The following is a 72,089-nucleotide window of genomic DNA, read 5'->3' as shown; positions in this document are numbered from 1 at the left end:
AAGAAACCCTCCTTAAATGTAAAATCATATATACTAAAAGTAAAGGAATAGATATATACATACATACATATATATATATAAAACACACTATGACAACATTAACCAAAGCAAGCAGGAATAGCTATATTCATCTTGAGACAGAATAGATTTTGGAGCAAGGAAAACTATCAGGGGTAAAGAAGGACAACATATAATGAAAAGGAGTCAAATTTCCAAAACAACATAACAATATTTTTTTATTTTTTAAAAATTATTTTTTATTGAAGGATAATTGCTTTACAGAATTTTGCTGTTTTCTGTCAAACCTCAACATGAATCAGTCATAGGTATACATACATCCCCTCCCTTTTGATCCTCCCTCAAATCTCCCTCCCCATTCCACCCCTCTAGGTTGATACAGAGCCCCTGTATGAGTTTCTTGAGCCATACAGCAAATTCCCATTGGCTATCTATTTTACATAAGGTAATGTAAGTTTCCATGTTACTCTTTCTATACATCTCACCCTCTCTTCTCCTCTCCTCATGTCCATAAGCTTATTCTCTATGTCTGTTTCTCCATTGCTATCCTGTAAATAAATTATTCAGTACTGTTTTTCTAGATTCCATATATATGTGTTAGAATACTGTATCTACTGTATCTTTCTCTTTCTGACTCACTTCACTCTGTATAATAGGTTCTAGGTTCATACACCTCATTGGAACTGACTCAAATGTGTTCCTTTTTATGGCTAATATTCCATTGTGTATATATACCACAACTTCTTTATCCATTCATTTTTCGATGGACATCTAGGTTGGTTCCATGTTCTAGTTATTGTAAACAGTGCTGCAATGAACAATGGGATACATGTGTCTCTTTCAATTTTGGTTTCTTCAGGGTATATGCCTAGTTATGGGATTGCTGGGTCCTATGGCATCACTGACTCGATGGACGTGAGTCTGAGTGAACTCCAGGAGCTGGTGATGGACAGGGAGGCCTGGCGTGCTGCGATTCATGGGGTTGAAAAGAGTCGGATACGACTGAGCGACTGAACAGAACTGAACTGAATGGTGGTCTTACAGAGAAGGCAATGGCAGCCCACTCCAGTACTCTTGCCTGGCAAATCCCATGGATGGAGGAGCCTGGTAGGCTGCAGTCCATGGGGTCCCTAGGAGTCGGACACGACTGAGCGACTTCACTTTTACTTTTCACTTTCATGCATTGGAGAAGGAAATGGCAACCCACTCCAGTGTTCTTGCCTTGAGAATCCCAGGGACAGGGGAGCCTGGTGGGCTGCCATCTCTGGGGTTGCACAGAGTCGGACATGACTGAAGCGACTTAGCATCATTATCAGCAGCATAGTGGTTTTATTCCTTGTTTTTTTTTTTTTTTAAAGGAATCACCATACCATCTTCCATAGTGGCTGTATCAATTTACATTCCCACCAATAGTGCAAGAGTGTTCCCTTCCCTCCACACCCTTTCCAGCAGTTATTGTTTGTAGACTTTTCAATGAGGGCCATTCTGACCGGTGTGAGGTGATATCTCATTGTAGTTTTGATTTGCCTTTCTCTAATAATGAGCAACGTTGAGCATCTTTTCATGTGTTTGTTAGCCACCTGTGTCTCTTCTTTGGAGAAATGTCTGTTTAGGTCTTTTTCCCACTTTTTGATTGAGTTGTTTGTTTTTCTGGTATTGAGTTGTATGAGCTGCTTGTATATTTTGGAAATTAATCCTTTGTAAGTTGTTTCATTTAGTATTATTGTCTCCCATTCTGACGGCTGTTTTTTCAACTTGCTTACAGTTTCCTTTGCCGTTCAAAAGCTTTTAAGTTGAATCAGGTCCAACTTGTTTACTATTGTTTTTGTTTCCATTATTCTAGGAGGTGGGTCATAGAGAATCTTGCTTTGATTTATAAAACAGCATAATTCTTAATGTACATTTGCCTAACAACAGATCATAAAAATATGAAAGAAGGAACTAATAGAACTGCAAGGAGAAATTCATATGAATTCCCCTGTTATATGACTTGACTGCCTTTTATCATAAATGGACAAAACAGGCAGGAGGAAATTCAGTAAGACATAGTTGAACTCAATAGCACCATTAAACAACTATATGTTATTGACAGCTATAGATTACTTCATCCAACAACAGCAAATTATATGTTATTTCAAGCTCACATGAACCATTCATCAAGATAGAAAACATCCTGGGTTATAAAACATACCATAAGAAATTTAAAAGAACAGAGCATATATAATGTCTGCTCTCATACCATAGAGGGATTGAACTAGAAATCAATAACAGAAAGATAATTAGAATACCACAATAAAAATTTCAAGGGAAATTTTAAAAAATATTTGGAACTAGATGAAAGTGAAAACAACTTACAAAAATTTGTAGAATGCAGCAGAAGAAATGCTTAGAAGGAATCTTATAGTATTGAATGAATGAATTCAGTTCAGTTCAGTTCACTCAGTCGTGCCCAACTCTTTGTGACCCATGGACGGCAGCACCCCAAGAATCCCTGTCCATCACCAACTCACAGAGTTTACCCAAACTCATGTCCATTGAGTCAGTGATGCCATCCAACCATCTCATTTTCTATCGTTCCCTTCTCCTCTCACCTTCAATCATTCCCACCATCAGGGTCTTATCAAATGAGTCAGCTCTTCACATCAGGTGGCCAAAGAACTGGAGTTTCAGCTTCAATATCAGTCCTTAAATGAACACTCAGGATTGATCTCCTTTAGGATGGACTGGTTGGATCTCTTTGCACTCCAGGGGACTCATAAGAGTCTTCTCTATCACCACATTTCAAAAGCATCAAGTCTTTGGTGCTCAGCTTTCTTTATAGTACAAATCTCACATCAATACATGACTACTAGAAAAAACATAGCCTTGACTAGACAGACCTTTATTGGCAAAGTAATGTCTCTGCTTTTGAATATGCTATCTAGGTTGGTCATAAATTTCCTTCCAAGGAGTAAGCGTCTTTTAATTGCATGGCGGCAGTCACCATCTGGAGTGATTTTGGAGCCCAAGAAAATAAAGTCTGCCACTGTTTCCCCATCTATTAGCCATGAAGTGATGGGACCAGATGCCATGATCTTAGTTTTCTGAATATTGAGTTTTTAAGCCAACTTTTTCACTCTCCTCTTTCACTTTCATCAAGTTCTTCACTTTCTGCCATAAGGGTGGTATCGTCTGCATATCTGAGGTTATTGATATTTCTCCAAGCAATCTTGATGCCAGCCTGTGCTTCATCAAGCCCAGCGTTTCTCCTGATGTACTCTGCATATAAGTCAAATAAGTAGGGTGACAATATACAGCCTTGACACACTCTTTTTTCCTATTTGGAACCAGTCTATTGTTTCATGTCCAGTTCTAACTATTGATTCCTGACCTGCATACAGTTTTCTCAAGAATCGGGTCAGGTCGTCTGGCATTCCCTTCTCTTTCAGAATTTTCCACAGTTTATTGTGATCCACACATGACCCATGCATGTATTAGAAGTGAATCTTAAAACAGTAATCTAAGCTTCAACCTTAGTAAAATAGGAAAATAAGAGCAACTTAAATCCAAAGTAAGCAGAAGAAAACAACTATTCATGATTAGAATAGAAATAAATGAAATTAAAAGCAGTGAATCAATAGAGAACATCATCAAACTCAAAGCTCGTTCTTTGAAATATCAATAAAGTTAATACACCTCTATTCCAGCTAACTATACCAATATTTGTGGTTGTGCATGTCCCTTTTAGAAAATGTTGTAGCATTTGCATATAACCTATGGACATCCTCCTGTGTACTTCAAATCATCTCTAGATTATTTATAATACCTAATACAACGTTAATGCTATGTTAGTAATGCTGGTGCGTGACAAATTCAAATTTTCTTTATGGAACTTCTAGAATTAAAAAATATATATTTTCAAGCCATGGTTGACTGAATCTGAAGATGTGGAATCCACTAATATGGAGGGCCAACTGTTTACCAAGGTAGAAGTTTAGAACATTTATATATAAAAGTCAATCACTTTCCTACATACCAGCAATTAACAAGTAGAGTTTGAAATTAAAAACATTCATTTACATTAGAACATCAAAGATGAAAACTCTAGCAAAATATGTACAGCAGCTATATAAGGAAATCTATAAAACTGATGAAAGAAATTAAAGAACCAAGTAAATGGTGAGATATTCCATGTTCATGAATAGGAAAACTCAATATTTTCAAGATGTCACTTCTTCCCAATTTGATTTATAGATTAAGAACAATTCCAACCAAAACCCTAGTAAGTTATTTTGTGGATATTGACAAACCAATCTAACATATATAAGGAGAAGTGAAGGACCCAGAATAACCAGTTAATTATTAAAAGATAAGAACAAATTACAGCACTGACACTGCCCAACTTCAAGACTTACTATAAAGCTATAGTTATTAAGACAGTGGAATATCTGTGAAATAATAAATAAATAGATCACTGAAACAGAACAGAGAGCCCAGAAATAAAGCCACATAAATACAGTCAACTGAACTTTGACAAAGGAGTAAAGTCAATATAATGAAGAAAAGATTTTTTTTTTCAACAAATGGTGCTGGAACAACTAGACAATAAAATATATTAAAAAAATTAATCTAGACACAGACTTTACTCTCTTCACAGAAATTAGCTCAAAGTAAATCATAGGCCTAAATGTAAAATATGTAACTATAAAACCCCAAGAAAATATAGAAAAAATATCTAGATGACCCTGGGTATGGTGATGACTTTTTAGATACAAAACCAGAAGCCCATCTATGAAAGAAAAAAGTTGATAAACTGGACTTCTTTAAAACTAAAACTTCTGCCTTATAAAAAACAATGTTAAGAGAATGAGAAGAAGAGTCACAGACTGAGAGAAAATACTTGCATAGGGTATGTCTGATAAATGACTCATCTCAAACATACAAAAACATTTTTTTTTTTAACTCAATAATAAGAAAACAGAAATGCTTAAAAATTTGGCCAAAGACCCGAATGGTCATTTCACTAAAAATGATACATGGATGACAAATAAGCATATAAAAACATGTTCAAGATTGTATATCAATAGGGAATTGAAAATTAAAATAACAATGGCTCAATGGGTAAAGAATCTGCCTGCAATGCAGGAGACACAGGAGACTTCGGTTCAGTTCCAAGATCGGAAAATCCAGTATCTTTGCCTGGAAAATCCCATGGACAGAGAAGCCTGGTAGGCTACAGTCCATAGGGTCGCAAAGAGTCGGACATGACTGAGCAATTAACTATTTCACTTTTCACTCAGTAGGTGAGTGCATGCTCAGTTGCTCAGTTGTGTTTGACTCTTTAAGGCCCCATGGACTATAGTCTGCCAGGTTCCTCTGTCCATGGGATTTTTTCAGGCAAAAATACTGGAATGGGTTGTCATATCCTCCTCCAGGGGATCTTCCTGACCCAGGGATCTAACCCATGTCTCCTGCATTGACAGGCAGATTCTTTATCACTGAGACACTTGAGAAACACTTTTAGTGAGTAGACAAATAAATGTGGTACATCCAGATCATGGAATATTATTCCATGCTAAAAAGAAATCAGCTATCAAACCATGAAAACACATGGAGGAACCTTAAATTCATATAGTAAATGAAAGAAGACAATGAAATTGTCACATACTGTATGATATTCTGGAAAAGTCAAAAGTATGGAAACAGTAAAAATATCTGTGATTGCTTAGGTATAGAGAAGATGGAGGAATGAACAGGCAAATCACTGAGGAATTTTAAGGGCAGTAAAATTATACTGTATAGTACTCTCATAGTGGATACATATGATTATATTTTTGTCAAAATCCATAGACTGTCAACACCAATAAATTGTATATCTTGGCTGCTGATGTGTCAGTGTAGTTTCACCAGTTTTAACAACTGTATCACTTGTGTGGGAGGTTGTCTATGGGTAAATGGAAACTTTTTTTCCTGTATACTCACTTTTCCTATGAATCTAGACCTACTCTAAAAAGTAAAGGTTACTAATTAAATTTTTTGTGGTTTAGTTGCTAAGTCATATCTGACTCTTTCGTGAATTAAAAAATACATATTTTTAAAAAAGTATTTATACCAAATCTTTGCTATACAGAAAGAATTTGATGTAGCTATAAGAAATGGTTTAGTTATTATGGGAGATGGGTAAATAAAGGAGTTAAGAGCACAGATTCTGGAGCCAGACTCCCTGGCATAAATCCCAGTTCTATTACTTACAAGCTACATAACTTTTGGCAAATTATTTATCCCTTTGATAACATCATTTTTTTAATATATAAAATGGGGATAATGAAAGTATCTTACCTCATAGATCCATTGGGAGCATTAAATGAGTTAATATATGTAAAGTTCTTAGAATAGAACCTGGCACAGAATGTAAGCATTCAAATACATATTGTTATTATTTTATATACATATTCAAACACTGTATTGATTTGCCTAAAATGTTAACAAAATTATAAAATTCTCACCAAAATTATTGAAAATCTTTCTTTTTCTAAAAAGCATGTTTGTTTGTATAACAATCTTTCTGAACTTGTTATAAACTCACAATATATCTCTTATCTCACCTTTTACCACATCATTTGTTTTACTGATTCCCTACATGTCACACTCAGCTTTATCAAAATTCTTTGTCTATAAGAGATCTAAATTTTATTTTGTTAGTTAGATGTGATATGAATTAACAACTATTTTGTTTTTCTATTATGGATTATAAATCTATTTTTCATTAGTAGAATTCTATAAAGGAAAAGAAAATTAATCTATTAAATATGATTGAGGAATTTGAAGAAGATGATATACTTGCAAAGTCACATAAAATGTTTGAGATTTTTAAGGTCAGGGCTTGGGAATTGCTGTTAACTTTTTTAAAATGGCGTTTTGTGCATGTGGGTATGTGTGAGAGAAAATAGAAGAGGAGAAAAATGATGAGATCTAGAGGAAATAGCTAGTATAGAATTAACGTAAAACAATTCAGCCATTCAACACATAATTGGAGTGTACTTTATGCAAAATTTCTATTAAATAAAGTATAAATACATGAATGAGTGAATAAATGATTGAAACTGTTTATCTACCAGCTGTTTTGGAAAAGGAATAAAATATACAAGGCAAACTGAAAAATTCTGGTCAATAAATCAGGTAATAGTTGCTCATGACCATGTGCACATATGTGTGTGTGTTAATTGTTTGGGTTTCCAAGGTGGCCCAGTGGTAAAAAATCAGCCTGCCAATGCAAGAGATGTGGGTTTGATCCTGGGTTGGGAAGATCACCTGGAGTAGGAAATGGCAACCAACTCCAGTATTCTTGCTTGCGAAATTCCATAGACAAAGGAGTGTGCAGCCCACGGGGTCGCAAAGAGTCAGAAATGACTGAGAACGCATGCTGTATTAATTGTTTCTATCCAAGGACATTCACCTGCAACACGAACAAAACATGTTTATCTTAACAAAAGGAAGAAAAAAGATTTACCTTTGATGAGTTAATTGAATAATGAGCTCACAAGTATGACAATTTTGCTTCATATGAGGAACAACAAAAAAAAATTGTAACAGGGGTCACTATTTAATTTTGACTCTGGTACCTTATTTAAAAAATAGAACAAAACAACAACAAAAATTTTCAAGTACTCACAGGAAACTAAAGGGGAATTTCAAAAAGGACTCAAATGTTACTTATTCAACAACATTGACAACAAACGATGCTCCTTAAAAGTTTCAACAATTTATTATCCAACCAATTGAAACTTTAGTATAAACATTACACAGAGTTTTTCAATATTTCTGAGGTTTGTTTTTTCATTAAGCAAATCAAAACCTCGTAAATATATGTCTTATCTATTATTTCTAAGTTTTTAATGTTAAAGTTTCTAACAGACCAATTGCTACAGTGAATGATTTAGAGAGAAATCTGGAATGTAACAAATAGTGCTAGCTTTCTCAGAACAATATGTAATACCTTACTCTTTGGTTACCATATAAATTAATTGTTTAAAGATCCAAGTTCCTGAAGATCTTAATGGACGTAACAAACTTTCTTACTTAACATACTTCAATTACACATAAAGTATAGAAAGTAATTTAAAAAAACTTACCCACTATCCAGGTTTATCAAATATTAATATTTTGCTACATTTTCTTCACAAGTATTTTTAGTGAATATATATTACAAATATACTGAAGCAAGCTGTGCAATCTTCACTGGTCTGTTTCATCTCTCCCTCACCAATGGAAACAACTAAACTTTATTTAATGTTTATCATTCTCAGACATGATAGTTCTTATACTATTAATACTTGTGTAACAGTTAAAATATGTAATCTGTTTCCTTGTTTTAAATTTTTGTAGGAATGACATCAGCTAAATGGTAGTATAGAAATTTCTAGCTCCCATCTTCTCCTGCTGCTGCTGCTGCTGCCCATCCTCTCCTAGAAACATCTCCTAGAAAAATCTCATGGCCTTAGATGATTTCAGCAGGTTCACACCCAGGCTTCTGCAGGGTCCTGTGACCCAGGCCCCATGCTCACCCAGGTGCTTGGCTCCAAGGAAACTTCTGTGGCATCAGGCCCCTTGCATACTTCTATGAACCCAGGCTCTCAGTTTACCCCAGCACTTGCTGACACTCATGACACAGGCAGCTTTCATGGCACCAAGCTCCCAATAGGCTTACAAGAACCCAGGCCCTCTGTCTACCCCAACACTGGCTTCTTCCCATGGTCTCAGGTGGCTCCAGCAAACACAGCCTCCTAGCTCACTCTAGTGTTGTCTGGCTTTCATGACCCTAGTGACTCCTATGATTCCAGGCTCCCAGAAGGCTCCTGAAAACTTAATCCCCCAGCCCATACAGGTGCCTGCTGGCTCTATCAGCCATAGCAACTTTTGCAGCCCTAAAAGGCTCTTGCAAATTCAAGCAACTTCCAAGGCATGAGGCTTCTGGGGTCTTCCTATGAACTCAGACTCTCAGTCTACTTCAGCACCAGCTGGTTCCAATGGCCACAAGTGGCATTAGCTTCAGGTAGGCTCCAACAAACCCAGGCTCCAAGCCAACCAAGAGTTGGCTGGTTCCCATGATCCAAGTAGTTCCTGGGTACTCAGGCTCCTGGTAGGATCCTGAAAGTTCAGACATCAATATCACACTGGTACAGAATGCCTCCCCGACACAACATGCCCCGTGAGCCCCTATGAACCCAGAATTTCCACACATTCCAGTGTTTACTGGCTCCCATGAACTAAGAATCCACTGTGGCCTCTGGTTCCAGATTAGTAGGTCATAGAAGAGATCAAAAATGAAGTTAAAAATAATTTGAAACAAATGAAAATGAAAATACAATATGCCAAAGTTTATGGATGTGGAAAAGCAAGTTAAATTGGGGCATTTTATTGATAAATGTCTACATTACAAAAAAGAAAAGATATCAGAATAAGAAATTTAAGTTTTAACCTCAAGGAACTAAGGGAAAAGCTAAAAGGCAGAAGTTAGTAGAGGAAGGAAATAACAAAGATCAGAGAAGAAATAAATGAAATAAAGAATACAAAAAATACGTAGAGATGTCTATGAAACCATGAGTTGGCTTTCTTAAAATAAAATGACACACTTTTAGCTAGTCTAAGTGTAAAAGACAAGACTTGAATAAATAAAATATAGCAAAAATCATATAACAAAACTGAGGCTAAGCGTATCACTCATAGTCTTCCCAGGCAGCTCAGTGGTAAAGAACCTGCCAATACAGGAGATACAGGAGATGTGGGTTCAATCCCTGGGTAGGGAAGATACCCTGGAGGAGGAATTGGCAACCAACTCCAGTATTCTTGCCAAGGAAATGTCAAGGACACAGGAGCCTGGTGCACTACAGTCCCTGGGATTGCAAAGAGTCAGACACAACTGAGTGACTAAGCAATAACAACAGCAGTGCACGCACACACACACACACACACACCACTCACATCAATACATGTGAATGTCAGAATGGGAGAAAATAATTGCAAACAAAACAACTGACAAAAGATTAATCTCCAGAACATATATAAGCAACACATACATCTCAATGTTAGGAAAACAAATAGCCCTATCAAAAATAGGCAGAAGACATAAATAGACATTTATTCACAAAAGACATACAGATGGCCAATAAACACATGAAAAGATGCTCAACTTTGCTGATTATTAGAGAAATGAAAATCAAAACAATGAGGTATTACTTCACACCAACCAGAATGGTCATCATCAAAAAATCTACAAATAATAAATGCTAGAGAGGATGTGGCAAAAAGGGAACCCTCTTATATTGTTGGGGGGAATATAAACTGACACAGACATTATGGAAAACAGTATGGAGATTCCTTAAAAAATTAGGAATAAATATTTCATATGACCCAGCAACCCCACTACTGGGCATACACCCTAAGGAAATCACAGTTCTAAAACACACATGTACCCCAATGTTCAAAGCAGGACTATTTACAATAGCCAGGACATGGAATCAACCTATATGTCCATTAACAGATGAATGGATAAAGAAGATGTGGTACATATATACAATGTAATATTACTCAGCCATTTAAAAGAATGAATTTGAGTCAGTTCTAGTGAGGTGGATGAACCTAGAGCCTGTTATACAGAAGAAAATAAGTCAAAAAGAGAGAAACAAATACAGTATATTAACACTCATATATAGAATCTAGAAAAATGGTCTTGATGAACCTATTTGCAGGAAAAATATGGAGACACAAATGTAAAGAATGAACTTGTAGACAGTGGGGGAGGAAAAGAGTGGGACAAAATGAGAATTCGCATCAACATAGATGTAAAACATCTTCTTGAAAAGCTAAAGTTCTGACTTTTTGTTCAGTTTATCATCTTACATGACTTCCTAATTTAAAAGCTGTTCTATTAGACAGCTCATCTACCCATTGTCAGCCTTTACTTATACAGTAGTCAGCCAAAAACATTTTATGGTGAGCATTTGCATGCAAATTGTAAATGTGCATAACCTAGACATATAAGATCTAAACATTCCATCAAATTTTCCTAATCTGCTTTTCCCATGGATTTTATTTATAAAAGCAGCTATCATTACATAAAATCCTGTCTTCTAGACTGTTACTGAGAAGGGGTTAGATCTCTATTTTTAATCCTTGAATTCTTTATAATTTCTACCTTACTCTTTTTTTTCCTTATAAGTGCAAAGCAGAATGCTCTTTTAAAAGATGAACTTACTGCCCTGATATTGTATCAGAACCACATTGCAAAATACCTTGAAGAACCAAAAACATGTAGCTGGCCTTGGACTCAACTCCAGTTTAAACAAAATGGTTTCTAAAAAAAACAAAAAACAAAAACAGAAACCCAGTCATGGAAATTCATCTTTAATGTTCCTCAAAGATTCAAGAGATTCCTTAGGAGCACAAGCAAATTATGCAGATTAGGAAGAAAGAGATCAGGATGGTTTGTACAAGTTCAAGGAATGGATGGAGAGACAGACAACCACAAATACAAGAGAGAAGAACAAACCTGTAGGAGAGTCTGATAAAATTAAAAGCTCCACATGGCTGAAGATTTTTTTTTAAATGTGAAAAAAAAAAATTAAAACAGTTTTATTTTTGCAACGAAAAAAATTAAAGATATAGATGCTGATTGAGGTGGATGGTTTAATATGAATAAAATCTCACACTAAGCAGGAAAGCTTATTTTCTTCACTGAAGTATCTTAAGCATTTAAAAAAATGTTTAGTACACAGTATGTGTTCAATAAATATATATTGGATGAATGGGTGTCTCACATAGAGCCAAACATCTTGGAATGTGAAGTCAAGTGGGCCTTTGGAAGCATCACTACAAACAAAGCTAGTGGAGGTGATGGAATTCCAGTTGAGCTATTTCAAATCCTAAAAGATGATGCTGTGAAAGTGCTGCACTTAATATGCAAGCGAATTTGGAAAACTCAGCAATGGCCACAGGACTAGAAAAGGTCAGTTTTCATTCCAATCCCAAAGAAGGGCAATGCCGAAGAATGCTCAAACTACCACACAACTGCACTCATCTGACATGATAGCAAAGTAATGCTCAAAATTCTCCAAAATAGTCTTCAACAATACATGGATCATGAATTTCCATATGTTCAAGCTAGATTTAGAAAAGACAGAGGAAACAGAGATTAAATTGCCAACATCTGTTGGATCATAGAAAAAGCAAGAGAATTCCAGAAAGACATCTACTTCTGCTTTATTGACTATGCCAAAGCCTTTGACTGTGTGGATCACAACAAACTTGAAAATTCTTAAAGAGATGGGAATACCACAGCAGACAGCTTTACCTTCCTCTTGAGAAATCTGTGTGCATGACAAGAAGCAACAATTAGAACCAGACATGGAACAACAGGCTGGTTCCAAATTGGGAAAAGATTACACAAAGGTTGTATATTGTCACCCTGCTTATTTAACTTATATGCAGTTACATCATGAGAAATGCTGGGCTGGATGAAGCACACACTGGAACCAAGATTGCCAGGAGAAATATCAATAATCTCAGATATGCAGATGACACCACCCTTGTGGCAGAAAGCAAAGAGGAAATAAAGAGCCTCTTAATGAAAATGAAAGAGGAGAATGAGAAAAGTGGCTTAAAACTCAATGGGAATTCTAAAAACTATGATCATGGCATCCCATCTCATCACTTCATGGCAAATAGATGGAGAAACAATGAAATACTTTATTTTGAGGGGCTCCAAAATGACTGCAGATGGTGACTCCAGCCATGAAATTAAAAGATGCTTGCTCCTTGGAAGAAAAGCTATGACCAACTTAGACTGCATATTAAAAAGCAGAAACATTACTTTGCTGACAAAAGTCTACCTAGTCAAAGCTATGGTTTTACCAGTAGTCATGTATGGATGTAAGAGTTGGACTGTGAAGAAAGCTGAGCACTGAAGAATTGGTGCTTTTGAACTGTGGTATTGGAGAAGACTCTTGAGAGTCCCTTGGACAGCAATGAAATCCAACTTGTCCATCCTAAATGAAATCGGTCCTGAATATTCATAGGAAGGGCTGATGTTGAAGCTGAAATTCCAATACTTTGACCACCTGATGGGAAGAACTGACTCATTTGAAAAGGCTCTGATGCTAAGAAAAATTGAAGGCAGGAGGAGAAGTAGACAACGCAGGATGAGATGGTTGGATGTCATCACCGTCTCAACTGACATGAGTCTGAGTAAACTCCAGAAGTTGGTAATGGACAGGGAGGCCTGGTGTGCTGCAGTCTATGGGGTCACAAAGAGTCAGACATGACTGAGTGACTGAACTGAACTTAAAGAAAAGGGACAGAGAAAGCTTCTGACATAGACATCAGAAGGGGGACAGAGAATGCCCCCCTCACTAGTCTACGTAAGGGAGTTATATACTTTTTAAATTAGTTATTACAATACATCAAAAGAATGACTCAAAGTTGTAAACTTTACCAGACCAGCTCCTACAATTTACATTTTAAGGTAACAGGATTAAAATTTAGCAATAGAAAGATCTTACCAGACCCACTCCCATAATATACAGTTTAAGATAGCAGGATTAGTAAGAAGGTTTTCAAGAAGGAGAAGTTGTCCTTAAGCAGGATACATTGCTGTTATATCATCCTTAGTACAAAGTTTAAACTGAGCTGTTTGTTTGGTAATCATCAGTTCTGGGCTTAAAGAAAAAAAAAGTTTTATGTGACTAAGACTAAGGAATGTAGAGGAAAACAAGACTTTTGTCCTTTTTTATCTCCTTGAGAATTCCAGATCTCTATCTCCTCCTTGGGGACCCATGACTTCTTATCAACCTGCCTAGGAACTGACTCTTAAAACCAGATACAAATTTGGAGCAACCAAAGAAATGCCTAACTGAAAAGAAAATCTATATGGAAGACATAGGAAATATCATAATGTTTTATCCACCCTTCCCACTGCCTCTGGTGCAGCACCATGCTTTCAGGAGAAAGCTGTATAATTCCCAGTTCCTCTTTTGAGATGGAAAGAAAAGAGTGAAAGGTACTTACAGTGTTCTGGTTTGTCTGGAGACATTTCAAGGAATTGGTTTCTGTCTCCTGTGAATCTCAGGAGACAGAATAGCATGTTGACATAGTTTTGATATTAGGTTGGAGGCTGCTGAAAGAAGTGTCAGGAACCACAACAAAAAAGCATTTCAAGAGGAATGCATACTTGTAAGCACCTAAAGACAGGAGATTACAGGCAGAGGAATACAACAGATAACTACACTGAGAAGATACAGGAGTGAGAGTCTTAGGGAAATAAAGATATATAAAAGCAGCTATATAGAAAAAAAAAAAAAAAAAAAAAACAATTGGAGTCAAAATCAAATGCATGGCCCCAGGGAAGATACACTCTCAGGAAAACGGCTGAGATGACCTTGAAAATTCACACTGAACTGACTAGTGAAGGTCTAGTCTTCATTGAAGGTGGCACAGTGGTAAAGAATCTGCCTACCAATGCTGGAGATACAAGAGAACTGGGTTTGATCGCTGGGTCAGGAAGATCCCCTGGAGTAGGAAATGGCAATCCACTCCAGTATTCTTGCCTGGAAAATCCAATTGACAGAGGAACCTGGTGGGCTAAAGCCCATGAGGTAGCAAAGAGTCAGACACAACTGAGCACACTAGCACACAAACAGTCCCCTGAATGGAGTAAGTTTGCAAAGACTAGGAGAGGTCATTGTTTTTTCAAATGCTAACTGTCAACAAAGTATAAGACATACAAAGAAACAGGGAAACACGCCACATTTGAAGGAGAAATAAATCTTCAGAAAATGACCCTAAAAAAAATAAGCCCTAGATTTATTTGACAAAAACTTCAAAATAGCAACATTAAATGTGTCCAATGAGGGGGAACATGGACAGAAAATTAAATGAAGTCAAGAAATGGATATATGAACAAAATGTGAATATCAATAGAGAAGTAGAAATTACAAAAAAGAACTAAACAAAAAATTCTATAACTGAAGGACATAATGACTGAGTTGAAAAACTCACTGGAGGTGTTCAACACTACATTCAAACACACAGAGGAAAGAATTAGTTAATATGAAGACAGATCATTTGAAACTATCCCATCTGAAGAAACAAAAGAAAAAATAATGAAAAGAGCAAACAGAGTGTAAAGAACTTATGAGACAGCATCAAGAAGATTAAAATACCCATTATGAGAGTCCCAGATGGAAAAGAGAGAAATGGGCAAAGGTCTCACTTAAGTAATAGTTGAGAATTTTCCAAATATTCAAAAACACGACTATTCAAATACAAGAAGCTCAATGACACATAAGCAGAAGAATTTAAAGACAAACCCAGAGACACATTAAAATCAAAGTGTTGAAAATCAAAGACAAATATTAATTAGCTGCTAAGTCGCTTCAGTCATGTCTGACTCTGTGCGACCCCATAGACAGCAGCCCACCAGGCTCCCCCATCCCTGAGATTCTCCAGGCAAGAACACTGGAGTGGGTTGCCATTTCCTTCTCCAATGCATGAAAGTGAAAAGTGAAAGTGAAGTTGCTCAGTCATATGGGGTAATTGAATACCTTGAGTGTTATCATTGGTAATGTAGAAGTTATAGTCACTATTGAATACAGTATGGTGGTTCCTCAAAAAATATTAAAAATAGAACTACTTCACGATCCAGCAATTATACTTTTGGATATATATTGCAAATAATTGAAAGCAAGGCCATGACAAGGTATATGTAGATCTCTTTATAATAGCATTATTCACAAGAGTCGACAAGTGTACACTGATGGATAACACGTAAACTGTGATATATATGCACAACAGAGTATTATTTAGCCTTGAAAAAGAAGGAAATTTTGACACATGCTACAGCATGGATGTACACTAGGACAGTATGGTAAGTGAAATAAAACAGGTCACAGAAAGACAGATACTCTCTGATATCACTACATAGAATAGTCAAATTCACAAATGGTAGTTTTCAGGGCCTGACAGTAAGGGGAAGTGGGTGGTTGTTATTTATTGTAAATGGAGTTTTAGTTTTGCAAGATGAAAAGAAGTCTGGAGATTAATGTATAACAATGTCAATTTTATTGAAATTACTCAATTGTACACTTAAGAATTGTTATAATGGTAAATTTTATGTAATATATTTTGTTCCAATTAAAATTCAATGGAATATGAAAAAAGGAAGGACTAAATAAAGAATAATATAACTGCAAAAGTCTGAGAGAGAAAACTGGTTGAGCAAAACCTAGACAAGTAGAAAGAAATTGGACAAATGAAATGGTCCATGTGATGAGAATATTAGATAATTAAGTGGAAAATAGAGAACTTAACAAACTATGAAATTAATATGTACAAATGAAGAGAGGCAGTTACCTTCAGAGAATATTCAATGCAGTTAGAGTCATGTGGTGTGGCTGGGAATATAAGTAATATAGTAGGAAAAGAGTATAGAAAGTATTCTTTGGGCAGAATCCAGACATTTTAACCTACTAGGTTGAGGAATTCAGTAATGCATCAGTAAGAAACACCTGGGATGTGAGGGAAATTCAAGAGGGAGAGGACATATGTAGACTTATGGCTGATTCACATTGTTGTATGGCAAAAACCAACACAATATTGTAAAGAAATTATCCTCCAAATAAAAATATATTTAAAAAATAAGAAATACCTTGATTTTTTAAAATGAATATCGCATTATCAGAGCTGCTTTCTAAAAATATAACAGTGGATAATGTGGGGTTGGTTTGGTACATAGAGTGATCGGAGGGTTATAATAGCACAATCGTGTGAATGTATGGCAAAAACCATCATAATATTGTAATTAGCCTCTAATTAAAATAAATAAATAAAGAGAAAGATAATAGAGAACGTTAGAAGTATTTTTTTCAGTTAAAAGTGAGTATTTTGTTATAAAACTATGCATTTTTATTATAGAAAACATAAGAAATAAGTATTATCAAAAAGAAAATCTGAAAGATGCACAATCCCATTATTCTCACACAATGAACAAATTTCTATCAACTGATAATCCTACCGTAAGCACATGTTTGATTTCTTTGATTAGCATTTTCATTTTTGAAAGTATTTGCCAATTTTACAACTTGATGAAAGTGAAAGAGGAGAGTTAAAAAGTTGGTTTAAAGCTCAACATTCAGAAAACTAAGATCATGGCAAACGGTCCCATCACTTCATGGCAAATACATGGGGAAACAGTGTACACAGTGGCTGACTTTATTTTTCTGGGCTCCAAAATCACTGCAGATGGTGACTGCAGCCATGAAATTAAAAGACACTTGCTCCTTGGAAGGAAAGTTATGACCAACCTTGACAGCATATTAAAAAGCAGAGATATCACTTTGCCAACAAAGTTCCATCTAGTCAAGGATATGGTTTTTCCAGTGGTGATGTATGAATGTGAGAGTTGAACTATAAAGGAAGCTGAGCATCGAAGAATTGATGCTTTTGAACTGTGGTGTTGGAGAAGACTCTTGAGAGTCCCTTGGACTGCAAGGAGATCCAACTAGTCCACCCTAAAGGAGATCAGTCCTGGGTGTTCATTGGAGGAACTGATGTTGAAGCTGAAACTCCAATACTTTGGCCACCTGTTGGGAAGAGCTGACTCATTTGAAAAGACCCTGATGCTGGGAAGGATTGAAAGATTGAGGGCAGAAGGAGAAGGGGATGACAGTTTAGATGGCATCACTGACTCGATGGACATGTGTTTGGGTGGACTCCGGAAGTTGGTGATGGACAGGGAGGCCTGGCATCCTGCGGTTCATGGGGTTGCAAAGAGTTGGACTCGACTGAGTGACTGAACTGAACTGAACTGAACATCTGAAATGACATCTCATTGCCGTTTTAGTTTAAATTATGTCTTTGAATAATATATTACTTCTTTCCTCACCTTGTTTAAAAAAAAATGCACATTTAGTTGGTCTTTGTAATGGTATATATGATGGCCATTTATTTAAAAATTCAGAAAATTCAAGTATGTGTGAGAATGCTGTAAGCAAGGTAGTGAGATAAGAATCCTCAGAGCTGTTTTCTTCCCACAGACACAATGATTCAACTACCATACAGGGATAATTTCCTCCGGAGGAATCTAGATATCACCCTTGAGCATGCAACCAGCTGCATTGAAGCCAGTAGGAAAATTTGTGGCACCCTCTTACCATAGTCCCTCTACCTGGCACAGTATCTCATGATTAGAAAGAAATACTCAAGTTCTCAGCTTGTCCCCAAGGAAGGAAGGAGAGAACAGGAGCATATGTCCCTGTGTCAATGTTTGGAATTTTAAGGAGGCTTCCCAAAAGACTAGTTTCTGACTTGCCTCAGTCTGAACACAGACAGGAAAAGCCTCCAGTTTGGGAGTTTCTGAGAACAAAGGCAAAGGTATGGACAAGTAAGCACTTACTCGCCATAGCCCTTCCCTCTATCTGGCACAGAACACAGTAGTGAAAACCCTCAAATCCTTCTCCCTAGGGAGAGAAAGCGTTGAAGCATCTGTACAAAGTTCTGGATTTTTAGAGGTCTGCCCATGGGACTAGCTTATTTACCACCAAGTTATGAGCACTGAAGAGATATAGTATACTCTAGATGTCTGCAGACTGCTGAGATTAAAGAGGAATGTTAGTACTCTTACCCATTCACTACCAGACTCCCTTCCCCTGGCTCAGCACAATCTGGTTGGGAAAAATTACATCCATGACTTATCTTGTGGGAGGGAAGGACTGAAACTCATGTACAACATTCACTTTTAAGTGGGCCATGTGAGGGACTGCTGCTAAGTCACTTCAGTCGTGTCTGACTCTGTGTTACCCCATAGATGGCAGGCCACCAGGCTCCCCCATCCCTGGGATTCTCCAAGCAAGAATACTGGAGTGGGTTGCCATTCCCTTCTCCAATGTGAGGGACTAGTCTCGGTCTAACATATGTCACAGTGGTGATAAAATCCAATATATTCCAGATGCCAGAGGGACAATGGAAAAAAAAAAGGGGGGGTGGTATATTGCTGCTGCTCCAGGGGACATGCAGTATTACAGATAAACACCAGAGGGAACAAGATATTATAAATGCTTGGGCGGGGGGTGGGGTGGGGGGCAGCAGTTCCTTCTAATTAGGAATTTACATGCACAAGTCCAAAGAAGACACATCCACAGAAAAGATTTGAGATGCCTCCCAGAATCTTTAAAGTTGATTTAGGATGTTCTTCCCATCTATAAAGACAATTCATAAAGAATGAGGGAGGTAGTTGTTTTCCAAATACACTGATATCAACATAAAGTTACAAGGCACACAAAGAAACAAGTAAAAATGGCCCAAGCAAAGTAACAAAATAAGCCTCAAAAAAAGACAGGTAATTACATAAACTAACAAAAAATTTAAAATAAACACTGTAAAGATATTCTATGAGCTTAGAAAAATGATACTACATGAACAAACTGAGAATTTCAACAAGAAAAAAGTGTTTTTTAACAACAGAAATTTTGGAGCTGAAAAATGCAGTAACAAAACCAAATGATTTGTAAGAAAGGCTCAGCATCAAATTGATCAAACAGAAGAAAGAGTCAGCAATAACAAAGATAAGTCATTTGAAATTATCCATTCAGAAGACAAAAAGAAAATAAAAGAATGAGAAAAGGAAGAAAAAAATCTTAAGGATTTACCAATAACTAGCAAAGAAACAAATATGTGTATTGTGGGAATCCTGGAAGGTAGAGAGAGAAAGGGGCAGAAACTTCCGAGAAATAATTGCCTAACACTTCCTAAATCTAGAGAGGGAAATAAACATTCAGATTCAAGAAACCCAAAATTCTCTAAATATGATCCAAAGAAATCCATGCTGCCATGCTTTATAATCAAATTGTCAAAAGGAAGGATTTTGAAAAAGCAAGAGAAAATCAAAGAGCTTTTTATGTATAAGAGAGCACCCATAAAACCATCAGCAGACTTCTCCATAGATATCTTGCAAACCAGAAGGGAGTTAGTTGATAGATTCAGAGAATTAAAAAAACAAAAACAAAAAAACTGCCAAAAAAGAAGTGCAATCAAAATTATCCTTCAAAAATGAAGGTAATATAGACTTTGCCAGATAAACAAAAGCTGAGAGAGTTCATTACCACTAGACTTGCCTTGCAAGAAATGCCAAAGGAAGTCTTTTAAGTTGAAGTGAAGGGATTATAAACAGGAACACAAAAGCATATAAAAGTATAACGCTCACTGGTAAGGGTAAATATATAGACAAATACAGACTACCATACAAATGCAACAGTAGCATGTAAATCAATGTTAATTCTGATAAAGAAACTAAAATATAAATATAATATCTATGACTATTAAAATGTCACAGAAACACAATATAAAAGATGTAATTTGTGACATTACTACCACAAAATCTGTATCTGTTGAGAAGTAAAAGTGTATAGTTTGAAGTTATCAATTTAAATTTTTTTAACTATTAGATATTTTTTAAGCACTATGGTAACTACAAAGAAAAATACATAAAGACAACACACAAAAGAAAAGAATCAAAATATGTAACTGTAAGAAAGCACAAAGGAATAGATCTAGAGAAAAAAAAGAGAAAAAAAGATATATGACAAATGGAAAATAATCAATAAAATGACAACAGCAAGTCCTTCCCTATCAATAATGTCTTTCATTGTAAATTGATTAAAATTCCAAATCAGTAGAGTTACTGAGTGGACAAAAATAACAAGAAACAAATATATGCTGATTCTGATACTCACTTTATTTTTTTTATCTTTCTATTTTTTTTAAATTATGAAAATATGATAACACATTTACAGGAGACTTGGAAAATACTGAACAAAGTTACATATAGTTCCACTATATATTACAATTGTTTATTTTAAATAGATAAATTAAGATTTTTAGTTGGAGTTTCCATATCAATCTCTCAAAAATTTATAGAATGAATGTACAGAGAAATAGAGTATAGTAGACCTGAAAAGCATTATGAACCAATTTGACATAATTAAGATTTATACAATTTTCACACAACTGTAGGATACAAATTCTATTCAAGTACCCATAGACTATAAACTAAGAGATACTGGAACATATCCAGAGACATAAGACCACGTACACAAATTTCATGGTCTAAAGATGCTGAAATCAAAGAGTCTGTTCTCTTATTACTGGGAAATAATGATAGATATCAATAACAAAATATATTTGAAAATAATCCACATATTATCAAGTTCAGTGTGACATTTACCAAGAGAGATCTTTGACTTGGCCACTGAAAGCCTCAATAGAGTTAGAAGACTGAAAAAATACGGAGGGTGATTGCAGAAAAGAAAGCATTTAAATGAGAAATTAATATCAAAGATACATTAAAAATCCCATGTATTTGGAAATAAAATGTCCGCTTTAAGTGAGGGATTTATCTAGAAGCCATAACAAAGAAAATTAGAAAATGTTTATAATAGAATAAAACTGAAAAGAGAATTTACCATAATTTTTTGCATGTAGCTAAAGCTGATCAATGCAATTAGATATAATGTGGAGTCTTGAATAAGGTATGAAAACAAATAATGGACATTAGTATAAAATTTTATAAGATTAAAACAAAATCTGTAGTTAAGAAATGATACTGTATCACATGGTAATTTCCTGTTTTTTTGCAAAAGAATATTTCTTTATATTCTCAGAAATGGATTAGAAGGTTCAAGCCTCATTCAAAAAATTTTAATCACTAAGACAATGAAAACACAACAACCCAAAACCTGTGGGACACTGTAAAAGCAGTGCTGAGGGGAAAGTTCATAGCAATAAAGGCATACCTCAAATAACAAGAAAAAAGTCAAATAAATAACCTAACTCTACACCTAAAGCAACTAGAAAAGGAAGAAATGAAGAACCCCAGGGCTAGTAGAAGGAAAGAAATCTTAAAAATTAGGGCAGAAATAAATGCAAAAGAAACAAAAGAGACCATAGCAAAAATCAACAAAGCCAAAAGCTGGTTCTTTGAAAGGATAAATAAAATTAACAAACCATTAGCCAGACTCATCAAGAAACAAAGGGAGAAAAATCAAATCAATAAAATTAGAAATGAAAATGGAGAGATAACAACAGACAACACAGAAATACAAAGGATCATAAGAGACAACTATCAACAATTATATGCCAATAAAATGGACAACATGGAAGAAATGGACAAATTCTTAGAAAATTAAAACTTTCCAAAAGCAAACCAGGAAGAAATAGAAATTCTTAACAGACCCATCACAAGCACAGAAACTGAAACTGTAATCAGAAATCTTCCAGCAAACAAAAGCCCAGGTCCAGACGGCTTGACAGCTGAATTCTACCAAAAATTTAGAGAAGAGCTAACACCTATTCTACTCAAACTCTTGCACAAAATTGCAGAGGAAGGTAAACTTCCAAACTCATTCTATGAGGCCACCATCACCCTAATACCAAAACTTGACAAAGATGCCACAAAAAAGAAAACTACAGGCCAATATCACTGATGAACATAGATGCAAAAATCCTTAACAAAATTCTAGCAAACAGAATCCAACAACACATTAAAAAGATCATACACCATGACCAAGTGGAATTTATCCCAGGGATGCAACGATTCTTCAATATCTGCAAAGCAGTCAATGTAATACACCACATAAATAAATTGAAAAATAAAAGGGATATGATTATCTCAATAGATGCAGAGAAAGCCTTTGACAAAATTCAACATCCATTTATGATAAAAACTCTCCAGAAATCAGGAATAGAAGGAACATACCTCAACATAATAAAAGCTATATAGGACAAAACCACAGCAAACATTATCCTCAATGGTGAAAAATTGAAAGCGTTTCCCCTAAAGTCAGGAACAAGACAAGGGTGCCCACTCTCACCACTACTATTCAACATAGTTTTGGAAGTTTTGGCCACAGCAATCGGAGCAGAAAAAGAAATAAAAGGAATCCAAATTGGAAAAGAAGAAGTAAAACTCTGTTTGCAGATGACATGATCCTCTACATAAAGAACCCTAAAGACTCCACCAGAAAATTACTAGAGCTAATCAATGAATATAGTAAAGTTGCAGGATATAAAGTCAATACACAGAAATCCCTTGCATTCCTATACACTAATAATCAGAGAATAGAAATAGAAATTAAGGAAACAATTCCATTCACCATTGCAACGAAAAGAATAAAATACTTAGGAATATATCTACCTAAAGAAACTAAAGACATATATATGCTGCTGCTGCTAAGTCATTTTAGTCGTGTCGGACTCTGTGCGACCCCATAGATGGCAGCCCACCAGGCTCCCCCATCCCTGGGATTCTCCAGGCAAGAGTACTGGAATGGGTTTCGATTTCCTTCTCTAATGCATCAGAGTGAAAAGTGAAATTGAAGTTGCTCAGCCGTGTCCGACTCTTAGCGACCACATGGACTGCAGCCTAGCAGGCTCCTCCGTACATGGGATTTTCCAGGCTAGAGTACTGGAGTAGGGTGCCATTGCCTTCTCCGAAATACCTATATATATAGAAAACTATAAAACACTGGTGAAAGAGATCAAAGAGGACACTAATAGATGGAGAAATATACCATGTTCATGGATCGGAAGAATCAATATAGTGAAAATGAGTATACTACCCAAAGCAATTTATAGATTCAATGCAATCCCTATCAAGCTACCAATGGTATTTTTCACAGAGCTAGAACAAATAATTTCACAATTTGTATGGGAACACAAAAAACCTTGAATAGCCAAAGCAATCTTCAGAAAGAAGAATGGAACTGGAGGAATCAACCTCCCTGACTTCAGGCTCTACTACAAAGCCACAGTCATCAAGATAGCATGGTACTGGCACAAAGACAGAAATATAGATCAATGGAATAAAATAGAAAGCCCAGAGATAAATCCACACACCTATGGACACCTTAACTTTGACAAAGGAGGCAAGAATATACAATGGATTAAAAACAATCTCTTTAACAAGTGGTGCTGGGAAAACTGGTCAACCATTTGTAAAAGAATGAAACTAGAATCCTTTCTTACACCATACACAAAAATAACTCAAAATGGATTAAATATCTGAACATAAGACCAGAAACTATAAAACTCCTAGAGGAGAACATAGGCAAAACACTCTCCGACATACATCACAGCAGGATCCTCTATGATCCACCTCCCAGAATATTGGAAATAAAAGCAAAAATAAACAAATGGGACCTAGTTAAATTAAAAAGCTTCTGCACAACAAAGGAAACTATTAGCAAGGTGAAAAGACAGCCTTCAGAATGGGAGAAAATAATAACAAATGAAGCAACTATCAAAGAATTAATCTCAAAAATATACAAGCAACTCCTGCAGCTCAATTCCAGAAAAATAAATGACACAATCAAAAAAACTAAATAGACATTTCTCCAAAGGAGACATACAGATGGCTAACAAACACATGAAAAGATGCTCAACATCACTCATTATCAGAGAAATGCAAATCAAAACTACAATGAGGTACCATTTCACACCAGTCAGAATGGCTGGGATACAAAAGTATATAAGCAATAAATGCTGGAGAGGGTGTGGAAAAAAGGGAACCCTCTTACACTGTTGGTGGGAATGAAGACTAGTACAGCCACTATGGAGAACAGTGTGGAGATTCCTTAAAAAACTGGAAATAGAACTGCCATACGACCCAGCAATCCCACTGCAAGGCATACACACTGAGGAAACAAGAATTGAAAGAGACACATGTACCCCAGTGTTCATCCCAGCACTGTTTATAATAGCCAGGACATGGAAGCAACCTAGATGTCCATCAGCAGATGAATGGATAAGAAAGCTGTGGTACATTCAAACAATGCAGTATTACTCAGCCATTAAAAAGAATACATTTGAATCAATTCTAATGAGGTGGATGAAACTGGAGCCTATTACACAGAGTGAAGTATGCCAGAAAGAAGAACACCAAAACAGTATACTAACACATATATATGGAATTTAGAAAGATGGTAATGATAACCCTGTATGTGAGACAGCAAAAGAGTCACAGATGTATAGAACAGTCTTTAGGACTCTGTGGGAGAGGGAGAGGGTGGGATGATTTAGTAGAATGGCATTGAAACATGTATAATATCATATAAGAAACAAATCACCAGTCCAGGTTCGATGCATGATATTGGATGCTTGGGGCTGGTGCATTGAGATGACCCAGAGGGATGGTACGGAAAGGGAGGAGGGGGTGTTCAGGATGGGGAACACGTGTATACCTGTTGTGGATTCATGTTGATATATGGCAAAACCAATACAATATTGTAAAGTAATTAACCTCCAATTAAATAAATTTATATTAAAATAAATTAATTAATTTTAAAAAGACAATAAACTTCCTAGATTTCAGCAGTAATACTAGATGCCAAAATACATGGGACTCTATAAAAATTGTGAGTTAATATAGATTAGAAATTAGCATTACATACATATTAAGTCAAACAAGTAGAATCAAAATGTCATGACATTTTTATGTAGGCAAAAATTCTTATTTTCATATATATGTGTGTGTGTGTGTGTGTGTGTGTGTGTATTATCAGTTCAGTCACTCAGTCGTCTAAGACTCTTTGTGACCCCATGGACTCCAGCATACCAGGCTGCCCTGTACATCACCAACTCCCGGAGTTTGCTCAAGCTCATGTCCATCGAGTCGGTGATGCCATTCAACCATCACATCCTCTGTCGTCCCGTTCTCCTTATGCTTTCAATCTTTCCCAGCATCAGGTTCTTTTCAAATGAGTCAGTTCTTCACATCAGGTGGCCAAAGTATTGGAGTTTCAGCTTCAGCATCAGTCCTTCCAATGAATAGAGGACTGATTTCATTTAGGTTTGACTGGTCTGATCTTCTTGCAGTCCCATGGACTATCAAGAGTCTTCTCCAACACCACAGTTTAAAAGCATCAATTCTTCGGTGCTCAGCTTTCTTTATACTCCAACTCTCACACCCATAAATGACTACTGGAAAAACCATAGCTTTGACTAGACAGACATTTTTTGGCAAAGTAATATCTCTGCTTTTTTTTTTTCTTTTTAATTTATTTTTTTATTGAAGGATAATTGCTTTACAGAATTTTGTTCTTTTCTGTCAAACCTCAATGTGAATCAGCCATAGGTATACATAAACACCATCCCTTTTGAACCTCCTTCCTGTGTCTCTGCTTTTTAATATCCTGTCTAGGTTGGTCATAGCTTTTCCTTTTAACCTGGCTTTTTCACTCTCCTCTTTCACTTTCATCAAGAGGCTTTTTAGTTCCTCTTCACTTTCTGCCATAAGGGTGGTGTCATCTGCATATATGAGATTATTGATATTTCTCCTGGCAATCTTGATTCCAGCTTGTGTTTCTTCCAGTCCAGTGTTTCTCATGATGTACTCTGCATATAAGTTAAATAAGCAGGGTGACAATATACAGCCAAGTGCTACAGAAACTGAAAAATTAGTGTAAAGTTTCAGTGATGCAAGATCAAAAGCTTCTAAGGATCTGCTGTAGAACTTTGAACTTTTAGTTATCAATTCTGTACACTTAAATTTTTTAAGATGGTAGATATCATGTTATTTGTTTTTACTACAGCAAACAATGCCTGAATGAGCATTTGTCAAAGTAGACACTAGTTGCAGTCTTCATGAAGCTCACATTAAGTGGAAGATATGGACAAAAATAGTAATAGTTCAGCGTTAAATCATATAATATTAAATTCAGGGTACTAAGATCAAACATTGAAGGGATAACTAACCAAAACTTGTAAGAGAGATAGTAAGGGAAATCTTCATAGAAAACATGGTCCTCAGTTTGGGAAGGTGTTAGCTACATCAAGGGAATATGGAGTTAGGTGAAAGAGGGAAGTGTATTCAAGTTACATTTTCTAACTTGGATAAATGCTTAACAAAGGAAATTAAAGGGGGGGGAACTGCTTGTTATGTATGTCTGAAGATATAAGTTAAAGAGTACAAGGGTGAGAAAAAAGAGAGTGATCAAAGGAATATAAGGTTGGGAATATAAACAGAGACCATACGTTTAAGAGCTTGGTAAGTCATTAAAGGAATTTAGATTTTAAGAACCATTAGGAATCATTGATATTAAATAATACAATGATGTTGTCAGAGATGGGAAAGTGAGTTAGGAAACTGAAGTATGCCAGGTGATAGTCTATGGTGTGTGTGCTCAGTCGCTCAGTTGTGTCTGACTGTTTGCAACCCCATGGACTGTAGCCCACCAGGCTCCTCTGTCCATGGGATTTCCCAGGCAATAATACTGGGGCGAGTTGTCATTTCCTACTCCAGGGGATCTTCCTCACCCAGGGATTGAACCCACATCTCTTGCATCTCCTGCACTGACAGGCATATTCTTTACTGCTAGCGCCACCCTGGGAAGCCCCAGGTCTATGGTGGTCTGAACTATTTAATATTGAATAGTTATTTTTGTGGAAAAGGCAATGGCAGCCAACTTTAGTACTCTTGCCTGGAAAATCCCATGGACGAAGGAAACTGGTAGGCTGCAGTCCATGGGGTCGCTAAGAGTCAGACATGACTGAGAGAATTCCCTTTCATTTTTCATTTTCTTGCATTGGAGAAGGAAACTGCAACCCACTCCAGTGTTCTTACCTTGAGAATCCCAGGGATGGGGGATCCTGGTGGGCTGCCGTCTATGGGGTCATACAGAGTTGGACACGACTGAAGTGACTTAGCAGCAGCAGCAGCAGCAGCAGCAGCAGCAGCAGCTATAGTTGACAGATTAAGTGATTGAATAGATGTAGAGGAGAGTGACAGTCAAGGATGATTCCTAGGTATGTAAATAAAGCAACTGAATCAGCGGTGTGTAATTCACTGAGACAGAGAATACATAATGAAGATCATGAATAGAAAGTGATAATACCAGAAATATGGGAGAATCATCAGATTTTGGCAATTCATGTACAATGGATAATTTTTACTTGGGACTCTGAAATCAAGACTATTTTTTTTTTCTAATTTAGAGTAGAAAGGTAAAATTTCTATTTCTGAAATCTGAATGTCAGTGTATTATGAATATTTTGTAGTATATTTTCATTAGTACACTGATTCTCTTGTGTATTTATAGTACTTGATAGATATCTCTCATCTACCCCACTAATATTGGTAAATTTTACTAAGAAACCAAGCTGAAGGAAGATTTTAGCAAAGAAAAAAAGGCCCAATGAAAACAGTAGAATATCTGATTTTAGAATAGCCCAAATGTCAGTAATAATGAAGATATTCCAATAAAAACATAGAATTTATGTACGGCCTAGAGTTACTATTTTTTTCCTCCTTGTAAATACTTCTGAACAATATGTTTTATGGTTATTTGAAATTTATTCTCTGTTAGGAAGATATAGATGGCAAATTTTCTTTCATTGGTATCCAGAGGTTAATAAGACTTTCTGTCTGACTGTGGATTAAATATGAATAGAATTAGATATCAATGAAGCATTTGCTAATGAAAAAGAAAGATATTATAAAAAGACAGGGAAAAGAATCTGAAGGCTAAACATTGGTGATTCATTTGCTCTAATAACACTGATTCATGAATCAGTTCTAGCAATTAATTCATTTTCTCTGATGTGAGTGTTTGGAAAATAATGCTAGTCTTCTGTTAAATTTTTAAGCATCTGATGTAATCATTGCACTTTAATTTTGGATGGTATTTTAATAAGTAATTACTTGAGGTAGTCTAACCTATTTTGTGGTCAGCCTGTTTATTTAAGTGTTACAAACATACACATCTCCTGAAAAATAAAAACAAAAAAGCCCACTACATCTTATTTGTTATTTATACTATAGTGTTACATCTTCCCTTCCCTTCCCAGGCAAAACTTGTAAAAACTGCAATTTATAGTTACTTTATTCATTTTTTAACAGGCATGTTATTTGTCACTCATAATCTAGTTTGTAGTCTAAATGAAAAGGGAGTTTATTTTCAAATCCAAATGTTTCTTCTTACCCTCACTGGGCATTTGACATTGTTCACCAAAACCATTATAAACACTATATCATTTTAAAAACACAATTTCCCTGCCTATCATAACATTGCACTCCCCTGATTTGTCTTGTACCTAACATCTCTCCAATTGCTTGCAAAACTTGCCCCTCTCCATCTTTTTAGCTATAGCTAGTCCTTAAAGCTTTATCTCTTTCATTGCTACACTTTTCCCAGATGATTTGAAATATCACATACAGGCTGATGACTACCATATCTATAATTCTGGTCCTGCTGCCTTCTTCAAACTCCACGTTCACTTTGAAACATATGGCTTGGCATGTGTCTCCATGTAAATATCCCACTGGGATCTTAAACTTGACATTTCTAATACCAAACTTACTGAGGCACGAAAGCTTTTCCTTCTCCTGTGTTCCAAATCTTTATTAATTGAGTTCTCACGATTAAAATCACTTATATTAGAAACATCATAGACATTTTTAACTCATCCCTTTCTTTCACTCCACATTCAATTTTGAGACCTTATCATCACGCTTTCAGAGTGTCTTTTATATCTATCTCTTCGTTTCTATTTATGGCCCTACTTCATGTCTTTATTAACTTTTGCAATTGTTTTTCTTTTCTCTGTTATTTTTTCTAGAATTATTTCCACAGGTTAATTTATACCACTACTCATCTCAGAAATATGTTTAGCTTCTCCACTATATAGGAAAATAGATCTATATTCTTTAGCAAAGCATTCCAACATGTCTTGATCCAACAAACTCCCCAGTCTCAATTTCCACTAATCACTATACATATCCTATGTTATGCTCATTATGATTTATTTATACATTAACATGCCCAGTGTTTATTTTTTAATATAAATTTATTTGTTTTAATTGAAGGCTAATTACTTTATAATATTGTAGTGATTTTGCCATACATTGACATGGATCCACCATGGGTGTACATGTGTTCCTCATCCTGAAACCCCCACCTACCTCCCTCCCCATCCCACCCATCTGGGTCATCCCAGTGCACCAGCCCTAAGCACCCTGTCACATGCATCAAACCTAGACTGGTGTTCTATTTCACATATGATAATATACATGTTTCAATGCCATTCTCCCAAATAATCTGACCCTCGCCCTCTCCCACAGAGTCCAAAAGACAGTTCTATACGTTTGTGTCTCTTTTGCTGTCTCGTATACAGGGTTATCATTACCATCTTTCTAAATTCCGTATATATGTGTTAGACGACTGTATTGGTGTTTTTCTTTCTGACTTACTTCACTCTGTATAATAGGCTCCAGTTTCATCCACCTCATTAGAACTGATTCAGATGTATTCTTTTTAATGGCTGAGTAATATTCCGTTGTGTATATGTACCACAGCTTTCTTATCCATCCGTCTGCTAATGGACATCTAAGTTGCGTTCATGTCCTGGCTATTATAAACAGTGCTTCAATGAATATTGGGGAACATGTATCTCTTTCAATTCTGGTTTCCTTGGTGTTTATGCCTAGCAGTGGGATTGCTGGGTCATAAGGCAGTTCTATTTCCAGTTTTTTGAGGAATCCCACACTGTTGTCCATAGTGGTTGTACTAGTCTGCATTCCCACCAACAAGGTAAAAGAGTTCCCTTTACTCTGCACCCTCTCCAGAATTTATTCCTTGTAGACTTTTGGATAGCAGCCATTCTGACTGGTGTGAAATGGTACCTCATTGTGGTTTTGATTTGCATTTCTCTGATAATGAGTGATGTTGAGCATTTTTCACACGTTTGTTAGCCATCTCTATGTCTTCTTTACAGAAATGTCTATTTAGTTCTTTGGCCCACTTTTTGATTGAGTCGTTTATTTTACTAGAATTGAGCTTCAGGAGTTGCTTGTATATTTTTGAGATTAATTCTTTGACAGTTGCTTCATTTGCTATTGTTTTCTCCCATTCTGAAGTCTGTCTTTTCACCTGACTTATAATTTCATGTGTTGTACAGAAGCTTTTAATTTTAATTAGGTCCCATTTGTTTATTTTTGCTTTTATTTCCAATACTCTGGGAGGTGGGTCATAGAGGATCCTGCTGTGATTTATGTCAGAGAGTAATTTGCCTATGCTCTCCTCTAGGAGTTTTATAGTTTCTGGTCTTACGTTGAGATCTTTAATCCATTTTGAGTTTATTTTTGTGCATGATGTTAAAAAGTGTTCTAGTTTCATTTTTTACAAGTGGTTGACCAGTTTTCTCAGCACCATTGGTTAAAGAGATTGTCTTTTTCTCCATTGTATATTCTTGCCTCCTTTGTCAAAGATAAGGTGTCCATAGGTGCGTGGATTTATCTCTGGGCTTTCTATTTTGTTCCACTTATCTATAGTTCTGGCTTTGTGCCAGTACCATGCTGTCTTGATGACTGTGGCTTTGTAGTAGAGCCTGAAGTCAAGCAGGTAATTCTTCCAGTTCCATTCTTCTTTCTCAAGGTTGCTTTGGCTACTTGAGGTTTTTTTTTTTTTTTTTTTTTGGTATTTTCATATGAATTGTGAAATTATTTGTTCTAGCTCTGTGAAAAATACCATTGGTAGTTTGATAGGAATTGCATTGTATCTATAGATTGCTTTGTGTAGTATACTCATTTTCACTATATTGATTCTTCTGATCCATGAACATGGTATATTTCTTCATCTATTAATGTGCTCTTTGATCTCTTTCACTGGTGTTTTACAGTTTTCTGTATAGAGGTCTTTTGTTTGTTTAGGTAGATATATTCCTAAGCATTTTATTCTTTTCGTTGCAATGGTGAATGGAATTGTTTCCTGAATTTCTTTTTCTATTTTCTTATTATTAGTCTATAGGAATGCAAGGCATTTCTGCGTGTGAATTTTATATCCTACAACTTTACTGTATTCATTGATTAGCTCTAGTTATTTTCTGGTGGAGTCTTTAGGGTTTTTTATGTAGAGGATCATGTCATCTGCAAATAGTGACAGTTTTACTTCTTTTCCAATCTGGATTCCTATTATTATTATTTTTTTTTCTGTTCTGATTGCTGTGGAGAAAACTATGTTGAATAGTAGTGGTGAGAGTGGGCATCCTTGTCTTGTTCCTGACTTTAGGGGAAATGCTTTCATTTTTTCACCATTGAGGATAATGTTTTCTGTGGGTTTGTCATATATAGCTTTTATTATGTTGAGGTATGTTCCTTCTATTCCTGTTTTCTGGAGGGTTTTTTATAATAAATGGATGTTGAATATTGTCAAAGGCTTTCTCTGCATCTATTGAGATAATCATATGGTTTTTATCATTCAATTTGTTAAGTGGTGTATTATGTTGATTGATTTGCAGATACTGAAGAATCCTTGCATCCCTAGGATAAAGCCTACTTGGTCATGATATGTAATCTTTTTAATACATTGTTGGATTCTGTTTGCTAAAATTTTGTTAAGGATTTTTGAATCTATGTTCATCAGTGATATTGGCCTATAGTTTTCTTTTTTTGTGCAATCTTTTTCTGGTTTTGTTATTAAGGTGATGGTGGCCTCATAGAATGAATTTAGAAGTTTACCTTCCTCTGCAATTTTCTGGAAGAGTTTGAGTAGAATAGGTGTTAGCTCTTCTCTAAATTTTTGGTAGAATTCAGCTGTGAAGATTTCTGACTACAGTTTCAGTTTCCGTGCTTGTGATGGGTCTGTTAAGAATTTCTATTTCTTCCTGGTGCAGTTTTGGAAAGTTGTACTTTTCTAAGAATTTGTCCATTTCTTCCAAGTTGTTCATTTTATTGGCATATAGTTGCTGATAGTAGTCTCTTATGATCCTTTGTATTTCTGTGTTTCTGTTGTGATTTCTCCATTTTCATTTCTAATTTTGTTGATTTGATTCTTCTGCCTTTGTTTCTTGATGAATCTGGCTAACGGCTTGTCAATTTTATCTTCTTAAAGAACTCACTGTTAAATTTGCTGATTTTTGCTACAGTCTCTTGTTTCTTTGCATTTATTTCTGCCCTATTTTTAAGATTTATTTCCTTTTACTAACCCTGGAGTTCTTAATTTTTTCATTTCCAGTTGCTTTATGTGTAGAGTTAGGTTATTTATTTGACTTTTTTCTTTAGGTAAACCTTGAGGTACTTCCCTGGTGGCTCAGACGGTAAAGCGTCTGTCTACAATGCGAGATACTGGGGTCCAATCCCTGGGCTGGGAAGATCCCTTGGAGAAGGAAATGGCAATCCACTCCAGTACTCTTGCCTGGAAAATCCCATGGACACAGGAGCCTGGTAGGCTACAGTCCATGGGGTCGCAAAGAGTCATACATGACTGAGCAACTTCGCTTTCACTTTCAAGCCTTGAGGTATTTGTATGAATGTTCCCCTTAGCACTGCTTTTACAGTGTCCCATAGGTTTTGGGTTGGTGTATTTTCACTTTCATTCGATTCTATGCATATTTTGATATCTTTTTTGATTTCTTCTTTGATTTGTTGGTTATTCAGCAGCATGTTGTTCAGCCTTCATATGTTGGAATTTTTAATAGATTTTCTCATGTAATTGACATCTATTCTTACTGAATTGTGGTCACAAAAGATGCTTGGAATGATTTCAGTTTTCTGAATTTACCAAGGCTAGATTTATGGCCCAGGATGTGATTTATCTTGGAGAAGGTTCCATGTGCACTTGAGAAAAAAGTGAAATTCACTGTTCTGGGGTGAAAGGTCCTATAGATATCAATTAGGTCTAAATGGCCTATTGTATCATTTAAAGTTTGTGTTTCCTTGTTAATTTTCTGTTTAGTTGATCTATCCATAGGTGTGTGTGAGGTATTAAAGTCTCCCACTATTATTGTGTTATTGTTAATTTCCCCTTTCATACTTGTTAGCATTTGTCTTACATATTGTGGTGCTCCTGTGTTGGGTGCATATATATTTATAATTGTTATATCTTCTTGGATTGATCCTTTGATCATTATGTAGTGTGCTTCTTTGTCTCTTTTCACAGCCTTTGTTTTAAAGTCTATTTTATCTGATATGAGTTTTGCTACTCCTGCTTTCTTTTGGTCTCTATTTTTGTGGAATGTCTTTTTCCAGCCCTTCACTTTCAGTCTGTATTTGTCCCTTGTTTTGAGCTGGGTATCTTATAGACAACATATATAGGAGTCTTGATTTGTATCCATTCAGCCAGTCTTTGTCTTTTGGTTGGGGCATTCAACCCATTTATGTTTAAGGTAATTATTGATATGTATGATCCTGTTGCCATTTACTTTGTTGTTTTGGGTTTGAGTTTATACACCCTTTCTGTGTTTCCTGTCTAGAGAAGATCCTTTAGCATTTGTTGGAGAGCTGGTTTGGTGGTGCTGAATTCTCTCAGCTTTTTCTTGTCTGTAAAGCTTTTGATTTCTCCTTCATATTTGAATGAGATCCTTGCTGGGTACATTAATCTGGGCTGTAGGTTTTTCTCTTTCATCACTTTAAGTATCTCCTGCCATTCCCTTCTAGCCTGAAAAGTTTGTATTGAAAGATCAGCTGTTATCCTTATGGGAATCTCCTTGTGTGTTAGTTGTTGTTTTTCCCTTGCTGCTTTTAATATTTGTTCTTTGTGTTTGATCTTTGTTAATTTGATTCATATGTGTCTTGAGGTGTTTTGCCTCGGGTTTATCCTGTTTGGGACTCTCTGGGTTTCTTGGACTTGGGTGACTATTTCTTTCCCCATTTTAGGGAAGTTTTAATCTATTATTTCAAGTATTTTCTCCTGGTCTTTATTTTTGTCTTCTTCTGGAACTCCTATGATTCGAATGTTGGGGCATTTAACATTGTCCTGGGGTCTCTGAGTTTGTCCTCATTGCTTTTAATTCTTTTTTTCTTTTTTCCTCTCCGTTTCATTTATTTCTACCATTCTATCTTTTACCCCACTTATCCTATATTCTGCCTCAGTTATTCTACTGTTGGTTCCCTCCAGAGTGCTTTTTAGCCCATTTATTGAATTATTCATTATATATTGACTCTTTTTTTAAATTTCTTCTAGGTCCCTGTTAAACCTTTCTTGCATCTTCTCAGTTCTTGTCTCCAGCTAATTTATCTGTAACTCCAATTTGTTTTCAAGGTTTTGGATAATTTTCACTATCAATATTTGGAATTCTTTATCAGGCAGATTCCCTAACTCTTCCTCTTTTGTTTGATTTGGTAGGCATTTATCCTGTTCCTTTGTCTGCTGGGTATTTCTCTGCCTTTTCATCTTGTTTGTATTGCTGTGTTTGGATTGGCCTTTCCGTATTCTGGCAGTTTGTGGTTCCTCTTTATTGTGGAGGTTCTTCACTGTGGGTGGGGTTGGATGGGTGGCTTGTCAAGGTTTCCTGGTTAGGTGTCAGTATTCTGGTGGGTGGAGCTGGATTTCTTCTCTCTAGAGTGCAAAGAAGTGTCCGGTAGTGAGTTTTGAGATGTCAGTAGGTTTGGTGTGACTACATGCCCAGTATTTAATGACATAAAAACTTCTGATTCAGCTAAAATATCACCACTTTCATGAAGCTTTCTGCCAGTCAAAATCAATACCTTATGTTCTATATTCCTGTAAAATTTTATTTTTACCTCAGTTATAATACTTATATTCTTTTTACTTTGGTAGTTGCTAAAGTATCTAGATCTCAAAATAAATAAACTGCTGTATTACAAAGGGTCTGTATACACTGAACAGTGTTTGATTATTACTTAGAGTTTAAGTCCTTTAACAATATAATGCTATTTGGGTAAGAAAATATTTAATGTTACAATAACAGACAAAGAAGTTGATTATGAAACTGAGAGAGATGGCATGTATTTTAGAAATCATACCTGATAAATTATTTTCTAACCAATTTCACAGTGACAAAATAATCATTATTGTTCAAAAGTTTCTTTTTTAGACATTAACATGTTATGTGTTAAATATGGTTTCTAAATCAGTTTGACCATAATTTTTCAAACCCTTCCTCCTTTAGTAACAGAATATGTAGTACAAAGAGATAATAAAGATGGAGGTAGTGAGATTGGCACTAAATAGTAAGAAAAATAAAAATGTGAACAAACTACAATAAATATATAAACAAACTAAAATCAACATCATCTTTATTTATTTATTTTTTTAACATCATCTTTAAAGAAAAAGAAAACTTTTTTTTTGTATTGGGGTATAGCCGATTACGGTTTCAGTGTGTCTGCCCTCTGATGCCCTCTTGCAAAACCTACCATCTTACTTGGGTTTCTCTTACCTTGAATGTGGGGTATCTCTTCACGGCTTCTCCAGGAAAGCTCAGCTGCTGCTCCTTACCTTGGATGAGTCACCCTTCCTGACCTTGAACGTGGAATAGCTGCTCTCGGCCCTCCTGCACCCATGCAACCACCACTTCTTGGACATGGGGTAGCTTCTCTCGGCCGCCACCCCTGACCTCTGACGTGGGGTAGCTCTTCTTGTCAAGGCTATGATTTTTCCAGTGGTCATGTATGGATGTGAGAGTTGGACTGTGAAGAAAGCTGAGCGCTGAAGAATTGATGCTTTTGGACTGTGGTGTTGGAGAAGACTCTTAAGAGTTCCTTGGACAGCAAGGAGTTCCAGCCAGTCCATTCTCAAGGAAATCAATTGGAAGGACTGATGCTGAAGCTGAAACTCCAGTACTTTGGCCACGCCATGTGAAGAGTTGACTCATTGGAAAAAACCCTGATGCTGGGAGGGATTAGGGGCATGAGGAGCAGGGGACGACAGAGGACAAGATGGCTGGGTGGCATCATCGACTTGATGGACATGAGTTTGCATAAACTCCAGGAGTTGGTGATGGACAGGGAGGCCTGGCGTGCTGTGATTCATGGAGTCGCAGAGTTGGACATGACTGAGCAAATGAACTGAACTGAACTGAAATGATGGCTGATTAACAAACAGTTTTGTAATAGTTTCAGGTCAACAGTGTAGGGACTCAGCCGTACATATATATGTATCCATTCTTCTTCAAACTCCCCTCCAATCCAGGCTGCCACATAATATTGAGCAGAGTTCCATGTGCTATACAGTAAGGCCTTGTTAAACCAACATAATCTTAGTGTGTTAAAATTATGTCTTTGACAAAGCACCGAGTATCAACAGGAACAAAGCAATACATCATTCATTGAAAGCTATTTGGTTTTACCACAAACCAGATAACATATATTAAATTTGATTTATTCTTAGAAGAAAGAAGATAATCATCACTTACTTTTATTTTCAATCACAGTGACCTATGGATAACAGTATCTTTAGGACATGCCTTTGGGATATGGGTTTGGCATTTATAATGTACTTTAGTGAAAATGAAAGTATTAGTCACTCAGTCATGTCTGACTCTTTGTGACCCCATGGACTGTAGCCGACTAGGCTCCTCTGTCCATGGGATTCTCCAGGTAAAAATATTGGAGTGGGTTGCTGTTCCCTTCTCCAGGGGATCTTCCTGACCTAGGGATCAAACTCAAGTGTCCTGCTTTGCTTGCAGACTCTTTACCATCTGATCCACCAGGGAAGTACAAAGCATGTACTTCAACCTACTCTGAAATATCATAATTTAAAAATCATTCTTAGGAATTGTTTGTACATTTTGGATTTCAACATTATAGGTCAGCCATCAAAGCCACCAATAGCCCTTGTAAATTATTTCATAGACCTTAGTTACAGTGTAGCCAGAATAATGGATATAGAGCTGAACAGCAATTCTCTTTGAGTAGACATGCTCCCTTTCTGACAGAGTAGGTATTCTTTGACATCTCTTCTCAAACATTTTCTTTTGAGTTTGTCTTTGAGTCATGGGGTAGTAAAAAAAAAAACTTTCTAGCTACAAAAGTGAAGTTTTGATAATCCTTCTTCAAATACATGAAAAGAAAATAATTTCAAACCGCAAATATCAAAATAACATCGAAATAAGTTTCTAATGATTTCTTTCATACAACATTTTCCTATTTTTCTTTGTGTTAGCTAAAAGACACACACCTGGTAAGAGACAATTATCTATGGGTCTCTCACTTTTCTGCATGACTTGCAAGGAGAGGCATTGTTTGCCTTTTTTCCAGACTACTTGTTTAAAAATATTTGTACAGTGAATTGCTTTAAAAGATAGAGACAATATCCTCCCCCCCCCCCCCCAGAGCACGGAGAAATTTTGTTTACTGTCCAATATGATAAAGACAGTGTCTCCAACCAGGGCAAAGATCAGACAGGGTTACTGTCCATTATAAAGGTTTAAGTTTCCTAAGCTCAGAGTTCCTTTCCTATAATGTAAACCACTGCATGCACAGTTGTCACCTGACCCTCTTAATGTCATCCTATGAAAATTAAGGCTTAGAGAACCATCACAAGTACTGGCATTCTGATTAATGTTGTTGCTATGAGTAGTAAAGTTCTTCTTCTTTTTTTTGTAATCCAGAATTCTCATGTCTTCTGACAGCCTCTATAAAATTTTGATAAGATAACTCATTAGCTTATAAGTAGAATAAAATCTCAGATCCTTCAAAGTTCTAGACACATTCATAGATTCATTCTTTCATGTAAAGAAAGACAAAAAGAAGAAACAGCCTCTAGGCAACATTATCTTAGAACAGTGTTTTAAATGAAACAAAAATGAATGTGTTAATGCAGCTTTTCCTAGTGAAAATTCATTATCACCAATTGCAGGCTTCTTAGATAACTAATGCTATTCAAACATTATTTTTCCATTAATTTAATGATTAAATTGTTCTATAATTTCTTTTCATTTGCCCTCTGCATTTTCAGTCTATTTTAAGATTAGTTAAGAGAAAGACCAAGCCAGATACACTTATGTTCCTACACTAATGAGTACAAAGATAGTTGTCTGACACTTTGCTGCTTTAGGAAATAATGATTTATTCCATAATGAACAGTGCTGTTCTCTGAGAAAGTGGGAAAAAAATACTTAGTTCATGGTAAGGAAGGTTATAGTTGTACGCCTGAATACATTTTAAAAATAAAAACTTACTATTATCTCTTTTGCATATGTCAATGTTTATTTATATCTGTAGTTTAAAAAGAAAAGATATAATATTACAGCAAACTTCAGAAAATACAGCTATTTTCTATACTCTTGCTTTTAATAGGGGGAAGCACTCTGTCTCTTCCTGTCATCCTTGCTTTGCTGAAGCCAACAGATTCGTGCAACCTGATTTCTAGCTTCTTTCTAAGAATGGTGAATTGGGTGGGCAAATAATTTGGAGGAAATTTCTATAGCAATTAAAAAATAGTAACCATGTATTTTGTTCCTATAGAAATTGTGTGAGTAACTATATCTTACACTGGTGATATTTGAGTTATTACTATAACCAACAAGATTTCAAAAATATTCTATTATTGAGAGGGATGTCATCAAAATTGTAAGATTTTGCATTTCATTATAACAAATAATATAACATGGCAATATCAATAACTTCCTAACTGTTTGGAAATCTCACAAATATGTAATTTTTGACTTTAAAATGAGATAAAAACTGGAGTTCATAATTCAGAAATTACAGAATTCATTGTTTCCCCAGATTACTCAAGCAGAGAAAAATTAGAATGAAGATATTTAGATCAAATTGCCAACATCCGTCGGATCAACAAAAAAGCAAGAGAGTTCCAGAAAAACATCTACTTCTGCTTCATTGCCTATGCCAAAGCATTTGACTGGGTGGATCACAACAGACTGTGGAAAATTCTTCAAGACATGGAAATATCAGACCACCTTACCTGGCTCATGAGAAATCTGTATACAGGTCAAGAAGCAACAGGTAAAATCAGAAATGGAACAATGAACTGGTCCCAAATTGGGAAAGGAGTACGTCAAGGCTGTGCATTGTCACCCACTTATTTAACTTATATGCAGAGTACATTATGCGAAATGCTGGGTTGAATGAAAAACAAGCTGGAATCAAGATTGCCAGGAGAAATATCAATAATCTCATATATGCAGATGATAAAATCCTTATGGCAGAAAGTGAAGAACTAAAGAGCCTCTTGATGAAAGTGAAGGAGGAGAGTGAAAAAGTTGCTTAAAACTCAGCATTCAAAAAACTAAGATCATGACATCCAGTCCTATTACTTCATGGCAAAAAGACAAGGAAACAATGGAAACAGAGACTTTATTTTGGGGAGCTCCAAAATCACTGCAGGTGGTGACTGCAGCCATGAAATTAAAAGACACTTGTTCCTTGGAAGAAAATCTATGACTAACCTAAATACCATATGAAAAAGCAGAGACATTACTTTGCTACAAAGGTCTCTCTTGTCAAAGCTATGGTTTTTCCTGTAGTCATGTATAGATGTGAGAGTTGGAGTATAAAGAAAGCTGAGCACCGAAGAATTAATGCTTTTGAACTGTGGTGTTGGAGAAGACTCTTAAGAGTCCCTTGGACTGCAAGGAGATCCTACCAGTCTATCCTAAAGGAATTCAGTCCTGAATAGTCATTGGAAGGACTGATGCTGAAGCTGAAACTCCAATACATTGGCCACCTGATGCGAAGAACTGACTCACTTGAAAAGACCCTGATACTGGGAAGGATAGAAAGCAGGAGGAGAACAGGATGGCAGAGGTGAGATGGCTGGATGGCATCACCGACTGGATGGACATGAGTTTGAGCAAGTTCTAGGAGTTGGTGATGGACAGGGAAGCCTGGCATGCTTCAGTCCATTGGGTTGTAAAGTGTCGGACATGACTGAGTGACTGAACTGAACTAAATTGAACTGATTTTTTACTTTATTTTCCGTATATATTGGTGAAAAATAAAAGTATTGTTAAATATATTAGTTCAGTAATCAGTCATTACTTTTTTCAAAATTCTGTATCTTAATTGTCTTTGTATAGAAATTTCATTAAAATAAAATATTAATAATAACATAAATCATAATTGAAATAAATCCTAGTGATGGATCACATGTAGTCCCTAAAAAGCAGAAATGGTTTCTTTTTATCAACACAAGGGGCTCTCTGTGGTCAAATTTAATATTAAGATAGATATTAGAATCCCCAAAACTATGCAATTCAAGTATTGTATGATTTCGTTTTTAATATTCTTTTGGAAAATCAAATTTTGCATGAATTAAATTGCATTTGTAATCAGGTTGTATAAAAGTGAACACACACTATATTAGGCTGCTTATTAGTAATCTTTCACATTTCTGCTTTGCCTAACAGCCTCTTTTTCTCCTCCCTAACAGAATCATAGAACTGAGAGTTACAAGGGACCTTAGAGATCAGGTAACCAACTTGTCTTGAGAAGTAGTATTCACTGCAAATACCCATGACAGGTGATTTTCGAGCCTTTTCTTGAATAAGTTCAGCAATGAGGTGGAAAAGTCTAATGGCCATAGAAGCAAAATTTTTTTTCACATAAGTTATTTTGTAAAACTAATTTATGTGGTGGAAACAATATAAAATATTGTTTCTTGCAATTATGACAGCATATTTAGAAAGGCAAGCAAACACATAATCTTTCTTTTAACCACATCATGTGACCTTAGTCCCCCAATTAGGGCAACCGGGGATTGAACTCAGGCCCTTGGTGGTGAAAGCAGGGTATGGGAGCAGGGGTCTTAACCACGGACTGCCAGGAAATTCCCCACATAATCTTATTGTTAAGGTTTATAAACATTCAAATATCTCATCAAAAATGGGCTAAACATAAACCTCTAAGCTAAATTCAAGATAAATGATAAGAAATTCAAAGACAATCATTGCATGTTTAAGTAGCATGTTACTGTATTTAATTTGGGGGGAATGCATTAATTAAGAAAAACATGCTTTCTATTTTTTACACTATCTTTTCCTCTTGAAAGTACACATTTCCACTACTGAGAATCTGATTATCAAGTTAAGGATCCATACATTTTTTCACTTTCCTCTCATTAATTTGACTCCTCACTTACAACAGAGCAGGCATGTTGGGAAGAGAAAGTAAAACTTTAAATATTAAATTTCTCATTCCTTAGAAGCTTGGATAAAACAATGTAGTTGAATAAAGGTAAATGTTGTTGGTGGAATGAGCTCTTTTTATTAGATACCAATTTTGTTATCCCTGTTTCTCTTGCTTACAGTCAGTAACTATGCTTAGGTTATGCTTATAAGAATACGTTCAGCAAGGAAATATAGGCATTATCTGTGTCTCTTTTAGCTGAAAGACTGTACAGATACAGTACAATAAAAGATGGTGAGATCTAAAAATAAGCTCATTTACTTTGAAAAGTTCTAAACATTTTAGAAAAATAGCTTGCAAAAGAAAAGATATATAGTAAGGTCTGGGGCCTTACTATACTTGATTTCAAAGGGAAGAGGTATTATTTTATTTTGTATTGACAAGCCAAATGGCATCACTTTCCATTTTATATTCATGCTATTTTTAATACTGGCAAAGCTCCAAATTAAAAAGAGATTTAGTATGATTGATAAGTACAGATTTTATTGCAAAGTACTAATTTAAGTTGCTTCATCTTGTATTTGAAGTTTATAAACTCTACTCGGTCAGATAATCTAGAAAAAAAATTTTAGTTGAATACAAAATATACTTAGGATGAAAAGTGTGCTTGTATATGCTGAATATCATGTTCTTTTTTACATTTCTATTCACTTTAAATTATATACATTCCAAATTTACTTCTATAAAATAAAAGATATTAATAGATTGTAGGGCATTACATTAATTCTAATCATACACCAAGATTATAAATAACTAAATATAACATTTATTACTATATTCACAGTCATAAGTAATATATCAATACTACCATAACTCAAGAAAAATACTTTGTCCTAATCCATTCAATTAATAAAAGATAAGTAAAAATGGAGATCAGCAGGTCATGGTGGAGAGGTCTGAAAGAATGTGGTCCATTGGAGAAAGGAATGGCAAACCACTTCAGTGTTCTTGCCTTGAGAACCCCATGAACACTAAGAAAAGGCAAAATGATAGGATACTGAAAGAGGAACTCCCCAGGTCAGTAGGTGCCCAATATGCTACTTGAGAACAGTGGAGAAATAACTCCAGAAAGAATGAAGGGATGGAGTCAAAGCAAAAACAATACCCAGTTGTGGATGTGACTGGTGACAGAAGCAAGGTCCTATGCTATAAAGAGCAATATTGCATAGGAACCTGGAATGTTAGGTCCATGAATCAAGGAAAATTGGAAGTGGTCAAACAGGAGATGGCAAGAGTGAATGTTGGCATTCTAGGAATCAGTGAACTGAAATGGACTGGAATGGGTGAATTTAACTCAGATGACCATTATATCTACTACTGCAGGCAGGAATCCCTCAGAAGAAATGGAGTAGCCATCATGGTCAACAAAAGAGTCCGAAATGCAGTACTTGGATGCAATCTCAAAAACGACAGAATGATCTCTGTTTGTTTCCAAGGCAAACCATTCAATATCACAGTAATCCAAGTCTATGCCCCAATCAGTAACGTTGAAGAAGCTGAAGTTGAATGGTTCCATGAAGACCTACAAGACCTTTTAGAACTAACACCCAAAAAAGATGTTCTTTTCATTATAGGGGACTGGAATTCAAAAGTAGGAAGTCAAGAAACACATGGAGTAACAGGCAAATTTGGCCTTGGAATACGGAATGAAGCAGGGCAAAGACTAATAAGAGTTTTTCCAAGAGAACGCACTGGTCATAGCAAACACCCTCTTCCAACAACACAAGAGAAGACACTACACATGGACATCACCAGATAGTCAACATCGAAATCAGATTGATTATATTCTTTGCAGCCAAAGATGGAGAAGCTCTATACAGTCAGCAGAAACAAGACCAGGAGCCGACTGTGGCTCAGATCATGAACTCCTTATTGCCAAATTCAGACTGAAATTGAAGAAAGTAGGGAAAACCACTAGACCATTCAGGTATGACCTAACTCAAATCCCTTATGATTATACAGTGGAAGTGAGAAATAGATTTAAGGGCCTAGATCTGATAGATAGAGTGCCTGATGAACTATGGACTGAGGTTCGTGACATTGTACAGGAGACAGGGATCAAGACCACCCCCATGGAAAAGAAATGCATAAAAGCAAAATGGCTATTGGGGCAGGCTTTACAACTAGCTGTGAAAAGAAGAGAACTGAAAAGCAATGGAGAAAAGGAAAGATATAAGCATCTGAATGCAGAGTTCCAAAGAATTGCAAGAAGAGATAAGAAAGCCTTCTTCAGCGATCAATGCAAAGAAATAGAGGAAAACAACAGAATGGGAAAGACTAGAGATCTCTTCAAGAAAATTAGAGTACCAAGGGAACATTTCATGCAAAGATGGGCTCTATAAAGGACAGAAATGGTACAGACCTAACAGAAGCAGAAGATATTAAGAAGAGGAGGAAGAATACACAGAAGAACTGTACAAAAAATATCTTCATGACCCAGATAATCACGATGGTGTGATCACTCACCTAGAGCCGGATATCCTGGAATGTGAAGTCAAGTGGGCCTGAGAAAGCATTACTGCAAACAAAGCTAGTGGAGGTGATGGAATTCCAGTTGAGCTATATAAAATCCTAAAAGATGATGCTGTGAAAGTGCTGCACTCAATATGTCAGCAAATTTGGAAAACTCAGTGGTGGCCACAGGACTGGAAAAGGTCAGTTTTCATTCCAATCCCAAAGAAAGGCAATGCCAAAGAATGCTCAAACTACCGCACAATTGCACTCATCTCACGTGCTAGTAAGGTAATGCTCAAAATTCTCCAATCCAGGCTTCAGCAATACATGAACCGTGAACTTCCTGATGTTCAAGCTAGTTTTAGAAAAGGCAGAGGAACCAGAGATCAAATTGCCAACATCCGCTGGATCATGGAAAAAGCAAGAGAGTTCCAGAAAAACATCTATTTCTGCTTTATTGACTATGCCAAAGCCTTTGACTGTGTGGATCACAATAAACTGTGGAAAATTCTTCAAGAGATGGGAATACCAGACCACCTGACCTGCCTCTTGAGAAACCTATATACAGGTCAGGAAGCAATGGTGAGAACTGGACATGGAGCAAATAGGAAAAGTTTGAAGGGTATCTCCCGACTGCCGCCCCTCATGATCTTGAACGTGGAGTAGCTCCTCTAGGCCCTCCTGCTCCTGGGCAGCCACTGCTCCTTGGAGGTGGAGTTGCTCCTCTTGGCCGCTGCCCCTGGCCTCGGGCGTCGGGTACCTCCACCCGGTCGTCACCCCTGACCTCACACGTGGGGTAGCTCCCCCTGGCCGCCACCACTGTCGGGCATGGGGTCCTCCTGGCTTTTGCCTCTGCCCTAGGTTCCAAATAGGAAAAGGAGTACATCAAGGCTGTATACTGTCACCCTGCTTATTTAACTTATATGCAGAGTACATCATGAGAAACGATGGGCTGAAAGAAGCACAAGCTGGAATCAAGATTGCCAGGAGAAATATCAATAACCTCAGATATGCTGATGACACCACCCTTATGGCAGAAAGTGAAGAGGAACTAAAAAGCCTCTTAATGAAAGTGAAATAGGAGAGTGAAAAAATTGGCTTAAAGCTCAACATTCAGAAAACTGAGATCATGGCACCTGGTCCCATCACTTCATGGGAAATAGATGGGGAAACAGTGTCAGACTTTATTTTTTTGGGCTCCAAAATCACTGCAGATGGTGACTGCAGCCATGAAATTAAAAGACGCTTACTCCCTGGAAGGAAAGTTATGACCAACCTAGATAGCATATTGAATAACAGAGACATTACTTTGCCAACAATGGTCCGTCTAGTCAAGGCTATTGTTTTTCCAGTGGTCATGTATGGATGTGAGAGTTGGACTATGAAGAAAGCTGAGCACTGAAGAATTGATGCTTTTGGAGCTGTGATGTTGGAGAAGACTCTTGGGAGTCCCTTGGACTGCAAGGATATCCAACCAGTCCATTCTAAAGGTGATCAGTCCTGGGTGTTCTTTGGAAGGAATAATGCTAAAGCTGAAACTCCAGTACTTTGGCCACCTCATGCGAAGAGTTGACTCATTGGAAAAGACTCTGATTCTGGGAGGGATTGTGGGCAGGAGGAGATGGGAACGACAGAGGATGAGATGGCTGGATGGCACCACTGACTCGATGGATGTGAGTCTGAGTAAACTCTGGGAGTTGGTGATGGACAGGGAGGCCTGGCATGCTGCAATTCATGGGGTCACCAAGAGTCGGACACGACTGAGCGACTGATCTGATGTGAAACCTTGTGAATCTAGACCATTATTGATGAAATCTATGTCTGTATCTATCTCTATAGTATACATCTACAGTGAGAGCAGAGTTATGTGTTCTGCATATATAGATATATGAAGTGAAACATATACATAATATATATGAATTCGGGAAAATGCTTAAATTCTGAATGCTTTTGTTTTTTGTCACTTTACTAACACTACTCCCAGACAACTGCTTTCTTCTTATACTCTTCCAAGGGCCCTCATACACTAAGGCATCCTTCATTATAAAATTCCATCTGATATAATAAGAGCTAAAACTGTTGTAGTGAATAAAGCAATTCTTTTTATTCATTTATTTAAAAACAACTAATTAAATGAAATTATAAATACAATCTAACTACTGGATCAGGATTATCTAATACACTCTTTATTTTGCAAAAGAGAAAGGCTATAATTAATATTCAGTAAATTGATATCCTAATAATTGGAACCAAGAATTGCTGAAGTTTTCATATTACATCTTCAGCTTTTCAAAGTTCCCTCTCTAGAACACCATTAAGGAGGTATATCGTTTTCTTTAATCCTGCTTGCTCTTACCTTTGCCTTTACTGATTTGGCATAGGAATGATGTGGGGCGTGTTTGAATTAGCTAATCCACCAAGGAGAGCAATAGGAAAGAAATCCCAGAAGTCCAGATACAAAGGCATATGGAGAAGTGGCTGCATTTAAAATTTTTACCTAATGACAACTACTGTTCTATGTATAATTGCTACTGTGGATCAGACATGTCCAATTCTATCCTACTATTTGGTAGGATAGCTACTATTTGAACAAATATAATTTATGAACTAAAGTAAATCTTTGCTTACACTTTCCCATGTAATGGAATTCAACATTTTTAAAGTATCTGTTATATATAAGGCTTTTGGTTGGGCCTAAGGGTAAGAAAAGATGAAGATGTAATGTTTACCCTCAAAGTATTTTTAATATAGTAATAAAATCAATAAAATTGATATTCTATATATTATATATGTTTTATATATACATTCATATGGCATAGAAGCAAAAATGTGGTAAGATTATTACTTGGGCCTGGGGAGCTCCAGAAAGGCACCATTATGCTGTGAAGAATGGGTCAAATTCTGAGTAATAGGTATTTAAAACAGAGAGAACAATGTGAACAAGGGCACAGAAGTGGGAAGTATAGAGTCCAGTTTGTTTGATCCATGAACTAGATGCTAAAGCAGCAGCTGTAAAATCAGGAATGGTAATTTTAAATTTTGATGTCTCATTAGTCATTTACTTGTTTTATGCATCATGCTGTCTGAGTCATATCTAAACATAAATTTACCTAGCCCAAGGCCAAGATAACAAATGTATTCTTTTATATTTTGTATAAATAAAATTCCAGAAAAACATCTACTTATACTTCACTGACTATGATAAAGCCTTTGACTGTGTGGATCACAACAAACTGTGGAAAATTCTTCAAGAGATGGAATACCAAAACATCTTATCTGCCTCTTGAGAAACTTGTATGAAGGTCAAGAAGTAACAGTTAGAACTGGACATGGAACAACTGGTTCAAAATTGGGAAAGGATTATGTCAAGGCTGTATACTGTCACCCTGCTCATTTAACTTATATGCAGAGTACATCATGAGAAATGCCAGGCTTGATGAAGCACAAACTGGAATCAAGATAGCCAGGAGAAATATCAATAACCTCAGATATGCAGATGACACACTCTTATGGTAGAAAGTGAAGAGGAACTAAAGAGTCTCTTGATGAAAGTGAAAGAGGAGAGTGAAAAAGTTGGCTAAAACTCAACATTCAAAAAACTATGATCATGGTATCCAGTCCCATCGTTTCATGGCAAATATATGGGTAAACAATGTAAACAGTGAGAGACTTTATTTTCTTTGGCTCCAAAATCACTGCAGATGGTGACCACAGCCATGAAATGAAAAGATGCTTGCTCCTTGGAAGACAATTTATGATAAACCTAGACAGTGTATCAAAAAGCAGAGACATTACTTTGCTGACAAAAATTCGTCTAGTCAAAGCTATGGTTTTTCCAGTAGTCATGTATGGATGTGAGAGTTGGACCATAAAGAAGGGTGAGTGGTGAAGAACTTTTGAACTGTGGTGTTGGAGAAGATTTGAGAGCCCCTTGGACTGCAAGGAGATCAAATCAGTCTATCCTAAAGGAAATCAATCCTGAATATTCATTGGAAGAGCTGATGTTGAAGCTGAAACTCCAATACTTTGGCCACCTGATGTAAAGGACTGACTCATTGGAAAATACCCTGCTGCTGGGAAAGATTGAAGGCAGGAGGAGAAAGGGAAGGAGAATATGAGATGGTTGGATGGCATCACTGACTCAATGGATGTGAGTTTGAACAAACTCCAGGAGATGGTGAAGGACAAGGAAGCCTGGCATGCTACAGTCCATGGGGTCACAAAGTGTTGGACACAACTGAGTGACTGAACAACAGCGTATTTTATATTTTATAGGTTAAATTTTCCATTTGGCTTATGATCCAATTTGTGTATGGTTTGTGGAATTTATGAGTTTCGTTTCTTTTTCTTCTTCCCCACTTCATTCTCTTCTTTTTTCCTCTTCCTCTTCTTCTGCTTGACATAGATCTGTCCAGTTGTTGCAGCACCATTTATTGAGCAGACCATTCTTTCTTTATTTACTACTTTGGGTTTTATTTACAGTTTTGTTGAAAATCATTTGACTATACATGTGTAAGTCTGGGCTTCCCTGGTGGCTCAGACAGAAAATAATCTGCCTGCAATGTAGGACACCTGGGTTCAATCCCTGGGTTGAGAAGATCCCCTGGAGAAGGGAATGGCTACCCACTTCAGTATTCTTGTCTGGATAATCTTATGGACAGAGGGGCCTGGCAGGCTATATAGTCCATGGGGTCTCAAAGAGTTGGACATGACTGAGTGACTTTCATTTCCTTCACTCCTGTACTGTATTGTAAGTTTATTTCTTATATCCCTTATGCATTCCATTGATCTACTTATCTTTTTTTCCAAAACTACATTGACGTCAATAGTGATTTATGCTCAATCTTGAAGTCAGGTCATCTCAGTCCTATAATTCTTTTTCAAAATTGTTTTGTACACCCTCATTCTTAAACCTCAGTGATAATTCTCTCTTCTTTGACAAATATCTAATGATACAATGTGTGGAGATCATGCTTTTTCAAACTCTATAGTTCCTGAAACAGCTTTTTTTTTTTTTTTTTTAACTTGATTGAGTAAAAAAAAAAAAAAAAAACACAAGCCAACAGATTTTTTAGAATTCTTCAGGACATGTTGTAGACTCAGAAGAAAGTAACAATAGGATTCAAATCAATTATAAAATATGTACAATGAAAAGAATAAAAAGTCATCAGTAATGCTTATTACAGAAGGGAAAAATTAATTCAGTCACAAGAAAATAGCTTACATAATTTTTCTGGTTTTGTAAAAAAGTAATACAATAATTCATTTATGTTAACTGTATTATTAGGGCATAATTACCCTGAAGCATGATTACAATATGTGCATCATTAAGTAAATGCCAGATTTACTTTGCTATGTTTTATTTCATTATAACTGGTAATTACAAAGGTGTTTAGTAGGTTTTCATGGATTTCTGGATACCACAGCACAATTTCTGGTAATGTAGCAAAAGTGTATATGCAACTCTTTTTTTTTTTTTTAAATTGAGAAATTTTCTTTGGAGGAAAAAAATTAAAGTTTGAGAAAAATAGGCTGGAAAAAAATACTGCAACTCAAATCACCAGTAGCAAAGGTTAACTTCTTTGATTTATAAAATGCTCTTTCCATTCAAAAAGAAAGAGAGACAAGATGGCAGAGGAGCATGTGTATGTGGATCACATCTCTCTCCATTAGGAATACACCTTCAGATACAGAAGATCTTACAGAACCCAGTTGAGAGTGTGCAGGAGTCCCTGACCACCAGAAGAAAATATATAGATGCACAGAAAACTCGGTAGAACAAAGGAAGGAGAGGGAAAAGAGGAGAGTGAGTAGCACTGGACTTGAACCTGGGGGGATAAGGGAACTGAAGCAGGGGTGAGATCTCCACATCAGAGTATCTGTACTGCCTCCATACTCAATCCTCACTTGCCAGAGGCTAGAAAAAACCCTAATACTGCCATATCTCCTGCTCTAGGGGCTCCCAAGGTACCTTCAATCCAAGAAACTGTGCCAACTCCACCCCTGATCCTCAATGGAGCAGACCCAAGTCCTTCAATGCAACTTTAGGAGCAAACTCCTGTGGATGATCCACATGCAGAGATGTGGATAAAACTACAGTTGAACTCCAGGGGCAGAATGGCCAAGGAAGGGGATCAAAAACCTTTTAATCAGCTGTACAAACTGCAGGTTAAATCTACATGATCAACAAGGTAGACTCTGTGTCTATGGAATACATAAAAGGACAATGAGATTTCCCACAAAAGAAAACACATTAGTTCTAGTAGCTGTGGTCATTGGAGGAAAGAAAAGGCAGCAGTAGGGCCAGATTAGAGTCTGAGCCATCCCCACAGCAGATCCAGAGGCCAGTCCAGTGTTGGAGGGCATCCTAGGGAGGCAGGGTGTAATGTGACTCACAGCAAGTGAAAGGAGGCTGACAGATGAGATCAGAGAAAAACACTTATTATTATTTTTACATTTTGATTTGTTCTCTGGTTTTTTTTTTTTTTTTTTTTTCTTCTTTTTTCTGTTTTGCAGTGGTTTTTTATTTTATTTTTGCTATTAGCTCTGTTTAGTAGTAGTAATAGTAATACTAGTTTAGTTGCTAAGTCATGTCCGACTCTTGTGACCCCATAAACTGTAGACTGCCAGGCTCCTCTGTCCATGGGATTCTCTAGGCAAGAATACTGGAGTGGGTTACCATTTACTTCTCCAGGGGATCTTCTCAACTCAGGAATTGAACCCGGATCTCCTGCACTGCAGTCAGATTCTTTACTAACTGAGCTACCAAGGAAGCCCAACTCTATTTAAGCTTTTGAGAACTATTTTTTAAATTATACCTTTTATTTCCTTTATATACTTCTATCTCCATGTTGGCTTTTTGTGGTTCTGTGGGTGTTTTAAAACAAAACAAAACAAAATTTGTTTGCATTTCTTACTCTACTTTCTCTGCTGTAGTTACTTGCTGGGAGCCAGCGTGAGGAACTCCACCCATGGCAAAGGTCATGAGGAAAGAGGCTCGGCATACACAAAGGTGGGATTGAGCCTCAGGAGTCCCCCCTGGAAATTCTCGAGCATCTACCTCCAAAACCAGAATCTGCCTACTTTACTGCTTTGTGCTGTCACCTACACCTCTGACTTTACGGGGGGCTGTCCCCCACCACCTCTCTCTGAAAAAGAGTTAACTTACAGCTCCAGTAGATAAAGTTCCTGGGCTTGACAAGTGTTTCAACCTAAAAACTCCTTTGGAAGTCCTCTAGCCTGCCTGAACAGGTTCTTCCGGCCACATGTGATTGTTCACAGCCTCCCAACCGTGAGAGGCATGAGATGTTCTAAAGGCTGTGAAAAGAGACAAAGATGGTCACTACATAATGATCAAAGGATCAATCCAAGAAGAAGATACAACAATTATAAATATATATGCACCCAACACAGGAGCACCGCAATATGTAAGACAAATGCTAACAAGTATGAAAGGAGAAATTAACAATAACACAATAATAGTGGGAGACTTTAATACCCCACTCACACCTAAGGATAGATCAACTAAACCGAAAATTAACAAGGAAACACAAACTTTAAATGATACAATAGACCAGTTAGACCTAATTGATATCTATAGGACATTTCATCCCAAAACAATGAATTTCACCTTTTTCTCAAGCGCACATGGAACCTTCTCCAGGAGAGATCACATCCTGGGCCATAAATCTAGCCTTGGTAAATTCAAAAAAATTGAAATCATTCCAAGCATCTTTTCTGACCACAATGCAGTAAGATTAGATCTCAATTATAGGAGAAAAACTATTAAAAATTCCAACATATGGAGGCTGAACAACTCGCTGCTGAATAACCAACAAATCACAGAAGAAATCAAAAAAGAAATCAAAATTTGAATAGAAACGAATGAAAATGAGAACACAACAACCCAAAACCTGTGGGACACTGTAAAAGGAGTCCTAAGGGGAAAGTTCAATACAGGCATACCTCAAGAAACAAGAAAAAAGTCAAATAAATAACCTAACTCTACACCTAAAGCAACTAGAAAAGGAAGAAATGAAGAACCCCAGGGTTAGTAGAAGGAAAGACATCTTAAAAATTAGAGCAGAAATAAACGCAAAAGAAACAAAGGAGACCACAGCAAAAATCAACAAAGCCAAAAGCTGGTTCTTTGAAAGGATAAATAAAATTGACAAACCATTAGCCAGACTCATCAAGAAACAAAGGGAGAAAAATCAAACCAATAATTAGAAATGAAAATGGAGAGATCACAACAGACAACACAGAAATACAAAGGATCATAAGAGACTACTATCAACAATTATATGCCAATAAAATGGACAACGTGGAAGAAATGGACAAGTTCTTAGAAAAGTACAACTTTCCAAAACTGGACCAGGAAGAAATAAAAAATCTTAACAGACCCATCACAAGCACAGAGATTGAAACTGTAATCAAAAATCTTCCAGCAAACAAAAGCCCAGGTCCAGACGGCTTGACAGCTGAATTCTACCAAAAATTTAGGGAAAAACTAACACCTATCTTGCTCAAACTCTTCCAGAGAATTGCAGAGGAAGGTAAACTTCCAAACTCATTCTATGAGGCCACCATCATCCTAATACCAAAACCTGACAAAGATCCCACAAAAAAAGAAAACTACAGGCCAATATCACTGATGAACATAGATGCAAAAATCCTTAACAAAATTCTAGCAAACAGAATCCAACAACACATTAAAAAGATCATACCCTATGACCAAGTGGGCTTTATCCCAGGGATGCAAGGATCTTCAATATCCGCAAATCAGTCAATGTAATACACCACATTAACAAATTGAAAAATAAAAACCATATGATGATCTCAGTAGATGCCGAGAAAACCTTTGAAAAAATTCAACATCCATCTATGATAAAAACTCTCCAGAAAGCAGGAATAGAAGGAACATACCTCAACATAATAAAAGCTATATATGACAAACCCACAGCAAATATTATCCTCAATGGTGAAAAATTGAAAGCATTTCCTCTAAAGTCAGGAACAAGACAAGGGTGTCCACTTTCACCATTACTATTCAACATAGTTTTGGCCACAGCAATCAGAGCAGAAAAAGAAATAAAAGGAATCCAAATTGGAAAAGAAGAGGTAAAACTCTCACTATTTGCAGATGACATGATCCTCTACATAGAAAACCCTAAAGATTCCACCAGAAAATTACTAGAACTAATCAATGATTATAGTAAAGTTGCAGGATATAAAATCAACACACAGAAATCCCTTGCATTCCTATACACTAATAATGAGAAAACAGAAAGAGAAATTAAGGAAACAATTCCATTCACCATTGCAATGGAAAGAATAAAATACTTAGGAATATATCTACCTAAAGAAACTAAAGACCTATATATAGAAAACTATAAAACACTGGTGAAAGAAATCAAAGAGGACACTAATAGATGGAGAAATGTACCAGGTTTATGGATTGGAAGAATCAATATAGTGAAAATGAGTATAACACCCAAAGGAATTTATAGATTCCATGCAATCCCTATCAAGCTACCAATGGTATTCTTCACAGAGCTAGAACAAATAATTTCACAATTTGTATGGAAATACAAAAAACCTAGAATAGCCAAAGCTATCTTGAGAAAGAAGAATGGAACTGGAGGAATCAACCTGCCTGACTTCAGGCTCTACTACAAAGCCACAGTTATCAAGACAGTATGGTACTGGCACAAAGACAGAAATATAGATCAATGGAACAAAATAGAAAGCCCAGAGATAAATCCACACACATATGGACACCTTGTCTTTGACAAAGGAGGCAAGAATATACAATGGATTAAAGACAATCTTTTTAACAAGTGGTGCTGGGAAAACTGGTCAACCACTTGTAAAAGAATGAAACTAGAACACTTCCTAACACAATACATAAAAATAAACTCAAAATGGATTAAAGATCTAAACGTAAGACCAGAAACTATAAAACTCCTAGAGGAGAACATAGACAAAACACTCTCCAACATACATCACAGCAGGATCCTCTATGATCCACCTCCCAGAATATTGGAAATAAAAGCAAAAATAAACAAATGGGACCTAATTAACCTTAAAAGCTTCTGCACATCAAAGGAAACTATTAGCAAGGTGAAAAGGCAGCCTTGAGAATGGGAGAAAATAATAGAAAATGAAGCAACTGACAAACAACTAATCTCAAAAATACACAAGCAACTCCTACAGCTCAACTCCAGAAAAATAAATGAGCCAATCAAAAAATGGGCCAAAGAACTAAATAGACATTTCTCCAAAGAAGGGGCTAACAAACACATGAATAAGCTCAACATCACTCATTATCAGAGAAATGCAAATCAAAACCACTATGAGGTACCATTTCACGCCAGTCAGAATGGCTGCGATCCAAAAGTCTACAAGCAATAAATGCTAGAGAGGGTGTGGAGAAAAGGGAACCCTCTTAAACTGTTGGTGGGAATGCAAACTAGTACAGCCACTATGGAGAACAGTGTGGAGATTCCTTAAAAAACTGGAAATAGAACTGCCTTATGATCCAGGAACCCACTGCTGGGCATACACACTGAGGAAACCAGAAGGGAAAGAGACACGTGTACCCCAATGTTCAACGCAGCACTGTTTATAATAGCCAGGACATGGAAGAAACCTAGATGTCCATCAGCAGATGAATGGATAAGAATGCTATGGTACATATACACAATGGAGTATTACTCAGCCATTAAAAAGGATACATTTGAATAAATTCTAATGAGGTGGATGAAACTGGAGCCTATTATACAGAGTGAAGTAAGCCAGAAAGAAAAACACCAATACAGTATACTAACGCATATATATGGAATTTAGAAAGATGGTAACAGTAACCCTTTGTACGAGACCACAAAAGAGACACTTATGTATAGAACAGTCTTATGGACTCTGTTGGAGAGGGAGAGGGTGGGAAGATTTGGGAGAATGGCATTGAAACATGTAAAATATCATGTATGAAAAGAGTTGCCAGTCCAGGTTCGATGCATGATACTGGATGCTTGGGGCTGGTGCACTGGGACGACCCATAGGGATGGTATGGGGAGGGAGGAGGGAGGAAGGTTCAGGATGGGGAACACATGTATACCTGTGGAGGATTCATTTCGATATTTGGCAAAACTAATACAATATTGTAAAGTTTAAAAAAAAAATAAAATAAATAAATTGTCTAAATACAGATTCCTTTGAGCAGGTAAAATATTGATTAGAAATTGTATTGGTGAAGGGTTTTTCACTTGTTGGGCCAATGTTTGCTGCTAAATTTCCATATTCCTTACGTACTGTGTCCTTGTCAGTGTATTGATTAATATAATTGGTATATAGGAATGTAAGTAGTAGCTTTAACGTTTGTAACCTTGGACCCTTGAGTTAATTCTTTTTCTTGTTATAGCCCACCACACCTTTGCCCTATAGGAATGCAACTTTATCTAATGTTTTTGGAGGGTGGCGCCTGACTTTAGAATAATCACCTTTAGAGAAAATAAGTTTTCTGAAAAAAGGACCTTAAAATGTTGACAGGCCTCTGGGCCAAAAGATGATGTAAATCACCTAAACTTTTACATATGATAAGTTTGCAGGAAGAAAGCCTGTCTTACTGCTGACTCTACCCCTTCCCCCATTATCCTCTATGCACAACTTAAGGTATAAAAACTACTTTGGAAAATAAAGTGCAGGCCTTGTTCACCAAAACTTGGTCTCCTCATGTCGTTCTTTCTCTCACCTTCCGGCTGAATTCCCATCTTGAGCGTGGAGGCTCGTCAAGCCTACTAATTTTGCCTGGTCTTCTAAGATCTGACCGGGGAGGCTTTAGTGTCTCCTCTCCTTCAGGAGAACAGGAGGATGCCTGCAGCCTACGTAGGTGATGCAAATTCCTTATTTTGGAATTTTATTAGCTTTCCACATAAACCAAGTTATTCAGCCTTTTTTCTCCACTGAATTTTCCTGCTGAGCTATCCTTATTCTATTACTCTTTATATCTCTAATTAACATTTAATTAAAGCTATTGTATCCAGTTCGCTGATGCTGTCCCTGCTTTGAATTCCCTGGATCCACCAGGGCTGGACCCCTGCAGTTATTCTTTTACATATATATTTTTTCATACCCTTCTATTTAACTTTGTTTTTCTATTTTTTTCTTTCCTTCCTCTTTATTTATTTCACCATGTTTGCTAGTTTTGTTTTCTTTGCTTTATTACCCAGTTGGAAATCTGCTTCGTTTTGTTTTCCAGTTTGTGTTTTAGTTAGTTTTGCTTTTAATTGGTTGATATCATTTTTGAGTTCCTTTGCTTGCCAGGTGACTCTCTTGCACTTTATTTTTTTGGATTCTTTTGATTTTGTTTCTATGTGTATATATGTGTATGTGTAGTTTTCATTGTTTGTTTTTGTTGTCTGATTTTGGATTTACCATTTGTCAGGTTAGTCTTTTGTCTCTTGTTTTTTGTTTTGTTTTGTTTTGTTTCTCTGTGTTTTCATCTCTGTTAATGTCTAACAAATGGCTTATGGAATTATAGTTCCCCAGATAGAGATTGGGCCTAAGCCTTTAGAATGGGAGCATGTAGTACAGAACACTAGACTGTCAGAGAACTCCTGACCCCAGAAAGTATTAATTAGTGAGAGGTACCACACAGGCCTAAACCTATTTCAAAGACCCAACATCACCTAACTGCCAGCAACACATAGCACAGGATGTCTCACTCAAACAACAAGCAAGGAAAAAAACACAAACCCAATCATCAGCAGAGATGCTTCCCACAGATACCCCCAAAACATACTACTTCACACAGCCCTGCCCATCAGAGGGAAAGATAAAATGCACCTACTCCCACCAGAACACAGGCACACATCCTTCCCAACATGAAACCTACTCAAATCACTGGACTAACCTCACCCACCAAAGGCAGAAACCAAAAATAAGAAGGAATACGATTCTAAAGCCTGGGAAAAGGAGACTTCAAACACTCTAAGTTAGGGGGGGGAATGCAAAGAAATACTGCAAAATGAAGGAACAAGGTAAAAACACAAAACCACATAAATCAAGAGGAAATATGCAAACTACCTGAAAAATAATTCAGAGTAATGATAGTAAAGATGATCTAAAATCTCAAGAATAGAGTGGAGAAAATGCAAGAATTAATTATCACATTTAGCAAGGACATAGAGAAAGAGAGATGAACAGCAAAATTACTGAAATTAAGTACTCTAGAAGGAATCAATAGCAGAACAACTGAGGCAAAGGAACAGATAAGAGAGCTAGGAGATAGAATGGTAGGAATAGCAGCTGAAGAGCAGAATAAAGGAAAAAGAATGAAAAGAATTGAGGATAGTCTCAGAGACCTCTGGTACAATATTAAATGCACCAACATTCAAACTATAGGGGTCCCAGAAGAAGAGAAAAAGAAAAGATACGGGAAAATTTTTGAAGAGATTATAGTTGAAAACTTCCTTAATGTGGGAGAGGAAATAGTCAGTCAAGTATAAGAACAGAGAGTCCCATACAGGATAAGTCCAAAGAGAAACGCGCTGAAACACATACAAATCAAACTAACAAAGATCAAACACAAAGAAGCTATATAGTAAGGATCCCTACATAATTATCAAAGGATCAAACCAAGAAGACATAACAATTATAAATACTTATGCATCCAACATATAAGCACCTGAATACGTAAGGCAAACACTATCAGACATAAAAGGGGAAACTGACCATAACAAAACAAGTAGTAGGGGACTTTAACATCCCACTTACAGCAAAAGACAGATAACCAAAACAGAAAATTATTAAGGAAACACAAGCCTTAAATGACACATTAGACCAGATGAACCTAATTGATATCTTTGGGACATTTCACCTAAATGCATAAGAATTTTTTCTTATTAAGTACACATGGAACATTCTCCAGGATAGACCACATCTTGGGTCATAAATCAAGCCTCAGTAAATTTAAGAAAATTAAAATTGTACCAAGCATCTTTTCTGACCTCAACACTATGAAACTATATATTAGGCACAGGAAAAAATGCAAAAAATGCAAACACATTGATATTAAACAATGTGTTTCTAAATAACGAACAGGTTACTGAAGAAATAAAAAGAGAAATAAAAAAAATTCCTAGAAATAAATAAGGAGAACACAATGACTCAACTATGAGATGCAGCATAAGCTGTTTTAAGAGGGAAGTTTATAGCAATAAAATCCTACCTCAAAAAGCAAGAGAAACATCAAATAGATAACCTAACTTTACATCTAAAACAACTAGAAAAATAACAACAAAAATCCCACAGTTAGTAGAAAGAAAGAAATCATAAACATCAGAGCAGAAATAAATCAAAGGAAAGAGACAATAACAAAAATCAGTAAAACTAAAAGCTTGTTCTTTGAGAAGATAATATTGACAAACCATTAGCTAGATTCATCAAGAAACAAAGGGAGAAGAATCAAATCAACAAAAGTAAAAATGAAAAAGGAAAGGTTATAACAGGCAATGCAGAAATACAAAGAATCATAAGAGACTATTAAGAGCAACTACATGCTAATAAGATCAACAACCTAGTGGAAATGGACAGATTATTAGAAAAGTTCAAGCTTCCAAGACTGAAGCAGGAATAAATAGAAATTATGAACAAGCAAATCACAAGCACTGATACCAAAACAACTGTGATCAAAAATCTCCCAAAAAGCAAAAGCCAAAGCCAGATGGCTTCACATGTGAATTCTATCAAATATTTAGAGAAGAGTTAATGCTTATCTTTCTCAAACTCTTCCAAAATTTGCAAAGGAAGGAAATATTCCAAGCTTATTCTATGAGGCTACAATCACCCTGATACCAGAACCAGATAAAGACATCACACAAAAAAGAAAATAACAGGCCAATATCTCTGATGAAAATAGATGCAAAAATCATCCACAAAATTCTAGCAAACTAAATTCAACAACATATTAAAAAGATCATACACCATGATCAAGTCAGGTTTATCCCAGGGATGCAAGTATTTTTCAAAACACTCTAAGTAATCAATGTGATACAATATTAACAAATTTAAAAATAAAAGCCATATGATAATCTCAATTATCTCAAAAGCTTGTGAAAATTCAGCACCCACTTATGATTAAAAAAAACCTTCAAAAAATGGGCATAGAAGAAACCTACCTCAACATAATGAAAGCTATATATGATAAACCCACATCAAACATTATTCTCAATGGTGAAAAACTGAAAGCATTTCCTCTAAGATCAAGAACAAGATAAGGGTGTGCTCTCTCTCCACTATTATTCAATACAGTTTTGAAAGTCCTAGGTTCTGCAATCAGAGAAGAAAAAGAAGAAAAGAAATCCAGATTGGAAAAGAAGTAAAACTCTCATTGTTTGCAGACAACATGATGCTATACACAGAAACCCTAAAGATACCATCAGAAAATTACTAGAGCTTATCAGTCAATTTAATATATTCAAACTCTACAGAAATCACTTGCATTCCTATACACTAACAATGAAAAATCAGAAAGAGAAATTAAGGAATCAACCACTTTCACTATGGCAACAAAAAAAATAAAGTATTTATGAATAAACCTACCTAAGGAGACAAAACAGCTGTATACAGGAAACTAAAAGACCCCGAAGAAAGAAAGCAAAGATTACATAAACAGATGGAGAAATATTTCATATTCCTGGGTTGGAAGAATCAATAGTATGAAAATGACTGTATTACTAAATGTAATCTACAGAGTCAGTACAATCACTATCAAATTACCAATGGCATTTTTCACAGAACTAGGCCAAATATCTCAAAGTTTGTATGGAAACACAAACAACCCCAAATAGCCAAAGCAATCTTGAAAAAGAAGAATGGAGTTGGGGGGATCAACCATCCTGTCTTCAGACTATGCTACAAAGCTACATTCATCACGAAGAGAGTATGGTTGACAAAAAAGCAGAAATATGGACGAATGAAACAAGATAGAAAGCCCAGAGATAAACCCATGCACCTATGGATGCATTATCTTTGACAAAGGAGGCAAGAATATACAGTGGAGAAAAGACAGTCTCTTTAATAAGTGGTGCTGGGAAAATGAGACACCTACATGTAAAAGAATGAAATTAGAATACTTCCTAACACCTTACACAAAGATAAACTCAAAATGGACAAAAGACCTAAATGTAAGACCAGAAACTAAAACTGTTAGAGGAAAACATAGGCAGAAGACTGTATAACATAAATCACAAGATCCTCTATGACCCTCCTCCTAGAGCAACAGAAATAAAAACAAAAAATAAACAAGTGGAACCTAATTAAACTTAAAAAAACTTTTTAACAGCAGAGGAAACTATAAACAAGGTGAAAAGACAACCCTCAGAGTGGGCAAAAATGGTAACAAATGAAAAAACTGACAGTGGATTTATTTTCAAATTATAGAGGCAGCTCGTACACCTCAATACCAGAAAAACAAACAACCTAATCAAAAAGTGGAGAGAAGACATAAACAGACAATTCTCCAAAGAAGACATACAGATGGCTAATAAACACATGAAAAGAAGCTCAACAGTGCTGATATTTAGAGACATGCAAATCAAAACTATGAGATATTACCTCACACCAGTCAGAATGACTGTCATCAAAAAATTTACAAAGAACAAATCCTGGAGAGGGTGTGGGAAAAGGGAACCCTCTTGCAATGTTGGTGGGAATGCAAATTGATACAGCCAGTATGGAGGACAGTATGGAGATTCCTTAAAAAACTAGGACTAAAACTACCACATGACCCAACAATCCCACTACTGGGCATATACCCTGGGAAAATCATAATTGAAAAAGACACAGGTACCCCAATGTTCATTGAAGAAGTATTTACAATAGCTAGGACATGGAAGCAACCTAGATGTCCATTAACAGATGAATGGAAAAAGAAGCTCAGGTGAATATATGCAACGAAATATTCAGCCATACAAATAAATGCATCTGAGTCCATTGTATTGAGCTGACAGGGCTTCCCAGATAGTGCTAGCGGTAAAGAACTCACCTGCCAATGCAGGAGAAGTAAGAGACATGGATTGGATCCTTGGGTTAGCAAGATCCCCTGAAGGAGGAAATGACAACCCACTCCAGTATTTTTTCCTGGGAGATCCCATGGACTGTGGAGCCTCATGGGTTACAGTCAATAGGGTCACAAAGAGTCAGACATGAATGAAGTGATTTAGCATGCATGCACTAATGAGGTGGATGAACCTACAGCCTATTATACAGAATGAAATAAGTCAGAAAGTGAAAGACAAATATTGTATACTAATGCGTACATATGAAATCTAGAAAGATGGTATCAATTTTCAGGGCAGCAATGGAGACATAGACAAAGAGAACAGATTGTGGACACAGTGAGGAAGGAGAGGGTGGGACGAATTGAGAGAATAGCATGGAAACATAGACATTACCACATGTAAGATAGATAGCAAGTGGGAATTCGCTGTGTGACACTGGGAGCTAAACTCAGTGCTCTATGACAACCTAAAGGGGTGAGATTGGGTGAGAGGTGGGAAGGAGGTTCAAGAGGGAGGGGATTTATGTACACCTATGACTAATTCATGTTGATGTATGGCAGCTGCTACTGCTGCTGCTAAGTCGCTTCAGTCGTGTCCGACTTTGTGAGACCCCATAGACGGCAGCACACCAGGCTCCCCAGTCCCTGGGATTCTCCAGGCAAGAACACTGGAGTGGGTTGCCATTTCCTTCTCCAGTGCATGAAAATGAAAAGTGAAAGTGAAGTCACTCAATTGTGTCCGACTCCTAGCGACCCCATGGACTGCAGCCCACCCGGCTCCTCTGTTCATGGGATTTTCCAGGCAAGCGTACTGGAATGGGGTGCCATTGCCTTCTCCTGATGTATGGCAGAAACCAACACAAATATTGTAAATCAATTATCCTTCAATTTAAAAAAATAAGTTAAAATGTTAAAAGGGAAAAGGACATGGTAAAAATGAACAAATCGAACTAACAAATAGTACATAAAAAAAGAACTGCCAATGACACTTAGAACAAAATAGACAATACGCTCAATGTCGCTCATCTGTGACATAAAATACAAAGAACAATGAGATATCAGATTTCAACTACAAATGTGTTAAATATTAAAATGTTTGGTAACATATTGAGCTAGCAAAGATGACTTAGATACTCTATTTCAAAGTTATACTCGTGTTCAAAATGATTCATGTACAGGAAAGATATTCATTGTAAAGTCTTTTGTAATAGAAAAAAATGGGAACAACTTTCCATAAACTGAATGCCAGTTAAATGCATTCTGATATGCATGTACATACCTACACATGAGTTTGTTTTTAAATACATAGATTATGTCTGGAAGTATAAATACACACACAAAAAAAGAACTGGGTACAATGATTGCATCCTGAAGGTGGAACTGAGACAGAAAGAGGACTTATTTTTCACTGTATATTCTTTAGTATGTTTTTATGTACTACCACTTTGTAGATAAAGACACAAACTTAAAATATTAATTTTTTCCAAGTCAATTTATAAGCTAAATTATAGCTCTTATTCTTCCTTATTTTCTCTTCCATCTCTTTTCCTTATAGAAAACCCAGTCCTCAAGCTATATGGTGAGCCAAAGCAAAGTAGGTAATCATGCCAGAGGATATGGAAGCTGCAGTGGCCCAAATTAGGGTGTCAGAGTTGAATAAGAAGAACACCTCCATAGGAGCCCTGCATACTAATTATGTTTAAATCATATCCAACTGAAATAAGAAAAGCATGTTTATCAGTTTGAGCTGACATAACAAAGTACCATACACTGGATGGCTTTTAAAGAGCAGAAATTTTTCTCTCACAGTTTTGGAGGTTTGAAGTCCAAGATCAGGTTCCCAACCTGGTCAAATTTTATTGAGGATCCTCTTCCTGGGTACAGATTACTGACTTCTTTTTGTAGCCTCACGTGAGAGAGCAGAAAGGGGAAGCAATCTCATTCATGATTTTTATAAATGCACTAATCCCATTCATGAGGGCTCCATCTTCATAGCTGAGAAGGGCATATGCAAGGAGGTAGTTTGGTACTGGGTATCATAGCTCAAGCAGGGTGAGGAAGACTTCCATGCAGGGAACAGCCTGATTTGAGTTTAAGGTCCAAGTAAGTTGAGAAGGACATCTACATGAGAGGGTTGCAGAGAGGAGGGGAATGGGAGCAAAGTCAAGAGATTAGTTATACATAGAAGGGACTGATCAAGTAAATAAATATATTAAACATAACAGGAGCCAGGTTCTTCACTGTCAGTAAAAAAAGGAAATAAAGGAAAAGGATAAAACTAGAATAAACCCAATAGCATAGATTGAAATTGAAGATAACAATACAAGACCATGGTTTTAAAAATGTAAAATTAGATGTGGAAGTAAATATATAAGTAATTATTTTGCTTGTTTTTGCATACACACTAATGTACATATATACATACCCTCACCTACTCAGTAGGAGAGAGAACCTTGTCACAGTAACATCCCAATATCAATGAACATATGGAGTGCTCAGATTCTGATTATAAATGTCATTTTATACTAAAAGGGACCAGAGCTGCTTAAAGAAATTACTGATTCTGGGGCTGGTCAAAGAGAATATAAGACTGTGATAGTTGTACTGTGGTTGTGTAGAATAAAGTCCTTGTTTGTAGGAAATATACATTAAACTAGTATTAAGAATTGATAATCTACTCTCAAATAGTTCAGAAAAAAATGATTCCCTGAAGTGTACTTATAACTTTTTCTATAAATTTGTGATTGTTTCAAGTTACATTAAAAAAAAAAAACTATTAAAAAGAAATTATTCAAAGTCAAGTTTTATCACTGAAGTATTGAATGTCAGCATTCATTTTTTTATTATTTCATTATTTGCCTCTTTTCCTTAGTTTTGCATACTATACGTGCAGTTGAAGAAACACTGATGGGTCTACATTTTCAAATTTATTTATTTTTTATTTTGAAAAAGTCACCAGAGACCTTTTATATATGCAATTCATTAAAAAGTTGGAAATGCTCAACTGTGCTGGCATTTAATGGTGTTATAGTAATGTTTTTGATGATTTCTCTCTACTTTGGGATTACAGGAAAAAAAAAAAAAAAAAAACTCCCCAAAGCACACATGTGCATGTGCACATACACACACACACGCACACACACATACACACAGAGTAATAAAAACAGTAAAAAGGATGTATGCATGGTTATGGTAAGCCCATGCTTGAAACTATTGTTAGCTCTGACCATGAATTTATTCTGTCACATTGATCCAACAGGTTTGTAATATGCACCTCCATGACTTTCAAATGCTTTCATTTTTTTCAGGTGATTTGGAACATAATGGAAATGTTTATTAATTGGTAACATGGTGAAATTAAAACATTAACTGGTTTCTGAAGACTAAGTGATCTGTGAAGGAAACAAATTAAGTCTGGTTCATTTCTGTAGCTGGCATACACTCCAAACCTAATCAGCATTTTCTTACTGCTATTAAAAAAAACAAAACAAAACAAAAAAAACACCTGTAAGCCTCCTGCATCTGGAAACACAGCACTGTCATTCTCATTCCTGTTCAAAACATTCAGGCTAGAGCCATTTTAAAAGATTAGCTTACTGTTATATTATGGAGCATTTATACATAATTTTGAGAAGTTTAATAGGAAAAAATTGAAGAGAAAATATTAAATATGTTCAAAGACAAAAAATACAAGAATCAGTGTATAAAGGACAGAGTCTGTGAATGTATATGACAAAGGTAAGCAAAAAAGAACAAACATGCTCTACTTTTTAAAAATTGGAAAAATAAAATTGCCATTATAAACAAAATTGTTGCCAGTAGTTACAATCAAAGATTGAATTTGTTTTTATAAGCATCCTTCTCTCCTACAAGAGCTAAATAGAAAACCTTTCACTTTCAAGAAAGTACTTGAATACAGAGTTCTGTTAAAAGTAGTTTTCTTGGCTATTTTCAAGTGACTTTCCTACATTTATTTGAATAATGCAAACTTAATACTACAATGACTAGACAGTTAAGACTGAGAAAATGTATCAACTGTTGTATGAAGATTCATTTATTAATTATTCAATGCCCGGAATCTACTTTCCAGAGGGAAACAAATTTAGTGATTTCCTTTACTGTGTCAAAACCTGTTGGAACTTAACATATAATCTCTGCTTCAATCCTCACAATAACACTATAAGAAAGGAGTTGTTATTTCCATGTTGCATGCGTACAAGTTAGAGGTTAAATAAATCACAATCAAACTGGAAAGTCAAATTCTAGGTCTGACTGGTACTGAAGATTATACGCTTTTCATTAAATTTCCAGAGAAAGCAATGGCAACCCACTCTTGACTGGAAAATCCTATGGATGGAGGAGCCTGGTAAGGTGCAGTCCACGGGGTCGCTAAGAGTCGGACACGACTGAACGACTTCACTTTCACTTTTCACTTTCATGCATTAGAGAAGGAAATGGCAACCCACTCCAGTGTTCTTGCCTGGAGAATCCCAGGGACGGGGTAGCCTGGTGGTGGGCTGCCATCTCTGGGGTCGCACAGAGTCGGACATGACTGAAGTAACTTAGCAGCAGCAGCAGCAGCATTAAATTTCAGGTATAAATATAATGCAGTAAAAATGAAAGGTATTTGGATCTAATCAAAGAAAGCTGTGGTACATATACACAATGGAGTATTCCTCAGCCATTAAAAAGAATACATTTTAATCAGTTCTAAAGAGGTGGATGGAACTGGAGCCTATTATACAGAGTGAAGTAAGCCAAAAAGAAAAACACCAATACAGTATACTAACACATATATATGGAATGTAGAAAGATGATAACAATAACCCTGTATATGAGACAGCAAAAGAGACACTGATGTATAGAACAGTCTTTTGGACTCTGTGGGAGAGGGAGAGAGTGGGATAATTTGGGAGAATGGCACTGAAACATGTGTAATGTCGTATATGAAACAAGTCGCCAGTCCAGGTTCGATGTACTATATACTGGATGCTTGGGGCTGGTGCACTGGGACGACCCAGAGGGATGGTACCGGGAGGGAGGAGGGTGGAGGGTTCAGGATGGGGAACACGTGTATACCTGTGGTGGATTCATGTTGATATATGGCAAAACCAATACAATATTGTAAAGTTAAAAAATAAAATAAAATATTAAAAAAAATCCCTTTGGAAGACTAATTTAGTATAATTCACCATTTGTAGCAATTACATAATGATAAAGTTTTGTCAAAGAATGAAATGCTGAAGGCCTAAGACTTGAACCCTCAAAATCTGCCTTTAGCACCTATGTACTTTCAGTTCAGTTCAGTTCACTTGCTCATTCATGTCCAGCTCTTTGCAACCCTATGAATAGCAGCACACCAGGCCTCCCTGTCCATCATCAACTCCCAGAGTTCACTCAAACTCATGTCCATTAAGTCGGTGATGCCATCCAACCATCTCATCCTCTGTCATCCCCGTCTCCTCATGCCTACAATCCCTCCCAGCATCAGTGACTTTTCCAATGAGTCAACACTTCCTATGAGGTGGCCAAAGTATTGGAGTTTCAGCTTTAGCATCAGTCCTTCTAATGAGCACACAGGACTGATCTCCTTTAGGATGGACTGGTTGGACCTCCTTGCAATCCAAGGGACTCTCAAGAGTCTTCTCCAACACCACAGTTCAAAACCATCAATTCTTCGGCACTCAGCTTTCTTCACAATCCAACTCTCACATCCATACATGGCCACTGGAAAAACTATAGCCTTAACTAGATGGGCCTTTGTAGGCAAAGTAATGTCTGCCTTTCAATATGCTATCCAAGTTGGTCATAATTTTCCTTCCAAGGAGTAAGCGTCTTTTAATTTCACGGATGCAGTCACCATCTGCAGTGAACTTGGAGCCCAAAAAAGCAAACTCTGATGCTGTTTCCACTGTTTCCCCATCTATTTCCCATGAAGTGATGGGACCAGATGCCGTGATCTTCGTTTTCTGAATGTTGAGCTTTAAGCCAACTTTTTCACTCTCCTCTTTCACTCTCATCAAGAGGCTTTTTACTTCCTCTTCACTTTTTGCCATAAGGGTGGTGTCATCTGCATATCTGAGGTTATTGATATTTCTCCCGGCAATCTTGATTCCAGCTTGTGCTTCTTCCAGCCTAGCATTTCTCTTTATGTACTCTGCATATAAGTTAAATAAGCAGGGTGACAATATACAGCCTTGACACACTCCTTTTCCTATTTGGAATCAGTCTGCTGTTCCATGTCCACTTCTAACTGTTGCTTCCTGACCTGGATGTAGGTTTCTCAAGAGGCAGGTCAGGTGGTCTCGTATTCCCATCTCCATGACCCAATAACTGCTTGACATTAGCCACTGCTGCTGAAATAATTATACCCAAAGATGAATAATCCCATTCCAGACTAGAGGGATATTTCTAGAAATAGGTTATCAGTCTTATAGAATATGTGTATCATTAATTTGAATAAATACATGCAATACATTATTATTACATCTAGGTGTGACACAAAACCTGGGGAAATAACTAATGATATTGGGTGACATATTTTAAAAGGGATATTTCACCCAAATAAGGTTCAATAAATATTTACTTTATTCTTCCATTTCAGAGATGTTGAGGCATTCACTCAATGAAAACTTCAACCTCATGACCCTTAGGCCTTTTGAGTCTCTCCAACATCATAATTCTCTTTTCATAATGTAGTTTCTTAGATTTTATCTATTTTGTCTTCTTTGACATATTATACTTTCATGTTGTTTTGGGATATTTTCAAAATTCCCATTTGATTTTCTCTTTCATCCAATGGTTTTGGTTGTTCAAGAGTGTGTGGCTTAGTTTATATGTATTTCTAAATTTCCCCATTTTCTTATAGTTATTGATTTCTAGTTTCATTACATTATGACCCCAAAAGATACTTGTAGTGATTTCAATATCCTTTAATTTGTTAAGACTTGTTTTTCAACCTAACATACGATCTATATACTTCAGCTATTGGGTGGAAATTATTGCATGTGTCTGTTAGGTTCATTTAGTCTATAGAATTGTTCAATTCTGTTATTTCGATATTGATTTTCTGTCTGGAGATTCTATCCATTATAGACAGTGTGTGATATTGAAGTCTCCTGTTATTATTAAATTGCTATTTCTTCTTCAAATCTGTCAATGTTTACAGTATATATTTAGGTACTTTAATGTTGAGTTTATATATTTTTTTAATTGTTATGTCTTCCTGTTAAATTGACCCTTTTGTCATTATTTATGACCTTCTTTGTCTCTTGTAAGTATAGTGACCTTTGTTCTCTTTTGATCACGATTTGCATGGGATGTCTTTTTCCTTCCTTTCACTTTCACTTGATATTTGTCTTTAAATATACAGTATATTTTGTATGCAAAATATTTTTGAATCTTTTGTTTTTTAATCCATTTAGCCCCTCTATGTGTTTTAAATGGGGGATTTCATCCATTTATGCTTAAAGTATTATTGATAGGTAAGGACTTATGCCTGTATTTTGTTAACTGTTTTCTGAGTGTTCTTTCATTCTTTTGTTTCTAACTTCCTTTCTTGCTGTCTTCCTTTGTGATTTAATGATTTTGTAGTAGCAGTAGTATGTGATTCTTTGCACTTTCTCTTTTGTATATCTCCTTGAGATTTTTTTCAGCCTTGTCAGTTATCATGAGGCTTATATAAAATATTGTTTAGTTATAGCAGTGTATTTTAAGATGATAACAATTTTATTTCTTCTTCTCCTACATTTTATGTTGTTGGTATCATAATTTAAGGCTTTTAATGTTGTGCCAACATCTGCTGGATCATCAAAAAAGCAAGAAAGTTCCAGAAAAACATCTATTTCTGCTTTATTGACTATGCCAAAGCCTTTGACTATGTGGATCACAATAAACTGTGGAAAATTCTGAAAGAGATGGAAATACCAGACCACCTGACCTGCCTCTTGAGAAACCTGTATGCAGGTCAGGAAGCAACAGTTAGAACTGGACATGGAACAACAGACTGGCTCCAAATAGGAAAAGGAGTACATCAAGGCTATATAATGTCAGCCTGCTTATTTAACTTATATGCAGAGTACATCATGAGAAACGCTGGGCTGGAGGAAGCACAAGCTGGAATCAAGATTGCCAGGAGAAATATCAATAACCTCAGATATGCAGATGACATCACCCTTATGGCAGAAAGTGAAGAAGAACTAAAGGACCTCTTGATGAAAGTGAAAGAGGAGAGTGAAAAAGTTGGCTTAAAGCTCAACATTCAGAAAACTAAGATCATGGCACCCGGTCCCATCACTTCATGGTAAATAGATGGGGAAACAGTGGACACAGTGGCTGAGTTTATTTTTCTGGGCTCAAAAATCACTACAGGTGGTGATTGCAGCCATGAAATTAAAAGACGCTTGCTCCTTGGAAGGAAAGTTATGACCAACCTAGATAGCATATTCAAAAGCAAAGACATTACTTTACCAACAATGGTCCATCTAGTCAAGGCTATGGTTTTTCCAGTGATGAGAGTTGGACTATAGAGAAGACTGCACACAGAAGAATTGATGCTTTTGAAGTGTGTTGGAGAAGACTCTTGAGAGTCCCTTGGACTGCAAGGAGATCCAACCAGTCCATCCTAAAGGAGATCAGTCCTGGGTGTTCATTGGAGGGACTGATGTTGAAGCTGAAACTTCAGTGCTTTGGCCACCTGATGAGAAGAACTGACACATTTGAAAAGACCCTGATGCTGGGAAAGATTGAGGGCAGGAGGAGAAGGGGACGACAGAGGATGAGATGCTTGGGATGGCATCACTGACTCGATGGACATGGGTTTGGGTGGACTCCCGGAGTTGGTGATTGACAGGGAGGCCTGGTATGCTGCCATTCATCGGGGTCGCAGAGTTGGACATGACTGAGCGACTGAACTGAACTGATGTTGTATATACATTAACAAATTATTATATGTGTAATTCTTATTAATACTTTGGTCTTTTAGCTTTTATACTTGTACCACTATTGCAGTATTAAAATATTCTGAATTTGACTTTATATTTTCCAGTGAGCTTTATACTTTCATATGCTTTAATGTTACTAATTAGCATTCTTACATGTAACTTGAAAAAAAAACCTCTTAATCAAGGCAGTTCTAATAGTGATGAACTCCCTCAAGTTTTGTTTGGGAAAATCTTTATTTCTCCTTCATTTCTGAAGAATATCTTTGATGGGTATAGCATTCTTGTGTTATAAGATCTTTTCTTTCAGCACTTTGAATGAGAAAATCATCCTATTCTCTCCTGGTCGTCAAGATTTCTGCTGAAAACTTCACTGATAGCCTTATGGAAGTTTCCTTTTATGGGATAAGTCGCTTTTGCTCTACTTCCTTCAAACTTCTCCCTTTGTCTTTAGCTTTTGATAATCTGATTATAATTGTCTCATAGTCTTCTTTGGCTTGAGCTTATTTGGTTACTTTTGACCTTCATGGATCTAGAGATCTATATCCTTCCCAAGATTTGACACGTTTTCCGCCAGTATTTCTTTAAATAAGCTTTCTTCCCCTTTCTCTCCTTCTCCTTCTGAAAGTCCCAAAATGTTTATATTGATTCTGTTACTAGTATCCTATAAATCCTGTGGCTTTCTTTACTCTTTGTCAGTTTTCCTTTCTTCTCCTCTGACTGGATGATCTCTCTTTGAGTTTGAAAATTCTTTCTTCTGCTATTAAAATTGTTGTATTCTTCAGCTTTAGAATTTATTTGGTTCTTTATTGTGATTTCTGTATCTTGTTTGAACTTTGCATTTTGTTATTGCATTGTTTTCCTTATTTCATTGAGTAGTGTGTATATGTTTTCTTGTAGCTAATTGAACTACCTTAAAACAATTATTTTGATTTCATTGTTAAGAAATTCATAAATCTCCATTTCTCTGGGATCTATTACTGGATTTTTATTAGTTTCTTTTGGTGGTACTATGTTTGTCTGGTTCTTTGTGATCTGTGTAGCCTCAGGTTGATATCTATGCATATGAAATACTTTTTCACATCTTTGGCAGATAAAGACCTTCTTCTGCCAAGTCCCTGAATACACGGAATTGCCCTCAGGATTGCCAGAAAGTGTGGCTGAGGCCAGGAGACATATCTACAGTTGAATACATGATTTTCAGATCTGTTAGATAGGTAGTGGGTGGGTGTAGTGTCAGGTCTCCAGTGGACAAGACTGCTTCCGGGATCATGTCTAACAGTGCTTGAGCTATATCATGGGGCTACTTCTGGATTCACAGTCAAATACACAGGTGATAGAGCAGATACTAGAGGCCCAGATGTGTGTGGTTTCCATTGGTTCCCTGGGTGGGTCCCTAAATGCGTAGGACTGATTCTGGAGTGCAGTAGAGTGGGATTGTAACTGGGTCACAGGGCCTGTTATTTGAGGGCATGGACAGATGTATCTTCCGCAGGTCTTTCAGCATGCAGGACTGACTTCTGACCATAGCACATCACAGTTGGAGCTGGTTCACAGGGCTACTTCAAAATCTGTAGCCAGGATTGTGGTAGAAAGGCCTGTTGCAGAGGACATAGATGTGTGTGGCTCCTCCCAGGTCCCTTGGTGGACAGGATTGGTTGTAGGACTATAGCCAGGGAGAAATGAAATCCAATTCTTGGTGTGATAGCTGCTT

This window comes from Bos grunniens, chromosome X (assembly GCF_055505025.1).
Source record: "Bos grunniens cultivar Pamir isolate PY7600 chromosome X, Bosgru_T2T1.0, whole genome shotgun sequence".
NCBI classification, from domain to species: domain Eukaryota; kingdom Metazoa; phylum Chordata; class Mammalia; order Artiodactyla; family Bovidae; genus Bos; species Bos grunniens.
Note: the sequence above shows the minus strand (reverse complement) of the source record.